A 72,089-nucleotide genomic window follows, 5' to 3' on the forward strand; every position below is an offset into this window, starting at 1 on the left:
GTTATTCCGAAATTTTGCCGCTACATCAATGTTTACCTCGGGCAGATAGGCCCGATAATGTGGAGGGCAATAACTTGCCTTTGCTATTGTCGTGCTTAGTTTCTGCCCCTTTCACTTTTCAATTTCTCCTTCATTTATGTTCCCCAAAACGCTTTTGTGCGGGTGTTTTTACATTTGTAGCTAGAGTAAACGTGTCTTGGTTGGACCTAAGGATGATCATGACCGAGGCTGGTATGCTCGGTTTGTTGTTGTCCCAACCCGTGAGTTTGTGGGAGAAGAAAATATTCCTTTTCCCGAAAAGTAAAATTTTGCATATAAGTATTTTCTTTTACTTTTGCTTTTTGCTATCCAATTTCCCTTCTTTCTTACAATTCTAACTATCTCGTGCATTTTTCTTAAGAAATCATAGAAGTCTTTGGTGAACTTCCTGACTTCCATAGTTGGGTAGAACTTATGTTGTCTGCTGCTCCTATTTATTTTTTCCATTTATTTTTTTGTTCTCTATCAGCCATAAAACTCACATTTTTCTCTCTCAAGACCATGAACACACATAAAATATTACTCCAATGTATGTGAACCTGTTTGACCGGGCACGAAGTTTAAGAAAAAATGAAGACTTTTGGAATTTGTAGTCCTAAACATGTTAGAAAGGGGTCCATAGTATTGGTGTGGTCATAAAAGCTTTTCATTAAGGGTAAAATTGGATATTTAAACTAAATTATTTTTAAATTTAGAATGTGGTCATTCTTTTTGAAACGGACCAAAAAGGAAATAAGTTCATATAAATTGGAATGAATGGAGTAGGAGGAAGAAGAGAAGGAGGAGAAAACTTCATATGAGAAAAAAGAAAAGAAAAAAAGAGGCGGAGATGAGGAGGGACAAGGAAGGAGGAGGAAAAGAAGAGTAGAGATGGAGCGGTGGTCACTTATCACTTTACTATATATCAGAAGAGCAAGTTTTTCGACATGTCTGTTTAGTGTCTTTTTCAAAAAGCTTGAGAGCAATTTAGTCGTTTAGCATCACTTTTGTTGTATCATACATATACGTGGCTTTATTTGCCTACCCATGAGTCTACCTGTAATTGTTATATGACTCGAGGTGTACATCGCTTCTCTTTAACATCTTAATTCCCTTTTCTCTCTCTTTCTACTCAATATTCCAATCTAGAATTTTCGAAGCATGCACGGAGAAAAAGCAGTACAGCAACAATTCACCACAATCAAAGTGTAGCACCGAGAAAGGGCAAAAACCAAGTGATGATCCCTTTTTGATTTGAAATCTGAGTTTGGTCTTATGTCTTTCTGCTCGATTATTGCCCCATTCCAGCTTTTCCTTAAGTTTCTTCTTCACTCTGGCCACTAGCTTTTACTTGATTTCTAAATTTTTTTCATTTTCTCTTTGGTTTGGGTTTATCATATATGTGAATTCTTCAGAATTTCTTGGTGATGGGATTTTGATGATACGTGTCGATTTTTGCAGTTTCCTTCTTTGTGTTTTTGGGCTCTATTCTATTTCCTTTATATGGTGATGAGATATTGATAGATATCTTTAGTTTTTCTTCTTATTTTGGACTATTTTGATGGTTGTATCGAATTTTGATAGATATATTTTGTTTTTCTTCTTATTTTGGACTATTTTGATGGTTGTGTGAAATTGATGAAGGGTTATCGTGATTATTTTGCCCTAATTGTTTTGGGATGACTAATTCATATCGCACTTTCATATATTTCCCTGAAATTGCATGCACCAATTGGCTGAATGACATTGGATCCTTAGAACTAATAACTAAATGCTCTCAAAACTGTTTTCAGTCGATATATTTTGCAATACATGTTTTAATTTTCATATATATATGTATGTGTATGCTGGTGCACATAGGAAGTAGTGATGATGATAGCAACATCTTCTTTCTTTCTTCAACTTTAACTAATGCTTCTTTAGTTTCTTCAGTCTTGGAATAAAGACCTTTCATTCACTTAATCTTCTTTCCTATTGGGTGTTTAAATTTGATGTATAGTTTTCTTTCAATCATTTCCCAATTTTCTTCTCCTTTTTATTCAGTTTTTCCCCTTTTCATATCTTTGTTGGGTTCGTTCCATACTTCTCAATTTCATAGCTAGTGGCCTGGTGTCCAACTCTACTAAAGAATATTTGCAACTTGTGATGGATAAAAAATTAGTGAATTTGTATCATAAGTTTGAATCGGTGGTCTTATGTTTTATAAAATGAGTATTCTTTATTAATTACTGCTTCAAGTTTATTTATTTTGTTACCATCTGTTGTATTTGATGTTCTTTGATGTTATGTATGTCACGACCCTAAACACAGACTCGGTCGTGATGGCGCCTCTCGTGAAGACAAGGCCAGCCGACACACTCCCAATTCATTTTAAGCAATTAAATAATAAAAAGTAAGTCTTTAACATAATAATAATGATAATAATAATCTCAAAATAAGGTGGATAGTACAATTTGTGGAATAGACATAACCCGGCATCGGGGTGTCACCAGTCATGAGCATCTACTATCCGAATAAAGACAGGAAAAGTCTACATAGTCTATTATAGAACTAAAACAGATTAAATAAGATAGGGAGAAGCACTAGGCTACATACGCCAAGCAGCTACCTAGTGAATCTTCGAATCCGCCTGAGCTGGATAAAGTCAACACTCGCTAGCGGGACCTGAAGCGTCTGCATCTGCACGCAGGGTGTAGGGAATAAAGTGAGTAAAGTGAGTACTCCAACTCACTGAGTAATAATAATAAATGAAGACTGAGCGATAAGAAATCACGTAAAAGCACATCAACATGCTATAAAGAAGCAGTATAAAACCAGTAAAAACAATGAAATCGTGAAGACATGTAAAAGCACTTAGTTCAGAAGAAGCTTCTTTAAAACACATTTTAACAGTTACACAATTAAATGAAAAACAAACAGCTAGAACAGATAAACACATAAAATCCGTCCATCTGGAACAATGTCAACAGAATCCGCCCCTCGAGCAATATCATGAAATAACACCAGCCCCTCGGGCTATTTCTCATATCACAATGGGTACCCGTGCTCACTGGAGGTGTATAAACTCTAGGAGGGGCCCCTTACGGCCCAAGCAATATCAACCCATCTCGCGGCATAATCAATAGGCTCTCGGCCTCATATCAACAAGCCACCTCGTGGCATACAATCTCAGGCTCTCGGCCTTAAAATCATGAATTAGCGTATCCTCACAACACAGACCCTCGGCCTTACTCAGTTAGAATCAGATAAGCCGTTTGGGCAACAGTAAAACATGATGCTCGGCCTAAATTATCATTTTAAATATTATTTAATGTGTTAAAACAAAGTAAACATGGCTGAGTTATGAAAACAGTAGAATATAGCATGACTGAGTTCAAGTATAAAGTCTAAACAGTGAGAAAATATCAGTAAAAATTCCCTAAGGGTCCAAATAATTGGCACAAGGCCCAAATATGGCATTCAACCCAAAACATAATGATAGCAAATAGTTTTCAATCAAATACGCGGTAAAACAGTCATACGGGATGGACTAAGTCATAATCCCCAATGCTGCACGTCCCCACGCTCGTCATCTAGCTGTGCGTTACCTTAATATAGTACAATGATGTGCAATCCGGGGTTTCATACCCTCAGGACAACATTTACAATCATTACTCACCTCTATTCGGTCCAAATCTCAAGCTCGCGAAGCCTTTGCCTCTCGAATCGGCCTCCGGATGCTCCAAATCTAACAAAAATTAGTGTAAACCCATCAAAATATGCTAACGGAACAAAGCCCACTCGAAAGAAATCAAATTACAACACAAATCCCAAAATTGGCCAAACCCGACCCCGGGCCCCCGTCTAGGATTCCGATAAAAATTACATCAATAGACTCCTAATCACTCCCTGAGTTCATTCATATCAAAAGCATCAAAAGCCAACCAAAAACGACCCCTCAAATCCCAAATTCTAGGTCTCCAATTACAAGCCCTAGTTCTTCAATATTAGGCTTAAATTCCATGATTAATTAGGTAGAATTCACATAAGAATCTAGTATTAAGTCCATAAATCTTACCTCCAAGTGTTTCCCCTTGAATCCCTCTTCAAAAAGCTCCAAAATCGCTCAAAAATGGAGGAAGTTAATCCCAAAATCGTGGACAAATGGCTATTTAAACATTCTGCACAGGCATCCAATCCTTCTTCGCGAATGCGGTCAAAGACTCGCATTTGCGAAGCACAAACTCAAGTTGACCAAATTATCCTCCTTCGCGAACGCGACCACCACTTCAGGAACACGATGACTCCACAACCCAACCTTCGCGAACGCGTCTGATACCTCACGAACGTGATGCACAAGACCCCAGCCCTTCACGAATGCAGAACCTCCCTCGTGAATGTGAAAACTAAATCCTCAGCCTCACCTCCTTACCCTTCACGAACGCGAGGTCCTACTCGCGAACGCGAAGGTCAATTTTCTGCAACACTCAATAATAGCTTTCTGCAGTTTTTCACAACATGAAATGGTCCAATTGACCACCCAAAACTCACTCGAGGCCCCCGGGACCTCAACCAAACATGCCAACATATCCCATTACATCATTCAAACTTGTTCTAATCTTCGGTACGCTCAAAAAACATCAAATTCGCATCAGATTCAAGCCTAAGAATTCCAAAATCTTCTAAATTACGCTTTTAATAAAAAAAATTCTACCAAACCACATCCGAATGACCTAAAATATTTCACACACATCCCAAATGACACAACAGAGCTACTGCAATTCCCGAAATTCCGTTCCAATCCCTATATCAAAATCTCACCTATCAACCGGAAAACGCCAAAATTCCAATTTCCCAATTCAAGCCTAAATCTAATCCGGACCTCCAAAATACATTCTGATCATGCTCTTAAGTCCCAAATCACCTTCCGAAGTTATCTTAACCATCGGAACTTACATCCGAGCCCTTTAACACATAAGTCAACATTCGGTTGACTTTTTCAACTTAAGCTTCCTCAAAAGAGACTAAGTATCTCAAACCTTACCAAAACCTTTAAGAACCCAAGCCAACCAACCCGATCACATATAGAACCGATAAACAAAGCAATAAGAAGCAGAAATGAGAGAAACGAAGCAGTAACTCATGAAACAACAAGTCGGGTAATTACATCCTCTCCCTCGTAAACAAACGTTCGTCGTCGAACGAGTCAAGAAACATACCTGAAGCCTCAAATAGGTGAGGATATCTGCTCCGCAACTCCCGCTCAGTCTCCTAGGTAGCCTCCTCCACGGGCCGACCTCTCCACTACACTTTTATTGAAGCTATATCCTTTGATCTTAACATTCGAACCTGACGCTCCAAAATAGTTGCTTGCTTCACATCATAAGTCAAATCACCATCTAATTGCCCGTGCTGAAATCCAGAACATGATACGGATCCCTAATATACTTCTGGAGCATAAAAACATGAAATACCGGATGCACATTCGACAAACTAGGTGGCAAAGAAAGCTCATAAGCCACCTCCCCAATCCTCCGAAGCACCTCAAAAGGCCCAATGAACCGAGGACTCAATTTACCCTTCTTCCCAAATCTCATAAGACCCTTCATGGGCGAAACCTTCAAAAGAACCTTCTTACCAACCATGTAGGACACATCGCGAACCTTCCTGTCAGAATAACTCTTTTGTCTCGACTGCACTATACGAAGCCTCTCCTTAATTACCTTCACCTTTTACAAAGCATCCTATACCTAGTCTGTCCCCAATAGCCTAGCCGCACCCGGCCCAAACCAACCAACAAGATATCTACACTGCCTCCCATACAAAGCCTTATATGGAGCCATCTGAATACTCGACTCGTAGTTGTTGTTGTAAGAAAACTCTGCAAGCGGTAGAAACTGATCCCATGACCCTCCAAAATCAATGACACAAGCACGCAACATGTCCTCCAATATTTGAATAGTGCGCTCTGACTGCCCGTCTGTCTTAGGGTGAAAAGTTGTGGTCAACTCAACTTGAGTACCCAACTCTCACTGCACATACCTCTACAACTGCAAGGTAAACTGAGTGCCCCTATCTGAAATGATGGAAACTGGGACCCATGCAAGCGATCATTCTCCCGGATATAGATCTCTGCCAACCACTCTGAAGAATAGGTAGTACACACAGGAATGAAGTGTGTGGACTTGGTGAGCCAATCTACAATCACCCAAATAGCATCGACCTTCTTCAATGTCTGTGGGAGCCCAACTACAAAGTCCATGGTGATCCGCTCCCACTTTCACTCTGGAATATCTATCTGCTGAAGCAAGCCACCCGGTCTCTGATGCTTATATTTCACCTGCTGACAATTCAGACATCGAGCTACAAATCCCACAATATCTTTCTTCATTCTCCTCCACCAATAATATTGCCTCAAATCCTGATACATCTTCACAGCACCCGGATGAATAGAATACCGTGAGCGATGGGCCTCCTCTAGAATCAACTCCCGAAGCCCATCTACATTGGGCACATATATCTGGCCCTACATCCTTAACACCCCATCATCACCAATAGTCACATCTCTGGCATTATCATGATGAACTCTGTCCTTAAGGACAAGCAAATGAGGATCATCATACTGGCACTCTCTGATACGATCATATAAGGAAGACCGAGAAATCACACAAGCCAAAACCCGACTAGGCTCCAAAATATCTAACCTCACGAACCGATTGGCCAAGGCATGAATATCAACTGCAAGAGGACTCTCCTTACTGTAATATATGCCAAACTCCACATACGCACCGCCTTTCGGCTCAAAGCATCGGCCACCACATTAGCCTTCCCTGGATGGTACAATATAGTGATATCATAATCCTTTAGCAACTCCAACCACCTTCGCTGCCTCAAATTGAGATCTTTCTGCTTGAACAAGTGTTGGAGGCTACGATGATCAGTAAATACCTTGCAAGACACACCATACAAATAATGCCTCCAAATCTTCAACGCATGCACAATGGCAGCAAACTCCAAATCATGAACGGGGTAGTTCTTCTCATGGGGATTCAACTGACAAGAAGCATAAGCAATAACTCTACCCTCCTGCATTAATACACACCCAATATCAACTCTCGAAGCATTACAATACACGGTATATGAACTTGAAGCTGATGGCAAAACTAACACTGGAGTTGTGGTCAAGGCTGTCTTGAGATTCTAAAAGCTCTCCTCATACTCATCCGACCATACAAATGAAGCATCCTTCTGAGTCATCTTGGTCAAGGGCGATGCGATAGATCAGAATCCCTGAACAAATCAACGATAATAACCCGCCAAACCAAGAAAGCTGCGAATCTCTATGGTTGAGGACGGTCTGGGCCAACTCTGAACCACCTCTATCTTCTTTGGATCAATCTGAATACCCTCACTGGACACCATCTGCCCCAAGAAAGCCACTAACCTGAGCCAAAACTCACACTTGGAGAACTTTGCATAAAGCTTCTCCTCCCTCAATCTCTGCAACACAACTCTCAAATGCTCTGCGTGCTCCTCCTGACTACGCGAGTATACCAGAATATCATCAATGAAGACTATGACGAAAGAGCCGAGATAAAGCCGGAACACGTTGTTCATCAAATGCATGAACGTTGCCGGGGCATTGGTCAGCCCAAAAGACATCACCAAGAACTCGTAATGACCATATCGGGTCCTGAAAGCTGTCTTAAGAGTATCCAAGTCTCTGATCTTCAACTGGTGATAACCTGACCGGAGATCAATCGTGGAGAACACTCTTACTCCCTGAAGCTGGTCGAATAAATCATCAATGCGAGGCAAAGGATACTTGTTCTTAATTGTTACTTTGTTCAACTGCCTATAATCAATGCACATCCTCATAGTACCATCATTCTTCTTCACAAATAGAACAGGCGCACCCCAAGGTGACACACTAGGCCGAATGAACCCCTTATCAAGGAGTTCCTGAAGCTACTCCTTTAACTCCTTCAACTTCTCTAGTGCCATACGATATGGCAGAATAGAAATGGGCTGAGTGCCCGGCACCAGATCAATACCAAAATTGATATCCTTGACCGGTGGCATGCCCAGCAGGTCTGCAGGAAACACATCGGGAAACTCCCTCACAACTGGAACAAAATCAATACTGGGAGTCTCTGCACTGACATCCCTCAAAAAGGCTAGATACAAAAGACAACCCTTCCCAACCATACGTTGGGCCTTCAAGAATGAGATTACTCTACCGGGAACATAATTAGTCAAACCTCGACACTCAATTCGTGGCACACCCGGTATAGCCAATGTCATTGTCTTAGCATGACAGTCCAGAATAGCATGACAAGGAGATAGCCAATCCATGACCAAAATAACATCGAAGTCTACCATACATAATAGCAACAGATCCACTTGGGTCTCTAGACCCCCAATAGTCACCACACACAACTGGTACACACGGTCTACAACAACCGTATCGCCCACCGGAGTAGATACATGAACAGGTGAAACAAGAGACTCACAGGGCATATCCAAACAACAAGCAAAGTATGATGACACATAAGAAAAAGTGGAAATGAGATCAAATAATATAGAAGCATATCTGTGTCAGACTGAGACAATACCTCTAATGACAACATCGAAAGCAATAGCATCGGGTCTAGCTGGAAGTACATAGAAATGGGCCTGACTACCACCTGATCGACCTCCTCATCTGGGGTGACCCCTAGTTGACTGACCTACACCCCTAGCTGACTAGGTGGGTGGTAGTGAAGTAACTGGTGCTGAAGCCGATAGTTGACTCCTCTATTGAGATGAACTCGCAAGACAATGAGGACACTGCCTCCACATATGACCCATCTCTCCACACTCATAGCAACTTCTGGGTGCTGGAGACGGGGACTAAAGGGAGCCCCAAGCACCAGAATGACAAGTAGATGCACCTGGCATAGAAGAGCCCTAAACTGATGGAGCACGGGATGAACTCTGAGTTGGAAGGGAACAAAGTGATGACTAGCCCTAATGAGAACTAAGAGAACCATGACCCGATGACGCCCCACGATAACCTGGGCGAGCTGGCCGAGCATGCCTAGATAGATGCCCTCTGTTGTGCTGAAACTGACCTCTCGAAGGAGCACCACCATAACTACCAGATCCTCGAAGCCTCTTGGCCTCCCTCTCATCTCTCTCCAGGCGACAAACTGACTCAATATCATGAGCAATGTCAACAACCTCCTCAAAAGTAGCACCAGACACCCTCTCCCTATTCATGAGAATACGAACCTGATAAGTGAGGCCATCCACAAACCTCCTAATCCTCTCTCTATTTGTCAAAACCAACCAAATAGCATGACGAGCTAACTCGAAGAACCTCATCTCATACTCCATCACAGTCATCTCTCCCTGATGCAACCACTCAAACTGCCTGCGTAGCTCCTCTCTACGAGACTACGGCACATACTTCTCTAGAAAGAGAATAGAGAATTGCTGCCAGGTAAAGGGTGCTGCACCAACAGGCCTACGCCTCTCATACACCTCCCACCAAGTGAAGGCCACTCCAGAAAACTAAAAAGTAGTGAAAGAGACCCACGTTGGTCTCAAGAATACCCATTTTGCGAAGAATCCGCTGACACTTATCCAAGAAACCCTGGGCATCCTCGCCCTCTACACCACTGAAAGTCGGAGGCTAAAGTCTACCAAACCTCTCTAACCTACGTTGCTCGTCCTCTGGCATGGCAGGTGCTATATAGTCCTGAGCAGCTGCAATCGGCTGGGCTGGATGTGCCCCCGGTGTCTGAAGTCCCTGCACAACCTGCTCAGGTGTGAGAGCAGTAGGAGTCTGAGTGCCTCTGCTGGCCTGAGAAGTAGCTGCAGCTGTAGTTACTAAGACCGCCTGAACTAGGCCAGTGCATACTAATAGAATCTGATCCAAGGCCACCTGAAAACCTGGAATCACAATGGGCACAGCTAGTGCCTGAGCTAGTACTATTGGAGCGTCCACAACTGGGACTTGATCCTGAACTTGGGCGGCTGGTGGATCTGCAGGTGTTGCCCTAGCTGTTGTGCGGGCCACACCCTTGCCCCTACCGCGATCGCGATCGCGACCGCATCCTCGGCCTCTAGTGGCCACAACCGGTCATACTGGTGGTCGTACATCCTGACTGGTAGCGCGTGTCCTCACCATCTGTGAGAGAATAGAATAACAGAAGTTTAGTACTCGGATCAACAAATCCGCACGACAAGAATTTTAATAATATGAAGTTTTTCCTAAGGGTCCTACAGCCTCTCAAGGATAAATACAGACGTCTCCATATCGATTTGCGAGACTCTACTAAACTTGCTCATGACTCGTAAGACATATGTAAACTAGGCTCTGAGACCAACTTATCACGACCCTAAACCCAGACCCGGTCGTGATGGTGCCTCTTATGAAGACAAGGCCAGCCGATACACTCCCAATTCATTTTTAAGCAATTAAATAATAAAAACTAAGTCTTTAACATAATAATAATAATAATAATAATAATAATAATAATAATAATAATAATAATAATAATAATAATAATCCCAAAATAAGGTGGATAGTACAGTTTGCGAAATAGACATAACCCACCATCGGGGTGTCACTAGTCATGAGCATGTACTATCCGAATAAAGATAGAAAAAGTATACATAGTCTATTACAAAACTAAAATAAAGTAAATAAGATAGGCGGAGAAGCACTGGACTGCAGACGTCAAGTAGCTACCTAGTGTATCTCCGAATCCGCCTGAGCTGGAAGAAGTCAACACTCGCTAGCAGGACCCGAAGCGCTTGAATCTGCACACATGGTGCAGGGAGTAAAGTGAGTACTCCAACTCAGTGAGTAATAATAATAAATGAAGACTGATCAATAAGAAATCACGTAAAAGCACATCAACATGCTATAAAGAAGCAGTATAAAACCAGTAAAAATAATGAAACAGTGAAAACATGTAAAATCACTAAGTTCAGAAGAAGTTTCTTTAAAACACCTTTTAACAGTTAAATAATTAAATGAAAAAAATAGCTAGAATAGATAACACATAAAACCCGCCTCTCGGGCACAATGTCAACAGAATCTGCCCCTCGGGCAATATCATGGAATAACACCAGCCCCTTGGGCTATATCTCATATCACAATGGGTACCCGCACTCACTGGGGGTGTACAGACTCCTGGAGGGGCCCCTTACGGCCCAAGCGCAATATCAAGTCATCTCGTGGCATAATCAATAGGCTCCCAGCCTCATATCAACAAGCCACCTCGTGGCGTACAATCTCACGCCCTCGGCCTCTAAATCATGAATCAGCGTATCCTCACAATAGAGGCCATCGGCCTTACGCAATCAGAAACACATAAGCCGCTCGGGCAACAGTAAAACATGATGCTCAGCTCAAATTATCATTTAAAATCTTATTTAATGTGTTAAAACAAAGTAAAAATGGATGAGTTATGAAAATAGTAAAATATAGCATGACTGAGTTCAAGTATAAAGTCTAAACAGTGAGGAAATATGTCACGCCCCGAACCTGGGGGCGAGACCGGCACCCGGTGCCTCACTTATCCTTGTGTACCAACTTGCGACTAAGGAACTCTGAACATGTGATTTCATACTTTGGCCATGGGACACATTGCAAGACAACTACGAATGCTGACTAATATCAATATAAAGCCGGGCCGACAAGGTCGTCATAATTATTACAGCTGACAAACCAAACAAGCATACATACAAGGCCTGGAAGCCCAACATACTACACTAACTGATAGGATATATCTACAAGCCTCTACTGATGGATATACTGTGATCGAAATAGCTTCCTAACCTACTTGTAACATGTATACATATATATACAAGATGTACATAAGGTTCTAGTCCCGAAAACTCCGAAAGGCATTGAGCTTACCGATCAAGCTGAACTAGGGCAACACTTATTGAAGAGGCCTACCCGTCTGTCTGTCTGACTTGCACGCATGAAATGCAGCATCCCCAGAAAAAGGAGGTCAGTACGAAATAATGTACTGAAAGCTAAAACTGAACTGATAATATAATAACTGCAAGTAGCTGGAAGTCAAAGATAATCTAAAGATATGCTTACCTGCTGATACTAACTCAATTCTCTCAATATATTAAGTAAAATAGCTGCCCGGCCCTATAAGGCTCAGTATACATATATATCTGCTCTACCGTAGTAGGCTCGCTCATAAGCGCTCGGCCATACTAGGCTCTGTATCTCGACCATGCTGGGCTCGCTCATACGCACTCGGCCACAGTAGGCTCGGTATATATATAACTACTCTGCCGTAGTAGGCTCTCTCATACGCGCTCGGCCATACTAGGCTCTATATCTCAACCAACTAGGCTTGCACATATGCGCTCGGCCACAATAGGCTCGGTATATATGTAACTGCTCTACCATAGTAGGCTCGCTCATACACGCTCGGTCATATTAGGCTTTGTATCTCGACCAACTTGGCTCGATCATAAGAGCTCGGCCTTAATAGGATCGGTATATAACTTACCATCCAATTAGAGGTTGCCCAATAGGGGTCTGCCCATCGATTATAGCTCGATGGTAATGAAAATACTTTTAATATTGTATATATATATATATAAACTCTCTGCTCTCTTGACTGGAAGAAGGAAATACTCAACAGAATATGAATTCCCCATAAGGAGAATATGGTAATTTACAAAACTAGAAAAATATATGTAACTTGCGAGACCAGCAAAATATACGTAAATTTCGAGATGTGAATTTTTCTTTATGCTTCATTATCAAACAAGTGTACTGACAAGATCATGCAAAATGAAGGAAGAGCTTAGCCTTAATATACCTGTTATAGCATATGTGGACAAAGTTATAATTTCCCAATGAAGTTCTTGTTTCTCTCACACATTTGTATCAGAGAGCCTTGTTGAAATACCTCTTGCCTAAATATCTCAATCAGTTTGTATGAGTTTCCAGCAACAAAAGATGTTCTCTTTTCCTTCATCTTCAAAGTGTACTGACTCTATTAAATCATGTTCCATATTGTCATTCATTAGGCTTAAATCACTGAACAATTAATAATATTTGGCATGATCCAAATAATTTGGCATCAGTACTTTTGGTTGCAAATGTCGAACCAATATTTATTCTTATTGTTCAAACCTTACGATTGATTATACATGAGAAGAAACCCATTAAAAATATGTGAGGATTTAATTCCAACTTGACCCAATTAAGACCATAATCCACCCTTAAGGTCTTTGTAGTCTTGTACGTTAGTGTCATGCAAATGACACTTGGACGCCACCTTTTAATTTATGGTATGAGGTGCATGACACTTATATGCCACATTTTAATTTGTGGTATGAGACATCCCAATTAAATGGGGGGCTGCCACCTCATCCTTTTTTTTAATACTTATCCAATATATTCTCAATTAATTAGGTAATGTCTCATTATCCGGTAATTAACCAATTACCCACATAATAAAAATTATCTCAACTTACTTAAAATACTACTCTCTTTTAACATACCTTGTACATCATAATAGCATGGTCATGTAGTACCTTTTATGTCACTAGTCCATAAATATCGAGTATTAACGTTCGGCCCATATTTTATCCCAAAATGCCAAACTTTGACAAAATTCATTTTCTTCGATTTTACGTACCCTCTTAACTTCACGAATTTACTCATCACTTATGATCCTTATAATCCCCAAATAATCTTTTCCTTGGACTGATGTCAATTACCTTATGACAAATTCAACGTACAATACTACAGGGTGCAATACTTCGTAACTTATTATTGCAAAGCATAACATCTCTGTAATGTATACTGCAGGACGTAACATCATCGTAATATATTACTGAAAAACATAACATTGTCATAATATAACACTGGGGGACGTAGATATAATATTGCGGGGTGTAACATCATTCCCCCCTTTGGAACATTCGTCCTCGAATGTTGACTGATGCTCTTATCATTTTCTTAACTTATAGCTCTTGTGAATACATTAATACTCTTATTTCCATTCAAGCAGTTGCTCTGTGAATAAATCTAAAGTCTAGGGTATTCCCCCCTTTAGTCTTTTTGCTTATATCATGGCATGTGGTCGAAATCTTCATAATCTTGTGACTTTTGTTACCTCTTGTCAGGCGACCTGTGTGACCCTGGCTTTGTAAGTGCACTTATATGATTCATCTTTCCTTTTTCCTTTTTTCCTTTTACCTTTTAGTCAATCTGTAGGCCTTACTTTGTATATACAAAGCTTAATAGGACGCCTCTCTGGGCCTCTATAGGTATATTGAAGTCCTTTGCTCGATACTTTCTTGGATTTACGAATATTGTTGTATCTCATCGCATAGGTCCGTTTAGCCATCCGTATGAATTTACTACCATAACTCTTACTTTAATTTATTGTTGATGAGGTCTACTACGAAATCTCAGCTTACTCTCGTTGCTTATTCCATATGTATAAATTTAAGTCCTTTAATGTTTCCTCATTACAGCTCATCTTTAGAATGACGGCCTAATCTCATCTCATACTTTGTGACTTTTGTCCATCCATTGTTGATTCACCTCAATATTGATTTACAATATGCCACTGATAACTTGAAACTTCTTACGTAATACTTTGCTCCTAGGGCTTACGTTACCTCAAGGAATATTCAAAGTGATTCCCATAATCGTATTTCATAGTGTCTCAATGTGATTCACCTTATGGGGGTATCTTAATTTTATGCCGCCGGCGAAATCTTTTTCTCCTTATCTTCTTCTATTTTCTCTTCTTCTTCTTTTTTTAAATAATCATTCAAACGAAGGCCCAAATGTCATTCTTTATCTACTACAATTACACCATCATCTCTTTCAAATGATATTAGTCTTAGACTTCTTTGAGTTCATTCAGGCTATACTGAGCTTACTATAACATAGAGAAGCCATTAGCTCCCTTGTTTTCATGGCCAAATTCTGAGGACTAATCCATTCTCGTCACCTTCTCATTGCCCTTTCTTATCCGCATTCCTGTCTTCCTAAAACCTTGTCGTTTTACCATACTTTAGCTTGCGACCTATACATATCTATTTATACTACTCGTAATCTTCCTTCAACTTGCTTGAATTTCCTTGTGTTATTTTAGAACATCAAGAAAGACATGACATCGTCTCTAACTCTTTTTTACTCTCTTAACTAGATCTCTCAGTACTTAGAAATTATTGACTGGAAGATATGCCACTGACGATGCCGCTATCATTCTTGGATATTGAATCCTCGCGCTTATAGCCTTCTATCCCAAGTATGGAATATCCTCAACCTTCCGTTTTTGAGTATCTCGTACATTGTTCACCTTTACCTTACTTTCTTTAAAGCCTCACATCACATCTTCTATTTCTTTCGTACCTCTAATTTTAAGTAAGATCTTACAATGTTCTCGATCACGTTGTTTCTATTTTTCTGGGTGCAATAATCAAACTCCTGATTTACTTGGGTGATGTAACTCTTTAGTTTCCTCCTTCTGCTAATCAGCCTTTACGTCGGCTTAAGATATCTTCCGATCTGTGGTTCATAGTATTGCTTATCCTATTTAGGATTTCATGGGCGCTGAGGAATATGCATGATACAATCTTTTAACAATTTAATCCTTCGTTTATGACCTGGGCTCAAAAAAAAATTCCTTTTAACGTATACCAGAACCTTCTACGGTTGTATATGCTGCATATATAAAACTTCAAACCCTTAAGTGAGTTCTTAATACAACCAACTCAAGATCATTGATCGAGTAATTCCCTTTTTTTCCATCTTAGCTTTCTTTAAACGTAAGCTATTACTTTTCCTGATCTTTTTGCCCCTTGTTGCGTCCATACTTAGCTTATCTTAGTGCCCATATATATTGAAATTCCATACAACTCATATGATCCCGAATATTATTTTTAATTCTTACTTCTCGTTCATTAGCCACGGTAGGTATCACTTTCCTTTGGAATGCTTGCAATGTTGTTGCGAGATTGTTGTTACACGACCATTTCTTCTCAGCCAGTCTTTTGTTGTAGTACTTAGGGAGAACCCTTGACTCTCACAAAGTTGTGAGCTTATTACGGACCCTTTTTTTATGTCCTTACTTTCCTATAATCATCCGTAGTTGCTTACCTTCATTCCCTTGTGCTTGTATGGTTGCTTTTGAACTGTTATTTTGACTGCCTTCCCAATGGCACTTTCCTGTAACACTCATATGGTGTCTTTAACTACCCCAACTCTTGTTTAATATATTTCAAGTATTATAATGATATTTTTCGAGGCTGAACTCTCAATGTTGGGTTCTACTATGTTTATCTCACACGATCTGATGACTCGTCTGTAACCTCTTGTTTAGCCATAACTGGGATCTTCCTGACCACTCACTAACTACTCCTTGGCCCATTCTCATATCAATATTCCTCGTAATCTTTCTTGGGTTATTTCCTTTATCTTAACTTACGTCTCGCACTGGCTCCTTATTTATTAATAACAGCTCAGGCAAGAACCTTTACTTCATCTCCTTGACGTCGTACTTGCATAATATTCTTAAATCGTAGTGTATCTGTAAGATTTGGATAAGTGCTATCTCATTCCTATTTCATTTATTGCATTCTTCCTTTACCATTCCATAGTCACTAGAACTATTTAATTTTGACTTAATGCCACATCACTCCATATTCCCCCCTTTAGGGGTGTACTAAAAGCTGAAGCCACGAGGATCTGCCTATAGATATTTTACCTCTTAATCTTTGGCGCGTTTCTCAACATCAATGATCCTTACGCGACTTGCGACAATCCTTCTGTACCAAAGATGACAAATCCCCTTACTCGCGAGGGTGACACTTAATGTAACTGGTACATACAGTTTCTTAAGCTTAACTTTGCTAACATTGCTTGCTTTAGGGAAGCGTCTTCCTGGATGACCATTTTCTGAATTCATCATGAATCTCCTTCTATGGTCCATTCTATTACCGCCATAATGAAATCTAAAATTACCATGATGTCGAGTACTTTCCAATCATTCAGTCCCTAATTCATATTTAGTTTATCTTATTTACCGGTCCATACTGATTTCTATTACTCTGGGGATTAACTCTCCCCTCTAGTAGTCGCGTTGGGGTCACGAACTTATCTCTTGAAATGAGGATATAATCTTATGGCCTATACTCTTTTGTTGTCTTAAGGCCCATCAACTTTCGTCTCTTCCTTCATTTGACTATAGGTTCTGTAACACTCTACCGTTTTCATCCATGTGTCACACCTTATTCATAATGTTTCCTTATCTCTCTTCTCATTATTCTGCTAATATTTCTGCATATCCCTTCTCTTATGAAAACTTCAATACGACATTCTTTTGCTTTTAGCTTCCCTTTGCTCCATCAAATGGCTCTTTGGTTGCTCAACATCCTCACTCTACTAGGGATGAAAGCCACACTTAAGGTAATATTTAACCCTTCAAGGCTTATAGTGTATGTCTTTGTAATACTCATATCTGGCTGCACTATTTTAAAGTGTACCATCTGGGTGTCTCACAAGGAGATCTATTAGCACATTTGCCATATCCTTTGAAAATGTCAACTGTCACAAACAATTCATCCATTATATCTTCTTATACTGCTTCTATTAACCCCCATGGGGAATATTTGGAATGGGTGCGACCAATTGTATATACCTCTATTGCTGTTGAATATAACTCAAAAAAAAACTTATGTTCCCCTGCCTCAATTATAAATGTCGTTAGCCTTCATTAATGGGTGTCTCGTACTCTTCTTCCACTTGTTTCTTTTGCTTGTTGAAACTTGTATTTATCTTCTTAATCTGTCATTATCTTTTACCATAAAGATGGATAGGCATTCTTGCCTTAAGGCTTCTTATCAGGAAGCTCACACCTTTCAGTATACCCATGATCTGCTAAAGATCTCACAAATACCTATCGTAGGCATTATACAAAAATTCAATTCCTCTGACTCAGCTCTTCCACAACTATCTCTCTTTCCAGTCTTCTTTCTGGATGTAGGTATCGTCTTATTACGAATAAAATAGAATTTTGAAATTTGAATTCTTATAAGTGAGCTCTACCACACGATCTAGAGTAAGAATAAAGAGTGACAATCCTAAATGCCCTATAGCCTCCTGCTTATAAGTGTGGTGCACGACACACCCATAAACAAGACTCTACTAGACACGGCTTGTAGACTCCCTAGGACAGAACTGCTATGATACCACTTTGTCACGCCCCGAACCTGGGGGGCGAGACCGGCACCCGGTGCCTCACCTATCCTTGCATACCAACTTACGACTAAGGAACTCTGAACATGTGATTTCATACTTTGGCCATGGGCCACATTGCAAGACAACTACGAATGCTGACTAAATACCAATATAAAGCCGGGCCGACAAGGCCGTCATAATTATTACTAGTGACAAACCAACCAAGCATACATATAAGGCCTAGAAGCCCAACATACTACACTAATTGACAGGATATGTCTACAAGCCTCTACTGATGGATATGCTGTGATCGGAATAGATTCCCAACCTACTTGTAACATGTATACATATATATACAAGATGTACATAAGGTTCTAGTCCCGGAAACTCCGAAAGGCATGGAGCTTACCGATCAAGCTGAACTCGGGCAACACTTATTGAAGAGGCCTACCCGTCTGTCTGTCTGACCTACACACATGAAATGCAGCGCCCCCAGAAAAGGGACGTCAGTACGAAATAATGTACTGAGTATGTAAGGCAATATACTGAAAGCTGAAACTGAACTGATAATATAATAACTACAAGTAGCTGGAAGTCAAAGATAATCTGAAGATATGCTTACCTGCTGATATTGACTCAATTCTCTCAATATATTAAGTAAAATAGTTGTCCGGCCCTATAAGGCTCAGTATACATACATATCTGCTCTGCCATAGTAGGCTCGCTCATAAGCGCTCGGCCACCGTAGGCTCGGTATATATATAACTGATCTGCCGTAGTAGGCTCGCTCATACGCATTCGGCCATACTGGGCTCTGTATCTCGACCAACTGGGCTCGCTCATACGCGCTCGGTATATATATAACTGCTCTGCCGTAGTAGGCTCGCTCATACGTGCTCGGCCATACTAGGCTCTGTATCTCGACCAACTGGGCTCGCTCATAAGCGCTCGGCCACAGTAGGATCGGTATATAACTTACCATCTGATCAGAGGTTGCCCAATAGGGGTCTGCCCATCGATTATAGCTCGATGGTAATGAAAATACTTTTAATACTATATATATAAACTTCTCTGCTCTCTTAACTATATATAAACTCTCTGCTCTCTTGACTGGAAGAAGGAAATACTCAACAGAATATAAATTCCCCGTAAGGAGAATATGGTAATTTAAAAAACTAGAAAAATATATGTAACTTGCGAGACTAGCAAAATATATGTAAATTTCGGGATGTGAATTTTTCTTTATGCTTCATTATCAAACTTGTGTAATGACAAGATCATGCAAAATGAAGGAAGAGCTTAGCTATAACATACCTGTTATAGCATATGTGGACAAAGTTATAATTTCCCAATGAAGTTCTTGTTTCTCTCATACATTTGTATCAGCGAGCCTTGTTGAAATACCTCTTGCCTAAATATCTCAATCAGTTTGTACGATTATCCAGCAATAAAAGATGTTCTCTTATCCTTCATCTTCAAAGTGTACTGGCTCTATTAAATCACGCTCTATATTGCCATTCATTAGGCTTAAATCACTGAACAATTAATAATATTTGGCATGATCCAAAATATTTGGCATCACTACTTTTGGTTGCAAATGTCGAACCAATATTTATTCTTATTGTTCAAATCTTACGGTTGATTATACATGAGAAGAAACCCATTAAAAATATGTGAGGATTTAATTCCAACTTGACCCAATTAAGACCATAATCCACCCCTAAGGTCTTTGTAGTCTTGTACGTTAGTGTCGTGCAAATGACACTTGGATGCCACCTTCTAATTTGTGGTATGAGTTGCATGACACTTAGATGCCACATTTTAATTTGTGGTATGAGTCATCCCAATTAAATGGGGGGCTGCCACCTCATCCTTTTTTTTAATACTTATCCAATATATCCCCAATTAATTAGGTAATGTCCCATTATTCAGTAATTAACCAATTACCCGCATAATTAAAAATTATCTCAACTTACTTAAAATACTACTCTTTTTTAACATACCTTGTACACCATAATAGCATGGTCATGTAGTACCTTTTATGTCACTAGTCCATAAATATCGAGTATTAACGCTCGACCCATATTTTATCTCAAAATGCTAAACTTTGACAAAATTCGTTTTCTTCGATTTTACGTACCCTCTTACCTTCACGAATTTACTCATCACTTATGATCCTTATAATCCCCAAATAATCTTTTCCTTGGACTGATGTCAATTACCTTATGACAAATTCAACGTACAATACTACAGGGTGTAACACTGTCGTAACTTATTACTGCGAAGCGTAACATCTCCGTAATGTAATACTGCAGGACGTACCATCATCGTGATATATTACTGAAGAGCATAACATTGTCGTAATATAACACTGGGGGACGTAATATTGATGTAATATTGCGGGGTGTAACAAAATATCAGTAAAAATCCCCTAAGGGTCCAATAGTTGGCACAAGGCCCAAATATGGCATTCAACCCAAAATATGATGATAGCAAATAGTTTTCAATCAAATACGCGGTAAAATAGTCATACGTAATGGACTAAGTCACAATCCCCAACGGTGCAGGACCCCACGCTCGTCATCTAGCATGTGCGTCACCTCAATATAGCCCAACAATGTACAATCCGGGGTTTCATACCCTCAGAACAACATTTACAATCATTACTCACCTCTATCCGGTCCAAATCTCTAGCTCGCGACCCCTCGAATCGGCCTCCGGATGCTCCAAATCTAACCAAAATTAGTGCAAAACCATCAAAATATGCTAAGGGAACAAAGTCCACTCGAAAGAAATCAAATTACAACACAAAATTCCGAAATTGGCCAAACCCGACCCCCGGGCCCACGTCTAGGATTCTGATAAAAATTACATCAATAGACTCCTAATCACTCCCCGATTTCATTCATATCAAAAGCATCCAAATCCAACCACAAACGATCCCCTCAAATCCCAAATTCTAGGTCTCCAATTACAAGCCCTAGTTCTTCAATATTAGGCTTAAATTCTATGATTAATTAGGTAGAATTCACATAAGAATAGAGTATTAAGTCCATAAAACTTACCTCCAAGTGTTTCCCCTTGAATCCCTTTTCAAAAAGCTCCAAAATCGCTCAAAAATGGAGGAAATTAACCCTAAAGTAGCGGACAAATGGTTATTTAAATATTCCGCCCAGGCATCCAATCCTTCTTCGCGAACGCGGTCAAAACCTCGCGTTCGCGAAGCACAAACTCAAGTTGACCAAATTTTCCTCCTTCGCGAACGCGACCACCACCTCGCGAATGCAATGACTCCACAACCCAACCTTCGCGAACGCGTCTGATACTTCGCGAACACGATGCACAAGACCCCAACCCTTTGCAAACGTGGAACCTCCCTCGTAAACGCGAAGGCTAAATCCTCAGCCTCACTTGCTAACCCTTCGCGAACGCGAAGGTCAATTTTCTGCAACACTCAACAACAGTTTTCTATAATTTTTCACAACATGAAATGGTCCGATTGACCACCCAAAACTCACCCGAAGCCCTTGGGACCTCAACCAAACATGCCAACATATCCCATAACATCATTCAAACTTGTTCCAATCTTCGGTATGCTCAAAACAACATCAAAACACCAAATTCGCATCGGATTCAAGCCTAAGAATTCCAAAATCTTCTAAATTACACTTTTGATAAAAAAAAAATACTAAACCACATCTGAATGACCTGAAATTTTGTACACACATCCAAAATGACACCATAGAGCTACTGCAACTCCCGGAATTCCATTCTGATTCCTATATCAAAATCTTACCTATCAACCAGAAAAAGTCAAAATTTCAATTTCGCCAATTCAAGCCTAAATCTACTCCGGACCTCTAAAATATATTCTGATCACGCTCCTAAGTCCCAAATCACCTTCTAAAGCTATCCGAACAATCGGAACTCAGATCGAACCCTCTAACACATAAGTCAAAATTCGGTTGACTTTTTCAACTTAAGCTTTCTCAAAAGAAACTAAGTGTCTCAAACCTTACCAAAATATTACCAAAACCTTTCCGAACCCGAGCCAACCAACCCGATCACATATAGAACCGATAAACAAAACAATAAGAAGCAAAAATGGGAGAAACGGAACGGTAACTCATGAAACGAACAGTCATGTCGTTACAATGTAGCTACTGGTCAAATTAGGCTATGATGCTATGTCATGAATTTTTCTATGACCTGATGACACTTTAAATAGTCTATTATATAACTATTGGTTTATTTCTAATGACTTTCAAGGTTCCATTCCCTTCTTGCTTATCTGCTCTTTCATTGCTCTCTCGCCGTAAATCATTGCTGATTTTCTTCGTCTTTACCTCAATAATAGCAACGAGATTCGAATCTTCTATCTACCTTCAGAAAAGTTTTAATTACTGGGATTTAGCTCAGGTTATCCTGGTTATTTTTCTCTTATTATCAATTTCTCATTTCTGATCTTTGCTCAACATAGATTTTGTTGCTAAAAATCCTTGGTATATTATTTAGATTTTTGATTAATTTTTCTGTTTGCGGACGCCCCAGATGGGAAAGATTAGGCTAAGCCGAAAATCGCGAATTCTTGCGGTCTCAAAATATTCTGAATGGTCTGAAGTAGCCCTTGCTTGATCTCAAAAATATTGGTTGTGATCGGAGGGGGTCGCAAAGTAGATACTCCTTGGTTGTAGACTGGCATGCCGTAGTCTCCCAGTTATCATCCAGGTCTGCGCATATTTTTGTTAAAATTTGTATTCAACTAGAGGTCGGTTCAGGTTGAATTTTCGTCCTCCATTCCCGTCAACCGTTTCATCAGCTCTGAGAGCTACTTCAGCAGCTGCCCATGCAGCTGCTTCCTCTTGGGTTGCTTCTCGTGCAGCAAAATCAACTATCTCCTCACCATTCTTATCCATGTTCTCTTGGGTTGAAGATTGTCCCAAGAATTTTCTGGTGAGTTCTTTCTCTTTTCTCAGTTGTTGCATGTGTTTTTTCAACTTTGGTTTGTTGGGTATTACTTGCGAATGCCGGGCAGGTACACCTTGAAGTCTCCGAACTGTATGATCCACTCACTGATGCCTATCCTGAGTCGAGGTACCTAGATTTGCACAAAAATATGTAGAAGAGTAGTATGAGTATACCACAATGGTACCCAGTAAGTATCAAGCCTAACCTCGGTAGAGTAGTAACAAGGCCAAGTCAATACACTTACTAGGATAAGAAGAAACTAAATAGGTATAGCCTAGTCTAATAATGAAAACAAGGGAATAGTGGCAATAAAGCAATACTTTAAGGTAAGATACAATTAAATTTAAAGCAATAAAGATAACAAGGAAGGAACACATAATAAGAACATCAAGAAAATAATTCGGACAAATACAAGTGTAGTCAATGACAGACAACAAAAAGAATCACAACCGAGGTACCGCCTCATAATCTCATTTCATAATCACAAATCACAATCTTTCCTTATACCGCCGCGTGAGCCTTACATTTTAATAGTTTTGAAAATATTTTTTCTTAAGTAGCTACACGCACTTTAGCCCATATTATGTCATTGTGTGGCTTCAAGTAATTCCCTTACTAGCAACACGCACATAGATCCCACCTTATGTCGTTAGATGCACATTAACCCCTATCCTTATATCGCTGCATGCGCATCAATACCACAACATAATTATAACTCACACCACAAGTTCCCATATGCTACAACTTGCCAAAAGAATCAACAACACTAATGTTTCCACAACAAATAGTCATGACTCCACTATAATGTGTACAAGTGTCTCAACAATAATAAAATAATATTTAATAGCTCAACAACAATGATATCTCAACTATTAACAACTTCGCCTCAAATTGATAACTGCTTTTATAACTTCAACACCAATAACTAAACAAGAAAACATTCCATGAGACAACAACTTCAAATAAGTAATTCAACAATTAAAGAAGTATCTTTTCAATGTTACTCTTTCTTTCTCTTTTTCTATACATATTTTGTGAATAACGCCTTCTTATTTACGTTCATCAAGTCTGTGTGAATCTGAAATGTATGTTCCTCTTTGTTGATTTGTCATGTACACGAGTAGGTATTTCTATTTTATTTTCTTAATACATGATGTTGTTTTATGCAATTCAATGTATTTTGTACTGTGTGGATACTTTCTTGAATTTTTGGGAGTTGGCGAGATCAAACTTCTGCACAGAAAAAGTGAATGAGCTTACTTTTATCACATAGATTAGCAATGGCTCAAGCAACTCAGCAGCTATCACCACTAACAGGGCAATCCCATCTCGCTCATCTGATGTTGCGTATATCTAAAGTGTTGCATGTACGTAATTTCTTTTACTTTAATGAAAATTTGAGATTTTAACCTAAGATTTGAAATTCGGGTTTTAAGAAGTCAATTTGACCAGACAATGTGAAGGTTGCAAAGAAGCTGCATCATAGTGACCTTTTTGGGTTATTTTAATTTTTCATATTAATTGTCATAATTTTTGTTGATCTGTATTTTAATGCTTATAAAAGAGAAATGGTTGCTACTTATGGGTTTCAGACACATTGGTATTTCATTAATTAGTAAATGGTTCCAGGATGACAACCTCATAAAAATGCTTCATTTAATTTATTTTTTTGGTTAAAATTGGGTGTCAGTTTGGTTTGTACTTTCTTTCTGTCCTATTCGTATCTCTTCCTGTGTACTTATGAATATTTTTTTCTGTTTTGCTACCCCATTCTATACATGCATATTCTAAGTTGTCACTGATTTGCATATATCTTAGATTTCATAGATATTGTTAGTTATTTGCATTTATCTTAGATTCCATAGATATTGTTAGTTCAGTTTCTTCTCCCCTTTCTTCTACTGTTCTTCTAACTTTATTATTTAGTTCTTCACATTTTTTCCCTCTATTTTGGTATAGAGCTTTCTTTAAATGTGGGGGTTTTATATGGTCAATGTGTAAAAATAGATCTACACTGATACTCAGGCCAAATAAGTCCTTAAGAAAATTTGAAAAGAAAAATAGATCTACACTGATACACTGATATTCAAGCCAAATATCGGAACTAACAAGAGCTATATTTTTGGGTCTGATTATAGGACATGCAACATGCAAACTATTTTCCTCAGACTGCCAAACTGTGGGTCTTTTATATGTACAATAACATGAGCGGAGATAAGGTGTTGTTGCTATCTTTGAACTTGTGAGGCACCCTCCAATATGGGAGCTTGATTGTGTTGAGCAAAGTAATATCAAGTTTGTATGCCAATCTTAAATGAAATCGACCCGAGTTACTTGAACTTGGAGGATAAGGGCTCCACTTCTGCTAATGACCTTCATAAATTTGCTCCATCCCTGGAGGTTTTAGAAAGATATCAGCATCAAACCTGTGCTTGCTTTGTGGAGAATGAATTAAAAGATGAGGGTACTATCTTAATTACATAGGCATTGGAAGATATATGAGCTTTCGTCGGATAGGATAGACGTAAAAGTGGATAGCTTGAAATTTTCTAGATAAGGGACATTGTGCATTCCTACTTCCTTCTTCTACCTGTTTTGAGCATCAAAAAATTATTTAGGGATATGTTTGTGATCCTCTTTTACTTACAGTCATATTCTGGATATAAATACACTTGAACAGGAGAACCATCTTATTAAAGTTTGTTAAGATAACATGAACATTTTTTTTGATAAGGTATATAAACCATTTAATTTTTTATGTGCCTTCCTCTTCAGCATTGCTCGCCAATCTAATTTGAATATTGATTTGGCTTTCAAGTGGTAGGGAAAATAGGCAACAACTCTAATATCCTTTCCTTGGCTAGAGTATCAAGTTTTGTAGCATTCTAATCCATAGTTTCTCCTGGATATGTAATTCTCAATGTATTATCTGCTTATGTCCTTGAATTCTTTTCTTCTTTCTAATTTTCTTTTGTATTGAAAAACAGGTGCAACATGAACCAATTTTTTTATGTCTCCGGAAGTAGAAAAATGGGACTGTTTGCAGGGGTTTCTGCTTTGCCTTGTATATTTCACAGACGCTCATCAAATTTTACTTTTGGGAATTGGTTAAAAAAAGTAGTTATTAATCTATAGTCCTCTATTAAATTTTATGTGATGTTAGATTTTGGTGGTATAAGCTATTTGAAAGAGACTGCTATGTTAGGACCTCAAATCAACTTCATAATATATTGTTGGTGATATATGTTGAGTAGATAATACGTCTTGCAAAAGATTAACCAGAAATATTTTTCCTGCACAAAAAATGAATTAGAATCATGAATCATCATCAATGTTTGCATAACTGCTTATCGGTATTAGAGATGACCAAGAATTAGTAGTTCTTTTGCATTGCTACCAAAAAAAAGGTTGTTTGCACATGCTTTTTAGCAGCAATGGAATGGCTAAGACTTCAGCTACTGTTAAGCTTGGTTTTTTTAATTATGGGAAAGTTGTTGACAATCAAGGGGTTAGATCTATTGAGCTTTGTTTTTGTTGATTATGGAGAAGTGTTCAAGGGCGAGGTAGTTATTTTATGGGATACATATTTAAGGAGGAAATGATATGCAATTATTTTGGAGGTTTGAGAATTGAAGGTGTAAGAACTCTGTTAAATCTGATTTGATTTCATATAAAGTGATTAATGATTGAACAACTGCTACTGTGGGAAGAAGAAATAACAGAAGATTCTAAAACAAAAATAGACCAAGAGTTTAAAAATCCCATAGGCTGCGTAGTACACCAAAAAATTAATCATTGGGAAAAAGGTAGAAATCAACTCATATCTCCATCATCAAACTAGGGAGAGTGTCTACGCCCGTGGCTGACTACTTATTGAAAGACCGAACATGAAATGCATACCAATTTCCCTTTCATACAATATTATAATTAAAACAAGAGAACCTTATAAATTGACCTTTTCAGTAACTAAGATAGATACTTGCTATGGGACCTTCAAACTTATTGTTAATTTTTTAATTGAAATTCTCCTAGAACATGCTTTACCGAGTTGGATGGCATTACAGGGATTGTCCCTAAATAAGACATTGATGCCTAGCTAGCGCATGCCAGAGAAGTATCCTATTATTAGATGCTACCAATGATGATAAGAAAAGCTTGTGGCTGCAACATTCAACAATAAAGGTAGCTGCCATAACTGCTGCTTCTTTGGGATGGAGTAGATCGAGGTAACTCTCATATTTTTTGCTCACTATACTTTGACAAAATTACTAGCTTTTATATTTTTAGTTGAAGACTTATGCAAGCTTGGTTTTAGTATCTTAAACCTCAGGCATCTGGAACTGCATTTGATAAGTATCGTTGTATACTCGCTTTCTCTATTAACTTTATACAAAATTATCAGATGATCATCTGATGGAAGTACAAGAACTTTGGCTTGAAATCTCCCTTTTTTTCATACATTTATACATAATTTTGGATATTTGATGACAATGTTGTCAAAGGCCCATTTAAGGCGCGCTTAAGCCATGAGCTTCAGAAAAGCTCACGGAGGCCGGAGGGTGTTTTCCTTCGCGTAAGCTGTGGTTTAGTGAATGCAAGGCACTAAGGTGTGAATACTCCATGAATTCTATCTTGAATCGAACAGTACTAAACAATAAATATAATTGGCAAATAAGTGTATCAGTTATTAAGGAAAACATTATGAATGAATTTGTTATTTTTTCCTTAAATTACATATATATTTTTAGTTTTTTCCTTCATTCCGCCTTTTTTCTTACTAAAATGCACACTTAAATTGCACTTTGTCCTTGAAGTCCCAATACACATAGAACGCTTTTTAGAGCTTTTCGCCTTTGACAATACTATTTGATGAGTGCAAATCTTATTTTGGGAAATCAAACATAATACCCTTTTCCCCTTCATTTTTTGAGGATTTTACTTCTCCATTTTTCTGTTTATCTTTCCGAATTTATATTCACTTTATTCCTTCCACATTTTTCTATTGTTATCCTAAGTTTTGATTAACATATGAAGGTTACGATTGTTTGTAAAATATGATATGTGCTCAGGGTAATATATCGTTTGCATGAAATAATGTATATCCTCAAACTGATTTTTACCCTCCAAGAGTTCTCTAAGTCATTTAGCAGTTCGTCGAGTATGTTGGCACATTAAGCAGTAGTCAAAGAGTCCTAAAAGATCATAGAATCAATTTCAGATATGTTGAAAAAGTAACCATTTGAGGTATACCACATGCAACCAAAAACCCTATCCTATCCGAAGTTTTAAAAAAGGAAATGGCATGACCATTCAAACTCTATATGTATGTGTGTGTGTCTTGTTAAGAAAATATGGTTATACTTCAAATTTGGTGTTTCCTCTTTTGTTTACTTTCATTATTTTCCCTTGTGCTTCACTACTGATTTGTCTTCTATTTGGAGTTTTTTATGCAGGAATATGCAAAAAGGGAATATTGATTTATTTTTTCCTCCTGATATATTGTGGTAAAGTATATAATCTATTGGCAGAAAATTGCATTATCCTGTATCATCTTATGATTTTATATTAAATTTTGTAATCCACTTTATGTGCGTCAAATATCTAAACATACATGTCATAGACAATACCCGTTCCGAAACGAATGATGAATTTTTTTCTTATTCAGCACGTATACAATGAAAATACAAAAAGTAATCCTCAGAACATAGTAGTTCTTAGCAGAAAAAGGGCCTCGACAAGGACATAAAGTACCCTCTGCAGGAAAAATAAAGAGGAAACAAAATGAGAACTACATATTGAGAATTACCTCTCATTGCAAGATTTGCAATTGCACCAGCTGCTATTCTGCGAATAGTTTCATCCTCTGAACTAAGACCACCAGCTTCAACTATCTTTTCCTGATTCGCTTCTGTTGGTATATTGGAAGCAGGATAAAAAATGTACTAGACCTACGTCTAGGCTCTCAAACTTCCCTTTCTGATAGTTTTTTCTTATATTGATTATCTAATCAAATCTTCTCAAACTTCTCTTTTGATTTTTTCCCTAATCACATCCATACAATTATTAAGTCTTTCCATATCTTCATGATTAATATAAACTCTATTATTTTTCCTTCTTAAGTAAGGAATTTTCTTTTTTGCTTATTGCAGCTTAACGAACTTTCATGCTCAGTTAACCAAGAGTTAAAGTAATTTCCTTTTTGCAAAACTTAGAGATAGTTTGTTTTTGCGAAGACTGTCTACCTTCTGGAATCAATGGCAAGTAAGAAAGCAAGGTAGTTTTCAATTCAAATTCAGTGCTAGATTTACTTTCTGGTTGGTCATTCTTAAATTGCCTCTTTTGCGACGCATTCGAAGCTCTCTATCCATCTAAAATTTATAGGAATCGAGAGGCGATGTAAAATAGTTAGATTTATAGGCCTTATTTTATTCATGTTGAAGCTACAAAATCTGGGAAGTGCTTGCTGTCGTAAATCGAACATCTATCCATTTTTCCTTTTTCAACCAAATGAATTTCTATTTGGATCATTGCTACAGTGAGCTGTGAGCTATTTATATGCCTAAATCAATTAATTTCCGAGTACATATCTATTTAGAAATTTTAATAAGCATGAATGTTTGTTATATCTCTCAAGTATATAGTCTGATTTGTAGGGGTAATTGATCTGTCATATTCTCTTGACCTAATTAACATCCAGATTTACAAAGTTAGTGTAACGACACGGCTGGTCGTTTTGAGAATTTAATCTCCATTCAGCGGTGTAAGGTCTTGAACAGCTTCATAATATGAGCATCGAATTGTGTGCATGGTTGAATTTGGTTAATAGATGATTCAGAATCGAATTTGAAGATGGAATGAAGTTTTAGGAGTTTGAACAGTGAGAATTTGACCAGAATTGGCCTTTTGAGTAAACGGCCCCGGAATGAAATTTTGATAATCCCAACAGCTTTGTATGGTGATTTTGGGCTTAGGCGCGCGTCCGGATTCAGATTTGGAGGTCCGTAGGGTAAATTTAGGCATTTCAGCGAAAGTTGGAAAAGTTAAAGTTTGAAAAATGAAGAAGTTTGACCCATAGTTGACTTTTGTGATATCGGGATCGGAATGCGATTTCGAGAGTTGGAGCAGCTCCGTCATGTCATTTTGGACTTGTCTGCAAAATTTGGCGTCATTCCGGGTTGATTTGATCGGTTTCGGCACAAGTTTTCGAATTTGGAAGATTTTGAAGTTCATAGTTCGATTCATGGTGTGATTCGTCGTTTCGGCATTGTTTGATGTGATTTGAGACCTCGAGCGAGTCCGTGTTAGGTTGTGTGACTTGTTTGTGAGTTTAAACAGGGTCCCACGGACCTCGGGTGTGTTCCGGGTGAGCTACAGGTATTTTTCCCCATTTTTGGAACTGCTGTTTTACTGCTTCTGATATCCTTCTTCGCGATCGCAAACAGCATCTCGCGTTCGCGATGCCTTGTTGCTGACCACCTTGAAATCCCTCTTCACGTTCGTGTCCTTCTCTTCGCGTTCGTGAAGCCTTGCATTTTTTCTTCTCCGCGTTCGCGAGCTCATCATCGCGTTCGCGATAAGCAACCTAGGACAACCTTAACTTTTCTTCTTCGCGAACGCGGCCCTCTCTTCGCGTTCGCGATGCATAAAAAACTAGGCAGACAGAATATATCCCAAAATCGAGGGTTTCACTATTTTCATCACATTTTGACTTCTAGAGCTCGGTTCATGGCGATTTTTGTTGGGTTTTTCACGAAATTCGATTGGGTAAGTGTTCTTCAACTAGAATTAAATATATTCCATGAATTTGTCTTTATTTTTATCATTTAAATTGTGTTTTGGGTTGGGGAAAAAGTTGGTTTTTGAAGAAAAATTTCAAAGTGAAAAATCATGATTTGAGGGACCAAATGGTATCGGAATTGGATAAATTTTTTATGGTTGAACTCATTTCGAATGGGTGATCGAATTTTGTAAAATTTGATGGGTTCCGAGGTGCGGGCCCGGGGGTTGAATTTTGGGTCGATTTTTATATTTTTGTAAAGATTGAAATTTTATTATTCGGAATAGTTCCTTATTCGATTTATGTGTGTTTTGGAGTTGTTATAGTTGGATATGAGCTGTCCGGAGGTCTTTTTGCCCGAGAAGTCCATTTTAGAGTACCGAGTTATCATCTTTGAGGTAAGTATCTTGCCTAACCTTGTGTGGGGAACTTCACCTTAGGATTGAGTCTTCTATGTTAATTAAAATTTGTGTATACGAGGTGACGAGTGCGTACCCGGACTTAATTGTGGATAGTTGGCTTTTAGGGTTCTTAGGTTCTTATATTCACTATGTATGGAGTTATTCTTGATATGACTGAGTTCCTGCTTATTAGTTTCGTCTCTACATGCTTAGTTGGAATTGTTTGCTGCATGATTTACTCTTAGTGCCTAATTGTCATCTTGTTTGATTTAACTGAAGAACTTCGTCTCTCTTATCATCATGCTACCTTTTCATAACTGCCTACGTTACTGAGAGTTATTGTCATCCCTCCCCTAATCGCCTAGTCTTAAGTGCAGCTAAGATCACCTTCCCTTAACTGAAATTACCGAATGCTCTTGTAACTTCCCAACCTTAAACGGAGTTTAGATGACCTATATCTTCGTCGACTTGCCTTTATTTGGGACTACTAGACTCGTGTTGTCTTCCTTGTACTGATTTTGTTTATTTGGGATTGTCACTATATGTTAATTTCCCCTTTCGTTGAATTGTCCCCTTTATGCCTTTCATTTTTCTTACTGTGGCTATTCTTGTGAACTGGTTATACCGATTCCTTGTGATTTGAAGTTTTGGAGTGGATTCACTCGCTATATTTTGTATTACTGTCATTGTTATTGTCGTGAGGTTGTGGTTGTTGGTGCACGAGGTCTCTGTTGTGCGATTGTGGTTGTGTTGGTGCACGAGGTCTCTGCCGTGCGGTTGTGGTTGTGTTGGTGCACGAGGTCTCTGCCGTGCGGTTGTGGTTGTGTTGTGCACGGGTCTCTATTGTGAGGTTGTTGTTGAGGGGTTGACGAGGTCTTTGCCGTGCTATTGTTACTATTGACATATTGCACATGCGGCGTGATAAGGCGGGATATGTTTATATGCTTATATGTGGGTTTCGCATGTGGTGGGATAAGGTGGGAACATTATGATGCACGTGTGGCGAAACAAGGCAGACACTTATTATGTTATTATTTGCACATGTGGCGAGACAAGGTGGGCTATGTCAGGGATTGATTGTGAGGGTTTGTGATGGTTTGGGGGCATTCCTGTTGTTTAATATTGTGATTGTGGTATGCTTACCTGTATGAGCTTTATCTCGTGGAAGTTGTGAGGAAACATCAAATGTGCTGTCTGCTCTTCTCCTTACGTCTATTAGCTGGTAGGAATTTTGTTAGAGTACTTGCACAAGCATACACGTAGTTGAACACTCCTATTGGATGTGAAGTCCTCCTAATTTTGCTGAGTATAGATGTACACCCTCGTTTACTTATTATATATGTGAGAGTGGCCCTGGTTAGCTAGTGAGTTGTCAGTATGACCATGAGGCTGATGGGGGCACAAGATGCCAAGTGTTAGATTTCAGGTACTGGGACTCGTGAGTTGTAATTGTCCGAGATTCGGTATTTCGTGAAAATTATTGGATAAGACCTGAGGTGAACACTGTCGTAGGATTTGAGTTATTGCTTATCTTTACTGTATTGTAACTCTAGGATTTGGGTTGTGTTTTTGCTCGCTCTTCTGTGTCATTATTTTGGTATTTCGTGTTGCTTGCAGTTTTCTTCCCTTATGGAGATTGTAGTATTGTTAGCCATTTCGTGTAGTCTTTATATATATATCATGTCCCGTTGTTCCTATATTTGTACAGTTTATTGGGTTGGTAGGTGTCTTGACTGTTCCTCGTCACTACTCCACCGAGGTTAGTCTTGATACTTACTGGGCACCGCTGTGGTGTGCTCATGCTACTCTTCTGCACATTTTTGTTGTGCAGATCCAGGTACTTCCACTCAGTTCTATCATCCTTGGGAGGAGGCGTTTCTGTAGAGACTTTGATGTATATTTGCCGCGTCTGTAGACCGAGGAGTCCCTTTCTATCTTTCTGTAATAAGTATAGTCCTTCAGTATTTTCCCCTTGTTTAGATATTTCCGGAGTTAGAGCTTCTTTTGTATCTCTTAGCTTGTGATTCGTGAGATTCCGGGTTTTGGGAATTGTTGTTAGCTTCGAGAGTTGTTATTGTATGTGCCGAGCGGCACCTTAAACAATATTTCATTTTACTATTTCGGTTTTAATTATTTCTTCCGCAATTATTGTTTACATTCCGCATTGTTAGGCTTACCTAGTCGTGGAGACTAGGCGACGTCACAATGGTTCACGGAGGGCGAACCGGGGTCATGACTGTTAGAGAGGCAGCTTTTAGTAGGAGAGATATTCTTGAAAAAGCCGAGAAGTGGTTAGCTGCGAGGAGCGCGTGTTGTTGGAGGAGTACAACAGGTTAGACATTATGATGTTTGTTTTAACCGCTTATGTGTATTTTGCACCATACTTTTTTTTTCTAATATGTTCTATTTTAGATAGAAACTTTATCACCATGGAACAGGTACACATCATATATATTCTGAAGCGAGCTTTAGAAAGCTAAAAATTTTACCACCAAAGGTATGAACCTTTTGCTGCTTCCATAGCTCCCATCATAAATAAAAAGAAATTGATTTTTTTAGTATAGTTTTTTCGAGGTATGTTTCTTTGAGTTTGCTTACTGCATTACGTGTTTGCCCTCTTAACAAGGAACACTTGAAATTAAGGGTGTACTCATGGTTGGTTTCTGATCAAAATAGGTTTGCTTGACAAAATACCTCCATTGTTGAATAACTTCTTAATGTGCCAATCAGAACATTGTTTACTTCAATATACTGATTAAATAACTAAGGAATTTTTTTTGCTAAACTTTTTTAATGAAGACAATGATGTGTAAGGCTCCTCCTTCAAAATACAGAGGATTTTCCATCTTAATATCTCCTCTAAGTTGCAACCTACCTAGATGTTGTCATTCTCGGTGGAGATCATCAAAATAAGAAATATGTAAGATGAGACATAGTATTGACTTTTAATCACTCCAATCTAATATCATGATTGCCCAGTTCAATGTTTATTTGTATACGCGTGCTTGGTTAAAAGGGACACTTCAAAGTCTTTTTGCTACTCTAAGGCCAACATCGGTTTATATTTTTTATTTCTTTCTTTTTTCCTTCGACTACTCAACATACTCTCAGTTAAACCTGTTGAGTTTGTTATGCTTTCATATATCTACATATACAAGACACTATTAGATTGTTGTGTATCATCCTTATGTCTTCTTTATAGTGTCTATAAAATTTATGAGCTTGTCCAGGATCTTTTCATAGTTGCAGAGAATAAGTACATGAAGCTATTCTGTCAACTCTTCGGGATTTGAACGTTACTGGAGCTTTGGAAACAACCGATGTTCTTCAGCAACGCGTTCTCTGAATAATATGACCTCCATAGAAGGGACATTCAAAAGTATGCCAATAATGTCAGTTTAAATTTTACAGTTACGTTCATTCATGTAATATCAAAAAGTAATCGAAGTTCAATAATTCAAATATTCTCAAATTGTTCATCGCATCTTTTAGTAACAATTTTATATGATTGGTTTTTCCTTTTTCGAATGATTAATTTTTACTTTTTAAATTACGTATTTTATAGTAGTATAATATATATAGTAGTACAATATATATATATATATATATATATATATATTGAGCACGTGCTGACACGTGCAATACTCCTATAATATTGAGCACGTGCTGGCATATGCCGTCACCTCCTAGTTGAGTCTATAATTGCAAAAATTTTAAAAAAGAGGACAAAGTTTAAAGAATGACCTAAAACTGGCACACCATGTGCCTGAAATAAATATGGATTGTTATAAATATATTATATTATGGATGTTCATTTAGTACTCCGTTGTAAATAAGTTTTCTGAAGAAGCTTATCAATATGGGACTCCACCGTAAATATGTTTATCTATTTAAGTACTCTATTGGAAATAAGCTTCCTGAATAAACTTATCACTTTGATACCCGGTTATGGATAAACATTACCCCCGGTAGAAGATTATCCATACCGGGTATAATAAGCTTATCCTTTCAGTACCCAGTTATGGATAAACATTACTCCCGATAGAAGATTATCCATACTGGGTATAATAAGCTTATCCTTTCAGTACCCAGTTATGGATAAATACTATCCCCAGTAGAAGATTATCCATACCGGGTATAATAAGCTTATCCTTTCAGTACCCAGTTATGGATAAACACTACCCCCGGTAGAAGATTATCCATATCAGGTATAATAAGCTTATCCTTTCAGTACTCCGTTATGGATAAACATTGCTCTCAGTGGAAGATTATCCATATCTGGTATAGTAGCAGCTTACACAACAGCTTCCTTTCTTCTATAAATAGAAGAGATTTCAGTTCATTATGTACATCAGTTTGAATTCGAATAATATAACAGTTTCTCTCTATACTTGTCTTTACTTTACAGTCTTTATTTTATAACACGTTATCAGCACGAGACTGCCATCTCGAGCAAATATTTTGAGAGTATCTGAGGTAAGAACTTTCTTTTCCTAAATAATGTCAAATCTTTCTAAACTTGAATTTGTAGCCCTAGATATATCGGGCAAAAGCTACATGTCTTGGGTGTTTGATGCTGAAATTCATCTTGATGTGATGGGTCTGGCAGACACCATCAAAGACAAAAATCAGGCATCAAACCAAAACCGTGCCAAAGCAATGATATTCCTACGCCATCACCTTGATGAGGACCTGAAAATGGAATATCTTACTGTTAAAGATCCAGTCATACTGTGGAATAATTTGAAAGATAGATATGGCCACCTGAAGATGGTCGTTCTTCCACAGGCACGATATGATTGGACTCATCTAAGGCTACAAGATTTTAAATCTATCAGTGAGTATAATTCTGCTATGTTCAGAATCATTTCCCAATTGAAGTTATGTGGTGATAATATTACTGATCATGATATGTTGGAGAAAACTTTCACCATTTTTCATGCCTCGAATATGCTCCTGCAGCAGCAATATCGAGAGATGGGATTTAAAAAGTATTCTGAACTTATCTCACATCTTCTTATAGCCGAGCAACATAATGGGCTATTAATGAAAAATCATGAAAGCCGACCTACTGGTTCTTGTCCATTCCCTGAAGTGAATGAGACGAACTTCCACCAGGCTAAATGTGGAAAAGGTCGTGGCCCCAGTCGTGGTCATGGTCGTGGTCGGGAAAGAAACTCTAATCATGGTAATAATAATGCACCAAAGAACACTCCTCACCACCAACAGTGAAAAAGGAAGGAACAAAAGCATGAAGCGGTGCAAACACCGAATGCAGAAAATACATGCTATAGATGTGGAGAAAAAGGGCATTGGTCACATACCTGTCGTATGCCAAAGCTCCTGGTTGAGCTTTATCAAGCCTCCCAAAAGAAGACAGAGAAAAATGTTAAAGCAAATTTTATTTTTGAAGATAATTTAGACTTCATGCATTTGGATGTAACTGATTACCTTGCACTCCCAGAAGGAGAAACAAATCATGTAATCGGTGGTGAATCTGTAGAAATGTAAATATTTTAATTTTTGTTATTTGTAATAGATATTATGGTTATGTAATTGTTGTACATAAAGAAAAATTATGATTTGATAATAATGTTTACTATAATATATATTATTTATGTCATTTTGAAGAATATGGATAACATTATTAGATCAATTTAAACTCTAGCAGAGTTTGCAAGAAATATACAACCACAAGAAGTGGTTATATTTCGTATATCTCATTGTAATTATATTTTGTTAACTACCAGAAGTGGTATATGCCTATGATCACCAGAAGTGATAATTTAGGCTTTCTATGGTTACAATTGAAGATAAGCTACATAAATATTCTCTATATTAAATGCACGCCTCGATTTGCTCCTGAAGTAGTAAATATTTTAAAAGAAGTTGAGGCATCACAATTTGATGTGATTAATGCGCATTCAGATAATTATGTTCGATTTCCTGAAGGATGAGAACTTTTGATAATATTAATCCATTCCCTGAAGTGAATGTGACAATACTAATAAGTCGGGTAAATATGAACGCGCTCTTGATGTGAATACATTACAATTCACCTCCAGAAGAGTTAATATAATTGAGAGAATATATACTCAATATTTCGTATTTTAAATTTGCTCCTGAAGAAGTAACACAATTGAAATTGCCTCCTGAAGTGGAAAAATATTATGAAGAGGAGTTTTCGTGTGCTTAAACAATTGTTTTACATTGTTTATTTGATTGTGATTTTCTCTCATGACACCAGCAGTGTCTGAGCAATATTTGATAGTACAAAATGTATCAACAACTCCTGAAGAGCTAAATGTTTGCCTAAAGAATACATGACACCAGTAGTGCCAGATAAATATTAGATTGTGGATAATAAATGAAGGCTCTCGAAGAGCTTATATACAAATATGTCATTCATATTATATGATTATGGTCAAAACATATGTTGTAGTAAACCTGAAGTTTACTAATACAAATGGCTATCATATTGAGACTACAAATGATTGGAAGATTGATAATCTTCATGTTTCCACAATCATAGGGGGTAAAATAATATGTATGTGAGAAGTTACCCGCCTTATTCTTTAATTTGTACTATATCATGTATCACAGTAAACCAGAAGTTTACTAAAGCAAAAGTTTATGCCATAGTAAACCAGAAGTTTACTAAGAGATAACACATGACATGATAAACTTGAAGTTTTCATTTGCCATTTTTAAATGAGCTATTTGAGAATTCAGATAAGCATATACTAAAGAACTAGAAGATTCTTCAGGAATTCTCATGTGTTGCTTGTTCTCATAATGAATTGATTATACCAGCTAAAGTTGGGACTAAGACCCCTGATTCTGAAATATATAAAAGGTGAATATGGGCCCGTTCACCTATCATGTGAACCACTTATAGGTGCATATATGAGATGGTTACATGTGTAATTATTGTCAACCTGCAGTTTGGCATTTGGAATTGCTTTTCTCGATTAAGAGCATAATTTTCAGATTATGAAATCAAGACAGTTCATCTTGATAATGCTGGTTTATATCCAAGTTGGTTTAGCATTGAATACCTCCTATTAATGGCTAAACCATTGCTTATGAGAACAAAGCTTCATGTGTTGGTCTAAGATTTTCTAAATTGCATATAGCAACACTTGTATGCATCAGATCAACAATATATGATAAGTCCTCCCTTCACAATTGGTTTAGGATCAGAAACCAAATATTTTTACTATCTTTTGTTGCGTGGTATATGATTAATTTCTCTACCATAATACACAAAGATATGTTTCCCAAAGATGATTGGGGATATATGTTAGTTTTTCTAACATTTGGGGGATGGAATAAACAGTTGAAAAATATGCTATATGAATCGAATTATCATGATCCTCACTTAGAAGATAATTCAAGTCGAATGCCAGAAGCATTTGCTGATCCAAAATTAAATATCATATTTCAGCTGACAAATGCTCCTATTAAAATTAAAGTCCCTGAAGGATAGAGTTTACTGTACGCATGAAGCGTGGTAGACCAATCGGTTCCAAAGGTAACAATCCTTGAAAAATAGTAGGAGCTAATGATCAAAATGATCATAATGAGGAGGAAATAAGCTCTAGAAGAGCCCACGACATAACATTTCATGAAACTCCCGAAAAAGTTCAGGTACCTGAAAATAAAGAAAGTGATGAGATCTCCACAAGTTATGTCGCTTCGGAACTGACACAAAATGATCGTCGACGATATATTTAATACAATATAGTGCACAATATTGTAAAAGATTGTGAGGATCGGACTAGCAGTCCAGACACTTGAAGATGTCATACCATTTAGATACAAGTCTTAACCTATATGACTTATTTGGCTAAATCTATATGAAGATCCTTGAAGGATTGAAAATGCCCGAAGCATATAATTCAAAGTCTTGAGAAATGTACTCGATCAAATTATAAAGATCTTTGTACGGTTTAAAGCAATCTGTGCGCGTGTGGTATAATCGCCTCAGTAAATATTTGCTGAAAGAAAGTTACATAAATTATGTTATTTGTCCATGTATTTTTATAAAGAAAATGTCATCAAAATTTGTTACACTTGCTGTTTATGTTGGTGACATAAATCTTATTGGAACTCCGGAAGAGCTCCAAGAGGGTCTTAAAAATACTTTTACATGGACAAAGTGTACCCATTAAGTACACCAATGAATATTCAATCACTTGAAGTGAATAAGGATCCGTTCCAACCTCTAGAAGAGGATGAGGAGCTCCTTGGTCCTGAAATACTCTATCTCGGTGTAGATGGTGCACTTATTTATCTTGCTAATGCTAACAAAAGTGGTGCAGATCGTATTGGTAATGCAGATGCAGGTTATTTATCCGATACCCATAAAGTTCGATTTCAAACCGGCAAGCAGGGAATGCATATGATTGAGATCAGTGATTCATTCGAGAAACATGTGGGTTGGAATGTGATAAAAGACCCACAATATTATACGGAGACAATGTTTCATGCATAGCACTATTAAAGGGAGGATTTATAAAAGGAGATAGAACGAAGAACATTTCACCAGAATTATTCTACATACATGATCTTCAGGAAAATTGTGACATTGATGTGCATCAAATTAGTTCAAGTGACAATCCAACAGATTGTCTTTACCAACATCAATTTTTGAGAATATGGTATACAAGATTGGAATGCGGAGACTCAAATATTTGAAATAAGGTTTTCTTCAGGGGGAGTAAAATGCGCGTTGTACTCTTTTTCCCTTACTAAGGTTTTTCCCACAGGGTTTTCCTTATAAGGTTTTTAATGAGGCAGCCAGCAATGCGTATTACTAAATATGTGTACTCTTTTCCCTTCACTAGGATTTTTTCCCACGTGGTTTTTCCTAGTAAGGTTTTAATGAGGCACATTATCTTTTAATGAACATCCAAGGGGGAGTGTTATAAATATATTATATTATGGATGTTCATTTAGTACTCCGTTGTAAATAAGCTTCCTGAAGAAGCTTATCCATATGGGACTCCACCGTAAATATGTTTATCTATTTAAGTACTCTATTGGAAATAAGCTTCCTGAAGAAGCTTATCACTTCGATACCCGGTTATGGATAAACATTACCCCCGGTAGAAGATTATCCATACCGGGTATAATAAGCTTATCCTTTCAGTACCCAGTTATGGATAAACATTACCCCCGGTAGAAGATTATCCATATCGGGTATAATAAGCTTATCCTTTCAGTACTCCGTTATGGATAAATACTATCCCCGGTAGAAGATTATCCATACCGGGTATAATAAGCTTATCCTTTCAGTACCCAGTTATGGATAAACATTACCCCCGGTAGAAGATTATCCATATCAGGTATAATAAGCTTATCCTTTCAGTACTCCGTTATGGATAAACATTGCTTTCAGTAGAAGATTATCCATATCTGGTATAGTGGCACCTTACACAACAACTTCCTTTCTTCTATAAATAGAAGAGATTTCAGTTCATTATGTACATCAGTTTGAATTCGAATAATATAACAGTTTCTCTCTATAGTTGTCTTTACTTTACCGTCTTTATTTTATAACATGTATGAAATAAAAGAAACAACAACGGAAATTTTGAACGCGTTATTAGGACGGCGTCGTTTGGAAGATCTTATTTATACAGTTTTGGAAGATGCAAGATCTCAGAGAATATTCGTTGATGATTTACGACTTTATAACGTACCGAAAGACTACCGGTGAAAGCTAAAATCGAAAATAGATCGTCCGGCGGAATTCCCGCCGACAGTAATTTCGTCGGAGGGATTGAGAAAACAAACGACATTATATGTTTGATAAATTTACATTTGCATATATTACTTAACAATTATAAGAAAATCAAACAATGGTAGTCGGAGGAGAAGGATGTTGTCCGACTATGGATCTGCTCCGATCGGAACCAATGCAATTGGTGCAATTGATTATCCCGATGGAATCCGCTCATCGTACAATTTCTTACCTCGGAGATCTCGGTCTCTTCCAATTCAAAGACGTAAGCATTAAGCAAACACATTTGGTTCATATATGAATATGTAATATACCTATATCCCTACATATTTGATTATTTGTTTGGGTTATTCGATTTTCCTGTATGTTTTGTAGCTGAATGAAGAGCTGGATACGCGTTTGATTTTACGTATTTCATGCATTATACAGTAACTTTGATTTTGATCATTGCTTTTTTCTTAGATATTACAACATTTTTCATAGCTGAAAGGCTGAGCTCGATACAGGATTTTTCATACTGATACGTCAAATCATCTCATTTTTAGTCTTTAATTTAGACATCAGTTGCTTAATTATTAGAACAAAATTTAGGTTTTCAAAAATTACATATCAGTAGTTCAAGTTCATTTTGTTTTGTTATTGAAAGTATTGCAAAAGGTGTATGATAATTTATAGTCTAGCAAAGAATGTGTGAATTGTGATTCCCCAAAAAGTGACCTTTGAAATAGAAGGAGTTACTCTTTAAGGATTCTTAGTAGGCAAATTGGTTTCTTTCTGAATGCAATTTCTGTAGTGTTGGTTGCGGAAGGATTCCTTTTTATCTTCCTTAGTGTAATTTCGAAATTTTGTTAGGAAAAAATAGCATATACTTTCACCTGTGAAAACATTGTCATCTTTGCATACCTTCAATTTTTCTTAAAGGCATCAGCCTATTGCCAGCTTCTATTCCTTACTGCAATACAGTGTGACTATGCTCTTTATATTCTAAGCCTGTCTTTTCCTATCTGCTTATCCTGGAGGAACAATTTATGACTGCATGAGTTCCGTTTTCCAAGGGGTTTTGCTTTCTTTCTTCTTTCTTTATAAGATGATCTTGGATTTATGATAATCGATTCTCATGGAATTTTATGTTTCATAATTATGCACTAGTCTCTCTCTCTAGGTCTGTCTGTTGCTTAAAAATCTTAGAACTATAGAATGATTTGTTCCCCCTTGTAATGCTTTTTTTGCAGCTTAATGTGGAAAAGAGCCCATTCCAGAGGACATATGCAACCCAGGTTCGTTTTATCATTCTTGTTATCTTCTTCTTTTAAATTCTGTTATGTCTTGAAATTGAATAAGTTTAATTAGATTTTGGTTGTCCATAGACGTGTTCTGATACTTCCATTTCAGTGTGTCTTTATCAACTTGTACTACTGTTGATGTATGTTAAGCAATTCGCTTCGCTTCGGCTGCACTTCAGTGAAGATGCTAAGGCATAATATTTAGAAAAAACTAGCCAGACCAACCGTATTGTAAAGAATTTACGTCAATTTATGTGGCTGAGTTTTATCTTGTAGAAAGCGACAGAATAGCAAAAGCAACTACTCCTCAATCCCAAGCAGTTTGGGGCTGATTATATGAATCATCTTTGGTCATGTTGCTCAATTAAAGCTTATCTAAGTTCAACAGTATACAAAATAAAAAGAAAAATAAAAGTAAAAATTGTAAGAAGTTTTCTACATTTTTTACTAGCGTATAAATCTTCGGCATGATTGAAGAACTCTTGGAAAACAATGGACTTAAAGTAAACTTGTAAAGGGCGATGCGTACTGAAAATATTGTCAAAACTTTATATTAATTGTAAGAGATAGGAATAAGAACTTAAAAGTTTAGTGCTATAATAAATCTAAATACATCACATGGAAGGAAGTTGTCTCGAAGGACCTATAATTTCTAGTGATCCATGCAGATTTAGCAAAATATATGGCACAATGGAAGAAGATCTATATAGGCAATACATATTAGTTGAGAATATGCTTTAGATGTCAGCACTTTTACTATAGGTCCTTATATCTCCCTATAAGTTGTTTAGCCTTTTAGAGATTTTTAGGTTTAGAACTTATACATTAAACTTTTTATTTGTATTTGCATAATATTGGCATGAGATGAGTTGAAATGAAGCAATGTGCTCAGTGAAGATTCACCAACTTGTTTGGGATCGGGGCGTCATTTTTGGTGTTTTATAATAAACCTAGATACTAAATTTGAATTGTAAGCTTAACTACATGAAGGGGAGATTTGGAGCAACGGTAAAGTTGTCTCTGTATGAACTATAGGTCACGGGTTTGAGTCGTGGAAGCAGCCACTAATTCTTGCACTAGGGTAGGTTGTGTACGTCACACCCCTTGGGGTGCTGCTCTTTCTCACACCCTGCTTGAATGCGGAATTCCTTGTGCATCTGGCTGCCCCAAGGTTAATTACATCTTTATACTAGAATCAGAGATGGATGGATTTTGATCTAGATAGACATAGCTTTTACTTCATATATGTACTCAAGCTTGCCCAACACTTTCCAATTATGCTATTATTTTTCTTGTAAAATATAATTTTCTTTCCCCGCAGTTGTATATTCGTGTTTTTAGAGCTCAAAGCCTTCTAATATTATATTACATTATTGCTCTTTATGAGTTGAATTCATGAAATTATTTTAAGTAATATTTTAATTTGTAATTTAACTTTAGTTTCAGTGGGCAAATATTTTCCTAAAGCACCTTCCAAGCTTTCAAAATCAAGTTTAACATCTCAAAGTTCATCTAAATTGGAAGAAAGGATCAATGGGAAGTTTAACATCTCAAAGTTCATCTAACTTGGAAGAAAGGATCAATGGGGTCGAACCATGTCTATACAATGAATGAATTATTTTAAGTTCCTTGAAACTTATTTAAATTTGGTGGTTGTGTGATGCCTTAACTAAAAAATATATTTAGTACTATATTGAAGTTTTATAAAAATATTTCAAAAAGTGAAAACTCGTCGAGGAAAGTTATAGTGATGTAGTTATATGTTTTATTATTATAATTTGAATCTGTTTTTAATATGGAGTTGTTATTATATTTGTTCAATCATTCACTTCTTTAAATATCGACACCGCTTGCGAAAAAGCCTGTGTACGCCCCTGGATTTCACTATAAGTAATCCCGGGATTGTTATTTTTTTACCACATTCAACGTGGATTAATAATACTAGGATTAGCTAATCCTTTGATAAAACAACCAAACTAAAAAGATGTTCTTTCCAACTTTCCCCAAGGTTGTTCTTCCAAAGTCCTTTAAGAAGGCCAAGGTTAAAATTAGCAGGAAAGTTTATCCAAGTTATCCAATTTCAAATCAAACACATGTTTTAGATTATGCACCATATATTTTGTTTTTAATTCAATGAACCAGACCAAACACCAAGGGGTCGTTTGGTAGGGCGCATAAGAATAATGCTGAATAGGGTGTATTAGTAATGCTAGTATTAGTTATGCTTGCATTAGTTATGCTGGCATTAGTTATGCTAACATATTTCTTATCCATTGTTTGGTTTGATGTATTAAAGCATTGCACAATTTCTAAATGAATTGTTTGTTTACAAAAATACCTTCAAAACCAGTCCATCACTTTGTCTTTTTAAAAGAAACATATGTTGAGGAGTGTTTTTATATGAAAAAAGTTTAAAAAAAATTATTTGATTTGTCTACCTAATTGTAGTATAAAACTGAATATTTATTTTTAAAAAAAATATATACTAAGTATTTATTTATTTACAAGGGATATAATTTTATTTCTCACTATTTGGATTATTTCAAACTTGCATTAATATAATAGCATATTTTAATTAAGCATAAATTGTGAAGGACAATTTTGTCTTTGACTAAGCTATTGCATGCATTAAAACCCATTGCACTGTTAATACCATGATTTTCTATGCATTAGTCATGCATAAGATAATACCAAATAGGGTGTATAACTAATGCTTGCATAACTAGTGCATAAGTTCAAAATGTGTACCAAACAAGGCATTACTAATACACAAAGCTAATGCATGCATCATTTTATCATGGTATTAACTAATATAATAGCATATAACTAATGCTTGCATAACTAGTGCATAAGTTCAAAATGTGTACCAAACAAGGCATTACTAATACACAAAGCTAATGCATGCATCATTTTATCTAATGCATCCTACCAAACGACCCCTAATACTAAAAAACAAAACACACCACCTTGTAAAAAAGAAACAACAAAACACTAGTACTAAATTATCCAGAGACTATTTATCCCAGTAGTAAAATGCATGCATTTTACTCCGAGTATAATGTTGTCCACAAACCAAATGACCCCTAAGTAGTAAATACATTAACATGGTAAAAACAGAACAAGTTTTTTTGGTTGGGTATGTTAGCAGAATACATTGAAGCAACAGCGTGACAAAGATGGCCTTTCTCTTCTGTATCATATAGGAGTTTAAGATAAATTGTATGTGTTCTTCCTCTTTCTGTGATTCACTGTGTAATATCTGAATGTCTAAATGAAGTAGTTCAAACTGACCAGACTTTTCATTAGCACTGCCTTTCTACTTCATCAGTTTGAAACATTCAATTTCTGAAACATGCTCTATTCAGTTCATATAAGTCTGAGTACCACTAGCATCATGGTTCAGATAAACTTCGCACCAATACTCACTTTCTATTTACATACTCACATTTAACTTATGTATGTATTTATTTCTATAGATTAAAAGATGTGGAGAAATGGCACGTAAACTTCGCTTTTTGAAGGAACAAATGACAAAGGCAGGGTTTACTCCTTCAACAAGGACAACAATGGGCTCAAATATTAATCTGGATGAATTGGAGGTCTTCTTATTTCATCTTCTTGGATTTAAGCCTTAGTCTTACCATGGAATGCTATTCTTCATTATTTCATTTTTACTACACTGTCAACATAATTCTGATTGTTGGCATGTTTAACAATTTTTGGGGATTGGAAGGTCAAACTTGGAGAACTCGAAGCTGAACTAGCAGAGATGAATACTAACACTGAAAAGCTTCAACGTTCTTATAATGAGCTTCTCGAGTATAAGCTTGTTCTGCAGAAGGTGAGGCATCTTTATGCTAAGTACCTCCGCCGTGGAACTACCAGGCACATATTATCTGATTGGCTAGCGTTATGCTCTTTGATGATGACTATGTTTAAATACAAGCTGTTATTGTTACTTCAGGCTGGTGAGTTTTTCCATTCAGCTCAAAACAGCGCTACTGCACAACATAAAGAACTGGAGGAGCATGCACATGGCGAGAGATCGATTGATAGTCCTCTATTGTTAGAGCAGGTACTGTTATATTGGCCTGGTTGTATTTTTCTGGTAGAGCTATAGTAGTTGTAAATTGATATGCTTTGTTTGCTTTTGTACAGGAAGCCTTTGCAGATCCTTCAAAGCAAGTTAAGCTGGGATTTGTCAGTGGGCTTGTTGCTAGAGAAAAATCTATGGCTTTTGAAAGGTTTCTTTTTCGTGCAACCAGAGGAAATGTATTTTTAAAGCAAGTGGTTGTTGAAAATCCTGTAATAGATCCGGTGTCAGGCACAGAGGTTGACTCCAGTACTTCACTTATTGAAAATGGGATGGGGCTCATACGATGCTTAAAGTTATTGTGCTTTCGGAATTGGATGCTTGGATTTGGCGTTTCTTAGTTTTCATTTACAACTATTTCGTTTTAGAAGATAAAAGTGTTATAAAGTTTGAAGTATTAAGTTAACTCCCAAATCCTCCTTGGAGGAGAAAGGATATAAAGACACCCTTATTGTTTATCTGATACCCATCTTCCTTGTTGGATGTACTTCATGAAATCTATGATAATCATATGCCTGAAGTGCTCTGAGCTTATTAATTTTTATTTTTAGGTTGAAAAAAACGTGTTTGTAATCTTTTACTCTGGAGAAAGGGCGAAGAACAAGATATTAAAAATTTGCGATGCATTTGGAGCAAATCGTTATCCATTCACTGATGACATTGGCAAACAGTATGAGATGATAACAGAGGTATGCCACAAATATCACTTTTTGGGTTTAGTTATGTATGCTTGCAGTGAATGGACTTCAATATAACCATATGATTGTTGCAGTTTGCCAATTATCAAACTCTTAGAACAGTTCTTGGTTATATTTATCCCCCCCGAAAAAGGGGTTCTTTCTTATATAAGTGTCACTCTGCTTCTATGATTATCTCCTTTCTACAATATCTAAAAGTACCAAATATCATTTTAGTTTCAGTTTTTATGCCTTAATCTCCCTGAATATTAGGAGGTTATTTCCATCAGATTTATCTTATTGAATTTTTGTAAGCCTTTGATGAAAGATATCATGACTTTAAACTCAACTGGATTAAAATTCATTTGGATTTCTGATATCTGTTAAAAAAGTATTCCCACCCTATCAATATCTGATCTTTTGTTCCACAATTCAAAAAGTTATTCCTTTACGTATCCAGTTATCCTTAATCTAGAAAAAGACTATTCCTCGCCCTTGCCAACCTGTCAGTCTGCTTTAAGGCCTGTAACCTTACAGAAAATCATTTCAGCTACTGTCGATGCAAGTTGAGGCAATGACCCATGTATTCTCTATTTCTACCCAGTTAACATTTTTTTTCTTAATAATATTCATTTGAAAAACTTCTTTGGGGTACTACCATAACATATTACTCCAGGTGTGCAGCGACTCTTTGTCAAAGGTATTTATCTTGGTATTTCTGTATAAATTTTACCAAGTTGTTTCCCTATTTTGACTCATAGGTATCTGGAAAACTTTCAGAGCTGAAGACCACTGTAGACGTCGGACAGCTACACCGGGCAAATCTCTTACAGACCATTGGCTATGAGTTTGACCAATGGAACCTTCTGGTCAGTTTTTATGTTTCATCTTAGCGATCTAGTAGGTTAATGGGACCACAATTTTTATTATTCAAGTGGTCAAAATTTGTCGGTTGGACACCTGTACAAGAGTTACATTGTCTCTGAATTGCATCCCTTTCTACTTGTGAAGGTGAAAAAGGAGAAGTTTATTTACCATACACTAAATATGCTCAGTATTGATGTGACAAAGAAGTGCCTTGTGGGCGAGGGTTGGTGTCCAGTTTATGCGAGCAGCCAGGTGCAATTCAAATCAAACCTCCCCCCCCCCCCCCCGATATGGTTCACTTTCGTGTTTGGTCCTCCATTATGTAATTATTAATGTTAACATGCTTTCTTTGGACGTCTGCAGATACAGAATCAATTGCATCGAGCAACTTTGGATAGCAACTCACAAGTTGGGGCCATATTCCAGGTGTTGCATACCACAGAATTGCCACCTACATATTTCCGTACAAACAAATTTACATCTGCCTTCCAGGAAATTGTTGATGCATATGGGTGAGTAATAGTGATTTGTTTGATAGTTATCCTGATTGACAGACCAACAACAACAACAAGAAGAAACCCAGTAGTTTCCCACAAGTGGGGTATGGGGAGGGTAAGATGTACGCGGCCTTACCCCTACACCCGAAAGGACAGACCACATACATGATTAACATCAAAATGAATACTCATCCTTAGGAGAAAAATAACCAAAATGAATAAACAAAAGTAGGAACATCCAGTCATCAAAGTACATTTTCTTACTCAAACTTTGGGTTGTGATGCCCAGTCTCAAAACAGTTGATCTTTCTTGTTGCTTGTGCTGTCTAAGAGTCTGCAAAATTCATTTCCTCCAAATGGTGCTTGATGTACTCAGTATGGGGTCAGAAAGTGCATAGGGAGTTATTAGTTTGAGACGATAATTTTGAGATACATAAAGTGCCTACTTTATATCATTGGGATGACTCATTATCAAAAAATATCATTGCGATGACTCTTGTATTATACAAAATCTGAATCAACCTCAAAGCACTGGAGTCCCTCAAGAATTCAACTCAACAAGCTAATCAAGGTCTGAATACAATGATTGTAAATGTATCTTGAAGCAGATAATTCGATATAGGTTGATTTTCAGACATTTAAATCTGCTCATTACAGAACAACGAACCCTAATATTCAATGTGCCCATATAAGGATAAATATGAAGGAATAATGGGTCAAAAAACAATATGTGGGCTCTGATAGTAGCCATTCACCTTCAAAAGAATTTGGCTTCTCCATTTCATTTCCTGCTTGCTCCTCTCCCCATCTGTTGACGAAAGGAACTTACTGCTCAGTTTGACGTTCCCCCTCATCCCACTAACTTCTTTCCTTCTGTCTATAGATGAAACTTCTTTTTCTCCTGGTCTTTTCTGATTTAACATATTGAGATATAAACACTCAGAATTATGTTTCTAAAAAAATGAATAGTTAGCTGGTTTCCTCTAATTGCTTATCCATATGACAGACCATCATAGGTTATGACTTCCAATTTTCAACATTAATTGCTCTAGCAACTTGATTTTTCATCTTTATGACCATGACCATGAGAGAAGGTCGTTCTTGATCTCCTGCAGATCAATATTTTGCCTTCTTACTATTTATTTGACTGGAGTACTTATGATATCTTCACTTCCGTAGAGATCCTCTGATCTTTTGTTCATTACAGTGTCGCAAAATATCAGGAAGTAAACCCTGGTGTTTTCACAATAGTAACTTTCCCGTTCCTCTTTGCTGTCATGTTTGGAGACTGGGGCCATGGTATATGCTTGCTTCTTGCAACATTATATTTCATCTTACGGGAGAAGAAGCTGTCTAGTCAGGTCAGTGCTGAACCTCTTTTCTGAAAAGTATCCAACTGTTCTCTGCATATTTCTTTACTGTTCTCAGTCCTTATGTGTACCCTGTTTGATTTTTAAAAATATTGCTAAATCATGTTTTGCAGAGAAAATAAAGAGCTAGCTGTGTATGGTTAATTTGGCATCACCGAGAAATCATGTTCTATAAATTTGTTAATCAGTTCACAAATTTTATGAGAATTATATGCTCATTCAATTTGTTTTGTCATAACAGAAGCTTGGGGACATCATGGAGATGACTTTTGGCGGTCGCTACGTTATTATGATGATGGCTCTGTTTTCAATATATACAGGATTCATATATAATGAATTTTTCTCTGTTCCCTTTGAAATATTTGGGCGTTCAGCTTACGGTTGTCGCGACCTTTCCTGCAGGTAGGTGCTGAAGTAATAGTTCAGGTTCTCTCTGTTTTCTTAGTTGCTCCAGTCCTTGAACTAGTTAATTTTGTTGAAGGGATGCCACTACAATAGGTTTGATTAAGGTCCGCGATGCCTATCCATTTGGTGTGGATCCGAAGTGGCATGGTACCCGCAGCGAATTACCATTTCTGAATTCTTTGAAGATGAAGATGTCAATTCTACTTGGTGTTGCTCAGATGAATCTAGGAATCATTCTAAGCTATTTCAATGGGAAGTTCTTTAAAAATGACGTGAATGTCTGGTAAGCCAGATTACTTGCCTCTTTTTTTTTTGTTTTTTGTTTTTTTGTGGAGATAAGTTAAAGTATTACCGACCAAGATTACTTGCCAATTTCCTTGGTTGTTTGTCAGGACTTAATTCATTTAAAACTTATAAACAGCAGTTTCCTTCTCTTGCATCAACCTTTTCATTTCTTGATAATCTCTAACCTTGAGTTTGTGTAGAGTATTCATGTGCTATTAGAATTTAGCATGCCACTCTGCTATCAAATTTATTAACATGTTCTTTTCAGGCATCAGTTTGTCCCCCAGATGATATTCCTGAACAGCCTCTTTGGCTATCTTTCACTTCTTATTATTGTCAAATGGTGCACTGGTTCTCAAGCTGATCTGTACCATGTAATGATATACATGTTTCTAAGCCCTACTGATGATTTGGGCGAGAACCAGCTTTTTATTGGGCAAAAATACCTCCAGGTTTCATTTTTCTTCTTTAAATTAACATCTAACATGCTACAGAAGAGGCCATCTCTAACATCTGTTATCCTCTCTTCTGATCCAGCTTTTGCTAGTATCACTTGCACTTGTTGCCGTTCCATGGATGCTATTTCCTAAGCCATTTCTTCTAAAAAAGCAACATGAGGAAGTATGTCTAAACTCAATAAATGCAGCCAAATTTTTAGTGGTACTTGTTTGCTCTAGTGTTACTCTTCTTCTTGCATTAACTTTTATTCATTGTCACATCATGAATTTCCAGAGGCATCGGGGTCAATTATATGCAATGCTTGACAGCACTGATGACTCTTTTGAGTTGGAGACACACAATCATTCACATGGACATGAAGAATTTGAGTTCAGTGAAGTTTTTGTACATCAACTCATACATACCATAGAATTTGTACTTGGAGCTGTCTCTAATACAGCTTCATACCTGCGTCTGTGGGCCCTCAGGTGCGTATCTATCAGCTTGAACAACGAACACAGATATCAAGTGGATATCAGCTCTTATTTGTGTTAGGAACATTTGTGCATGCTTCAAAGGTGCTAAACCAGAATGGTTACATGAAATATCTTCAACTTTTGTTATGATGCTTTGAGAAGCTGAAAAAACTTAGTATCTTTAATCCTCTGGACGTGTTTGGCGAAGTGCTTTACTCTCCATTTTGAACCATGCTTATGTTTTCAATATGTCTTAAAGAGCTATGAAATCAGCTTTGCAAAAAACTCTGATTTATGAAGGTTGGATTGATCTAGCAGGCTTGATCTCGATGGGTTTGACATTTACCTCAGTTAGCTATCAGGTTTTAGTTGTAAACAAATTAGCCTTTAAGAAATCATTTTATATGACAGAAGCTCGGTCTGCTAACATTTTTTTGTTGTAAAGCAAATAAGTTTGTAATAGATGATTCTATATGACAAGCTTCTCAGGATACTCATTGCAAGGAAAACAGGGATTAAGCCGTACAAACTAGTTGGGTTTAAGGCTATTTGTTGTTACAGTTGCATTGGTTAGGTGCTTGACAGGAGTATGTTTACTCACCAATCTTAATGTAGGGTGAGCGTGAGTTTTAGGGAACAGTTAATTTTCCTGTAAAGGCAAATTATATAGACACGAATAGAGCAGCATGAGTATGGCGGATTCATATAATTGATCCAATTAGTATGGGATTGAGGAGTAGTTGATTGATTGATGATAGTTCGATGTGCCTTGTATGTCATGATTGATCTTATAGCAGTTTGGATATTTTGACTGAATTTGACATTTTTTCTCAGTTTGCTTTCAAATTTTAGCCTAGCTGTAAAGCGTATGAGTCAATAGGAGATCATCCTATCCGAAGCAGAAAATATTTAGCCCAAATGGCGATCATCCGAGGATTCTGATATTACCTGTATTTAGTCCCTTGCTCATAATTGAAGATTTTATCCATATTATCAATGTTTATTATTTTGTCTCTTTTCTATTTCTGTGCAGTTTGGCACATTCAGAATTGTCTAGCGTGTTCTATGACAAAGTTCTGCTTCTTGCAATGGGGTAAGCTTTTCTAGTATTTTCCCATAAGTTTGAACTGAAGAGATTATCCTTTTCTTTTTTGTTTGGGTGAAAATAAGACACCGTCTCATTGAACTGTGAGATTCACATTTGGTATATCTTGTGTTTTGTTACAGGTTTAATAATATCATCATCCTTGTCATTGGCATAGTTGTATTTATATTTGCTACTGTTGGTGTGCTACTGGTGATGGAAACTCTAAGTGCATTCCTACATGCCTTGCGTCTTCATTGGGTGGAATTCCAGAACAAGTTCTATGAGGGAGATGGGTACAAGTTTAGCCCATTCTCGTTTGGTTTGATTAGTGAGGATGAGGACTAAATGACATAGGAGGTTGTGTAAACGCTATGATTCATTGGCAGAACATGCTTCAATATTTTTTCATGCTATGTAGAACATTCTTGGTTACTCACCAGTAAAAGGTGAGTGTTAGGAAATGCCTTTTGTATCTCATGCAGTTGTGCAATTTGGTCGTTCTCAAATAAAAGAGCAGTCCCGTTATTAGAGGGCCTCTAGTTGCTTCTATAATGAGTCAGTTGTCTCTGTTTCTTGTTGTGGTGACAAGATCGATGACTGTTCTGACAGAATATCTCTTCTACTGATTAATACACTTAAAAATTGTTTCAATTTTTTCTACTGTTATGTTCTTAGGAATTTAGGATTCATAAAAAAGTTGATGCAGGGACGGTAATCAGCAAAACTTTGAAGATTTGTGTCAACCATGGCTGAATGACCTATTTCCAGAGAGAATTATATGGTAGTAAAATCTTTAGCCTACAGGCCACTGGGATAATATGCAGTCTTTGCCATCATTGACTAGTGGTATGGACTGGAGACAATGTAGATATCACGGCACCAACCAACAGATATTGGGACTCTGCAAATGTAGTAGTATGATCCATCCACTAAAGCTTTTCCTCGAACAGAAGAGTGGCGTAGCCAGCAGAGCTATAACCCAGTAACAGCACTGCATGAACCTGATGCTTAAAGCAAATATATGGTCATGAAACTGCTTCTATGTATTTGCATGAAACCCGCTTCGATATCCACTGCATTACACAAAAGATAGTTTGGTGGACAATTCATTCACAGTTGTATCAATCAACTGTGCCTCAATCCCAAACTAGTTGAGGTTGGATATATGGATCGTTTGTTATCCATTGCATTCTATTAGGTTAATTTCATCTCGATATTGGAAAATTTATTTGTAATGGTAAATCAAGAACCCACTAAAATCAAAGGTTCCATAATCTCGCACCTATTCCTATATGGACCTACAAGTCCTAAACTACCCCTATTGTTTGATAAATGATTTATTTTTACCCTTCGTTCATCTATCCGTCCAAAAATATATATCAAGTTATTTTTATTAATAAAATTGGCCCTCCTTTTAACGGTGTAACATGTGGGCCTTCAAATTAATGCACTGGCATATTTTTATTGGGCCACGTGGCTCTATGTTCAGAAATCAAATATGGGTATACCCCGACCTATTTGTTATTCAGGTTAAAAATTAAATGTATACTATTCCCCCTCTTGATTCTGCCAACGTGGCTCCATACCCCATTTCTCCTCCATCACCTCCAGCCATGTAAATGTCCCCCACACTCTCTTCACCCAACAAAGATATCTTCACCCGTAACTATGAAAAATTAAAGAAGCAAAATTTAAGTGTTCAAATTGTAATCGAAAAGTGAGGATTACAGAGACACATACAAAATATGCTTACATAAAGAATCTGTAGGGAAAGATTTGCGTTCTCTATTAGAATGGGTCCTTAAACCCACTAAAAGCTTTGAAAATGGTGAATGAATAAAGTTGCTCTTTTCCGAAGAAATAATCAGAAAAAGAACATAGAGAAACCATGACTGTTGCCATACAAATTCAATTATCTTCTTCTGTTGCTCTCTTGCTTCATGCCGCTTCTTGTGGTAGCAACTCTGAAAAATTTCAGGCCAACATTTTTCGGTAAATCTAAATTTTCAGACACGGCAAGAATTACTGAAACACAAGAGAATAAGGGTTTGATTACATTAACAAAATCAATTAATTAGCTTGCACCCTGTATTGAAGACCACCGCACTCAAAGACGCATGGGGAAGTGACAATAAGAAACAAAACGGAGGGAGAAAGAGGTTGCCGGAAAAGGTGTGTTACGGTTGAGGAGATTTAATTTGGTTAGTCAAAATGAGGAAGATACAAGGGTAAAGGGATTTAAAAAATGGGCCGGGTTCGGTTAATGGGGCAGATATTGTACCCATATATGATTGGAATTTTTACCTTCCTATGCCACATATCAAACCTTATTACCCTCCATGTTTAAGGTTAGAGATAATTACATTTAGTATACTAAATTACCATTTATATACCATAATTTAAAACATGGATATAATTAATGGAACATTTATTTTAGGCATAATTATAGGACCGTATATTCCCACGTTTCTCTTTCCTTTCAGCTCAACCCCCTCCCCACCTTTTACCTTTACCGTAACTCCCCCCCACGTTTTACCTTTACCCTTCACTCCCCCACGTTTTCTTCAGTTTTCTTCTATACAGAACAAAAGCTACCCACGTTCTTCCTTTTTCTCAATTTATTTTCACCAAATATTGAAGTTAAACAATGAAGAACATCAAATCTCCCAAAAAAATACATAAAAAATCTACAGTAGGTGATATCCCCTCTTTCGATTTGGGTGTTTTAACACCAAAATCACTACAAAAACAAGTAAAATCTACACATGCAATGGAACCTACTACTCACAGTTCATCTCCTAGACAAATCCGTGCCGAAATGCGAACAAAGAAAATGCACGATGTAGATGCTGGAGGAAGTGCTACACCAGGCGGCAAACAACTCAAAAGAAAGGGGAAAAAGGTATGTGTAGATGACGACTTTGTTGAAGATGTCCCTAAAATTCCAACAGTTAAAAAACCCAAGTTCCCTCCTACTTCCACAAAACAAAAAATGAAGAAACAGTCCAAAGAGCTCCCAAAATTGGTTCAGAATTTTTTTTTGGTGAAGGTAAACATTTAGTATTTTCGTTTCCATTTTTTTAGTTTTGTTTTGGATGTAAAAATCTCTGTTTTAAGTGTTTTGGTAAATTGTAGATTAGTTGTCTTAATTTTCTAGATTTTTTGTAGTTGTGGTTTAAAACACGGATATAATTGTAGTTATTTTGTAGTCATGTTGTAGTTATATTGTCCTTAGCTTTTAAATTTTGAAACAGAGCAGTAACTACTTTTTGCTTCCTGCATTTTTGTAGATAATGTTTATATGTGTAGATGTTTTATATGTTTTTGTAGTTATATGTGTGGGTTGGCTATATTTTTTTGAAGCAGATTTGTATGTATTTTTTCTCCCTGCTTTTTTTTTAGCAATAAGTGTAGTGATTATGTAGTTATATGTAGATATTATTTATATTAATGCTTAATTTTTATGCAGTTTACTAATGTGAAATAATTTATCATTTTGTGCAGAATGGACATTATTTTGCCCCACATAATGTGGATTATGGCGTGCTTAGATTCCACACTTTGTGTGATCCTAGCATTCCTAGCCAGATAAAAGAGTTATTGTCTCCAAATGCTTTAAAGCTTTTTAAAAACACTTGTTTTGGTTACTTACTGTCTCTCCCCTCCATTTGCATGCAAAATCAAGCTATTCATCTTCTGATGAAGTATGAACTGTCTAAGTCTAATGAATCATTTTTTTTAGTCCACTTGAAGGGGGAAAAAATTGAATTTTGCCTTGAGAGAGTTTGGTTTAATTACCGGTTTAAATTGTGTGAATAAGTTTACAGATTATGGATATACTTCTAGTTATGTTAGCAAGTTAATGAATAGCTATTTTCCTAACAAAAAAAGAGTAGATAAGTGGTATTTGAAAAACATAGTAACAAATAGATCTTGGGTAAACGATGAGGATGCAGTCAAGTTGTGCATTCTTTATCTTTTGGAATTTTTTGTTTGCCCTTCTGACAAAGATCATGTGTCTTTTATAGACCATTTTAGGTTCTATTTGGTAGAGTCTGTTAATTTTGAGTCATACCCATGGGGTATTAAATCGTTCAATCAGGTTATGGAATCTGTTAGGCATCGTCTAAATCCCTGTGTACATTCTTATCTCATACGGGGATGCTCATTAGCCTTGCAAGTGTGGCTTTATGAGTGTTGCTCGACCGTCAGCACGGAGCTTGCTACGAGGTGTTCTGACTCGATACCTCGCATATTAGATTATTTGAATTCTGACTTTGTATTTTAAGGTGTAGCTGTTTTGTTGATAATTGTAGTTACATTGTAGCTAACAGTAGATTTCATTTTATTTTGCAGCACATTGATGTTATTATGTATTACCTGAGAAAAAGAGGCAAATATGGCCCCAACCCCAACAACACTAGGTTTACAACAACCGATTGCTTGTTCAAGTCAAAGATTGTACAAATCTATGACAAGTTCATAAGTTCTCCGCCAGAAAAAAGTATTCGGTTATTAAACCCGATGATGATGTTGCAGAATATATTCTTGGGTATAGACTCCTTGCTAATGTTGCCTGGGATGAAGTTGACTATGTTATCATGCCCGTGAACATTGTAGAGAATTTCCATTGGTTGTTGATCGTTTTTGACATAGTGGACATGCAACTTTATGTGTATGATTTCATGGTGTCTTCACACCATCATAATGCTGTTGAATCATATGTTGATAAGTTTTCAATCATTATCCCTCTGTATTTGTCTTGCACTGGTATCTACGGGAAGCGTAAAGACATTGACTTCAAGACCACAAAGGTATACATTGAGAAACCAGTTACAGACCCTCTCAACATACAATGGATGGTTGCAGAGATTCCACAGCAAAAGGAAGGATCACTGTAAAAAAACCATTCTCTCTTTCTGGATGTTTAATTATTATTTTTTATAATCATTTGTTAAATAATTAATTTTTTTGTCTTATGAAGCGATTGTGGTGTATTTGTGGCTGCTTTTGCGGAGTATGTTTGCATTGGAGATTTGTCAATCCCTTCAGAAGGCCTTTCGGATAATTCTTGTTTTGCACACAAAATCTAGGAATCAACCTGAATTCTTGTTTTATGGCCCTAAAATACCAAAAAACAAGGATCAATTATGGCTAAGCGGTGACTAGTTCATTAGGTCATTTTTTATGCACTTCCAAAATTTTATGAGATTTGGGGTCGGTTACCCGAATTCATGCAGATTACGTGGACTATAGCACACAATAATCTTGGAATCGTTCTGAATTCCTATTTCATGTCGCTAACCTAAAAAATGAGGAAAAGTCATGGGGAACCGATGACTATTGTTCAATAGGTCATTTTTTATGAGCCCCTAATATTTTAGGAGATTCGGGGCCAGTCGCCCGAATTCTTATAGATAGCATGGACTGTAGCACACAAAATGTGGTAATCGATCTGTATTCCTGTTTTATGGCCCTAAAACGTCAAAAAAATGAGGGATGGTCATTTCAAAACAATGACTAATTTTCATTAGGTTATGTTTTAAAGGGCCCGCAAAATTTTAGGATATTCGGGGCCGCCCGCCAAATTCATGTAGATGACGTGTACTATAGCATAGGAAAATTTAAAAATTGTCCTAAATTCCTATTTATGGCCCTAAAATGCCAAAAAACAATGAACAATCATGGCGAAGCGATGACTAATTTTAATTACGTCGGTTTTGATGGTCCACCAAAATTTTAAGAGATTCGGGGTTGGTTGCCTGGAATCATTCAGATGGTGTGGACTATAACACACGGAAAATCACCCTGAATTCCTATTTTGTGGCCCTAAAATGCCAAAAAATGAGGAACGGTCATGGCTAAGCGCTGACTATTGTTCATTACGTCATTGTTTATGGCCCCGCAAAATTTTAGGAGATTCTGGGTTGGTCTCCCGAATTCATGCAGATAACAAGGACTATAGCACACGAAATTTTGGGAATCGTCTTGAATTTCGACTTTATGGCTCTAAAACACCAAAAAATGAGGAACGATGTTTCAGAAAAAAGTAGTCTAGTGCAGAGGAGTTTTGAAAAGGAAGTATAGACTACAGTAAAAATAAAACACAGAAATGGTTGTGAAAGAGTTTCAGAGATAGAAATATCTAAGGAAAGGGTAAGTTGCAACTGTTTTAAAAGACAATTTCAGGGTCTGAGTAAAACGTTTAGGCAGAACTTTTAGAAAGAAACTGTTTCAGAAAAAGATGCCGATTTGAGGGACTTAAAAGCATACTGAGTCAAGAGAGTTTTTGTCAAATAATTAAGACTTCTGAAATCGTTGCTGTATTAAGACGTTAAGGACCAGTTAATAGATCATTATTACTTTAAGCGAATCAGACGAGTTTGATGCAAATCCTATAGGCATGATATCTATTTTGACTTTTAAACCTGTTATTGAACTTGTAAAAGATGATTGTGTTAATTAACCCTACAATTTGCCTAATGCATATGCATTCCTTATAGGCATGATCTCTATATGCATTGATTACATGAACGTTAAGTTCTATAGGCATGATTTCTATGTTATTTGTAGCACAATGAAGCGTTGACCCTATAGGCATGGTGTCTAAGTGATGTGGAATCAGAAACATTGAACAATCCTATAGGCATGATTTCTAAAAAAAAATTAAAATCCTAAAACATGGTTTCTACCCTTACTGATGCAAGAATGTAAAACCCCTCCCACACCCTTTTACTATATTCCCCAAATTCTTTATACAAATTATTACAGACCAAAATAAAGAAAATAAATACATTAAAAACTAACAGCTAGATCCGAGCAGCCTAATTCAATCTTAATGTCCAATAACATGTGATTAACCAATTCCGGATTTCCAAAGCCTTCTCTTTATCCAAAGTGTTTCAAAGTTCCAAGGAATCTCAAGGATTCCCGGCATTGCTTACACTCAGGATATCATTTAGAATTAGAATAGTGCAGTGCGGAATAGCCAGTCCTCAGGCATCCAAGTTCAGTGGGAGCTCAAGGGTCCCAAAGCATGGCTTGCAAGAGAGGGCAGAACTTAGAGCTAGGAGTAAGTGCAAAGTGAAAAGGAATTGGGGAGCCATAAAAAATGGTGGTCATACCCAGCCACAGGTGCAGACTGGCACACCCCTGACCATTTGTTTGGTCAAACAAGTTAGGAGCAGACCCTTGAGGGTCAAACCTAGGTCTGGATGGTGATTAGGACACCACTAGACTCAGGTCCAGGCTCAAGCACATAAAAGGGAGAAGGGAGTGAGAATTGATTGAGTTAGGAGGTTCAAAGAACCTAGTTCAGAGTCATAGACATCAATATCAAAGTGCTGTTATGGCTGGAACTATACTCACATACAAAAGAGAAAAGGGAAAGGGAGTTCACATAAGAAAAGCACAACAGGGTTGCAGAAACATAGTAAAGAAGAACATAACAGACTAGGAAGTAAACACATAATGAAGAAGCATTATTCAACTAAGAATAACGTACTAGTTGCAAAGTAAGAACAAGCAGAACAATAGAGCAATCACGGCAAGTAAACACAGCAGGAGCGGACTTAAGTTCAGCAAAACACTTGAGAGTTTTAGAGAGAGAGCTCAAAATTGTTTCAGAAAGCACAAAGTAGAAGAAGAGAGTAGAATTTTTTTGTGTGAAAGAACTCAGTATTCGAATGTGTAAAAGCCTGTGTTTTTGTGCAGAAAAGTCTGTGAAAGCATCTGTAAAACCCTTTTTTAGTGCAAAAGAGCAGTCCCTTTTATAGTCGAGAAGGTGAGTAAAAAAAGGTAAGAGAATAGTTTGAAATCAATCACAAGTTGTTTCCCTTTGGTTACGGGATTTGATTCAAACGGGCAAAATAAATAAGGAAAGGATTTGTTTTAAACAATCTTTTCTAAGGCAGTATAATAGGGGCAAATACACAGAAACCTATTTAAGGAAACAATTTAGTAGTACACGATTTAGGTCAAACAAGGAAAGACAATCTATCAACCATCCCGTAAAATCAGGATTCGAATCATAGTGTGAATGAATCCAACTAGAAAAAGGTGAGAAGGGTTTAATTTAAAGAAAATCAACAACACACAATCAAACATTTTAAAAAAGGAACTTGGAATCAATCACAAGCTGGCCAAAGGCCTTTTGAAAGAAGTGAATTTCTCATATAAAAAGCATACAGACATGTGAGATAAGAGAGAGTTGTTGTAAAACTAGCAAGAAATCAGAGTACCCAAGAAGGTTCGGTTCACAGACTCAGAATGAGTCTGAAAGAGAGTCAGGGTTCTGAATGGAACCCTAGTCCAAACACAAAGTCAAGCTTGCCAAAACCCCCAAATACTAGGGTTTCTGACTCGAATCAGATGCATAGATGAGAAAACAACAAATAGAACAGGCTCAGTAGTCTCTTTCAGAGACTTATGAGAAACAAACAGAGAGAACAACAAGTTTGAAACACAGGGAATACATTTAGGCAAAGCTTGTCACTCAAACAAGTTCAGAAAAGAAAAAGCGATACGGATTTAGGAAAATAGTAGATGAAACATGGTTAGGGTTAAAACAAAGTCCAGTAAAGGTAAGCAAGGAGCAAAAGCTCAGTAAAAAATACAGTAGAGGAACATACGAGATAGACATGTAAAACGTGCTTATAGAACCCAGTAGAGGGAAGAACAGAACACAAAAATAGAAGAATATGCATCGTATGACAAACATAAGAACACAAGAGAAAAACTCATAAGAACGTGGTATAGACAAATTCACACAAAGAAAAGAAGAAGAAGAAGAGTCAGAAGTTATTTTGAGATTTTTTCGAAAATTGAGCTCAAACCTCGAAATCTCGAACACCCATGGCTTAGGAGTGAAGGAAGGTGAGCACAGGTCGTCCATGGCCTGAAAAGCCATGGACTCCGGCGAGATAATGGTCGGAGAAGACGAGGGAGGCGATTAGGGTTTCGAGTGCTTGAGAGCGTTTTGAGAGAGATGAGGTTTCAGAGGCGGTCTAAGAGAAATGAGGGTTAGGGTTGGGGGTTGGTAGAATTAAAAAGGAAAGGGTCGTTTGTGGCCGTTGATCAAAATGATCAACGGCCTGGATTAAAAGGATTTCCGGGCAGGTTGGATTAAACGGGTCAAGGGGCTAGGTTTGAATGAATTGGGCTGGTCCAATTGAGTTCAAAATTGGGCTGATTTCAGGCTGAAATTGAAATGGAATTTGGGTTATAATTGAAATGAATTGAGGCTACAATTGAAATAGCCAATTTTTCCTTTTATTATTTTATAAAAATAGTAAAAATGTTTTAAAAGAAAATTAAAGGCACTGAGTCAACTAATAATATATAAATATTAATTCGAAAATATTGGGATCAATTTTGTAATTATAAAATGCTATTAAATCTTAAAGAGGCTAGTATTGCAATTATATGCAATTTGGCTTTAAAAATACCAAACAAATTTGTAAAAAAAAATGTGCAAAAATCATGCTGGATATATTTTGGTATAAATATGAGAATAAAATAAATTATTCTCCAAAATGGCAAGCTTTGGGAGTAATTATTGGATTTTATGGTGTAAAAATAGGCCATAAATTGGTTTAAAAATCATTAAAATGCCAAAACCTTTTGGTGTGCTTATATATGCACATATATGTTATTTTGGAAGTGTTTTGGGTATAAAAATACATAGTAAAAAATTGGATATCAACACATGGGTAGGCTATAGATGAGTTGACAACTACAATGAACCAACTAGCAAAGGCACAGTTGCAACAAGTTCAAAATCCTCGCCAAGTGAATGCCATGGAGGGTGTCAACATGCTTGTCAACAAAAGAAGACAAATAGGGCAACAAAACCAAGGGAATTCTGATTTGATAATGACTGTGGTGGATTTCAAAATGATTGTTATGATGAACAAAGTGAAGAGGTGCAATACGTGAATAATTATGAAGGCCAAAGAGGTAATTCTTCCAACCAACAACAATGGATATCCCAAGTCAATTGGGGCAATCAACAACAAGGCAATGTTAATTGGGGGAACAACAACCAAAACAACAACTGGGGAAATCATAACAACAATAAAAACAACCAAGGAAATTGAAATGGTAATAACAACAATTGGGGTAGTAATAACAATCAAGGTGGATGGAACAATGGAAACCAAGGAAACCGGGGGCAAGGCTTTCAACGGCCCCCAATGTACCAACAACCGAACATCCATCCCCATTTTCATCTCAAGGTCCTAGTTCTTCTAGCAATGATATGGGTAGAATTGAAATGATGTTCGAACAGATGATGAAGAAGAATGCAGACTCGGATGCTCAGTTGGCTTCTCACAATACCTCTATCAGAAACTTGGAGGTGCAGTTAGGCCAAATCTCACAGTCTTTAAATACTCGCCCTAAGGGTGCTCTACCAAGTGATACAGTAGTGAACCCGAAGGGTGGGAATAACCATGTTATGGCGGTAACAACAAGATGTGAGAGAGGCAGTGATATGAATGCCTCCAAACAAACGCAAATTTTGAGTGATGATGTTGGGTGGCAAGAAGATGAAGTTCCTTTGGCAGTTGAAAATGTGATTGATGAAAATGTGAATGAAGAAGTGAGCGTTGATATTCAAGATGTCGAGGTAGAAACTCAAAATGATGTGAACCCGTCTAGGGAACACATAATAGACATGCCGGAGCCGGTTGTGCCTAAATCCAAGGCTCCTTTGCCAAGGCTACCTCCGCCTTATCCTCAAAGGATCGCGAAGCAAAAAAATGAAAACTAGTTTAAAAAGTTAATTGACATGATGAAGAGCTTATCCATCAATGTGCCTTTGGTGGAGGCTCTTGAACAAATGTTGGGCTATGCTAAATTCATGAAAGACTTGGTAACAAAGAAGCGGTCTATGGATTGTGAACTATAAAGATGACTCACCAAGTTAGTGCAATAGTGCATTCAATGGCCTCAAAGCTTGAAGATCCCAGTCCTTTCACTATTCCTTGCACCATTGGGAGTGTAGATGTTTCTAAAGCTCTATGTGATTTGGGGGCTAGTATCAATTTGATGCCCTATTCCATTTTCAAGACTTTAGGTATTGGGCAGCCGAGGCTGACTTCCATGAGATTACAAATGGCAGATAGAATGATAAAGAGACCATTGGTTATTATTGATGATGTGCATGTCCGAGTAGACAAATTTATCTTGCCAGCTGACTTTGTGATCTTGGATTGTGAGGTGGATTATGAAGTTCCTATCATTTTAGGGAGACATTTCCTTGCAACGGGGAAGGCCTTAGTTGATGTGGAAGTAGGGGAACTCACCTTCTGGGTGGGTGATGAAAAAATGGTCTTTCATATTTGCAAAACAATGAAGCAACCCAACAGTACGGAGGTGTGCTCTTTTGTGGACCTTGTCATAGCAGTGATAGTTGATGACACCAGTGTAATGATCAATGTGGAGGACCTTTTGGAGGCTGTATTGTTGAATCTTGATGTCAATGATGATGAGGGCCGAGTGGAATGCGTGAATACTTTACATGGGGTGGGCTGTTACTCTTATGAGCCTAGGAAATTATCTTTGGACCTTGAAAATAGGAAGACTCCACTAACAAAACCTTCAATTTAAGAGCCTCTGGTGTTGGAGTTGAAACCACTGCCTCCACACCTCAGGTATGAGTTCTTAGGCTCAAATTCTACTTTTCCAGTTATTCTTTCCTTTTGTCTTACTAACATGCAGGTTGATGCTACATTGGCGGTGCTTTAAAAGCGGAAAAAGGAAATTTGATGGACTTTAGCTGATATTCGGGGGATAAGCCCTGCATTCTATATGCACAAGATTATTCTGGAAGATGATGCAAAGCCCTCCTTAGAGCATCAAAGGAGGTTGAACAAGGCAATACAAGAAGTTTTGAAAATGGAGGTGATCAAGTGGTTGGATGCTGGGGTTGTGTACCCCATCTCTGATAGCTTGTGGACTTCATCGGTGCAATGTGTACCAAAGAAGGGTGGCATGACTGTGGTTGCAAATTCACAAAATGAGTTGATTCCTACCAGAACCGTCACCGATTGGAGGGTATGCATGGATTATCGCAAGTTGAATAAAGTGACCCGCAAGGATCACTTTCCTTTGCCTTTTCTTGATCAGTTGTTGGACCGACTTGCTGGGCGTGCCTTCTACTGTTTCTTGGATGGGTATTCTGGGTACAACCAAATCTTGATTGCCCCGAAATATCAGGAGAAGACTATCAGGAGAAGACCCGAAATATGGCACCTTTGCTTTCTCTAGGATGCCTTTTGGATTGTGTAATGCACTGGCTGCATTTCAGCGGTGTATGATGGCCATTTTCACTGATATGGTGGAAGACATTTTGGAGGTGTTCATGGATGACTTTAGTGTTGTGGGAGACTTATTTGATGAATGCTTGAAGAATCTTGATAGAGTTTTGGCCGTTGTGAAGAAACTAATCTTGTTCTCAATTTGGAGAAATGCCACTTTATGGTGGAAGAGGGCATAGTCCTTGGGCATAAAATTTCAAAGCATGGTATTGAGGTAGACAAAACAAAAAATGATGTGATTTCAAGGCTCCCTCCCCCTACATCTGTCAAGGGAGCCCGAAGTTTTCTTGGGCATGCAGGGTTCTACTAGAGATTTATCAAAGACTTTTTGAAGGTGGTGAATCCCTTGTGCAAGTTGTTGGAAAAAGATGCTAAGTTCGTGTTCGATGAAAAATGTATGCAAGCCTTTGAACTTCTCAAGTATAAGTTGACCACCACTCCTATCATTACCGCACCTAATTGGAGCTTGCCCTTTCAGCTCATGTGTGATGCGAGCAATGTTGCAGTTGGGGCGGCTTTGGGTCAAAGAGTGAACAAAATGTTTCATCCGGTGTACTATGCGAGCAAGATAATGAATGATGCTCAAGTGAACTACACGGTGACCGAGAAAGAACTTTTGGCTATTGTGTTTGTAATGGAGAACTTTCGACCATATCTCATGGGTTCCAAGGTCATAATCCATACCGACCATGCCACACTCCGGTACTTGATGACGAAAAAGGACTCCAAAGCTAGACTGATGCGGTGGGTCTTGTCACTTCAAGAGTTTGATTTTGAGATTGTGGACCGGAAGGGTAGTGAGAACCAAGTGGCGGACCACTTGTCCCGCTTGGAGAAGGAGGGGAGGCGTTGTGATGGCCTAGAGATCAATGATTCATTTCCCGACGAATAACTCCTTTCGGTGTCGATAAATGGTATGCCATGGTTTGCGGATGTTGCTAATTTCCTTATGACGGGTATAATCCCGTGTGATTTCTCTTCTAACCAAAGGAAGAAGCTCAAGCGGGATAGTTTGGATTTCTATTGGGATGAGCCATACTTGTTCAAGATTTATACGAATAGTGTGATCCGAAGGTGTGTCCCGGAGGAAGAGCAATTGAGTATCTTATAGGCTTAACATTCCTCTCCCTTGGTGGCCATCATGTCGGGGCGAGGACGGCTTCCAAAGTTCTTAGTTGTGGGTTTTATTGGCGAACTTTGTACAAAGATGCAAGCGAACTAGTGAAGATGTGTGATGAATGTCAAAGAGCAGGTGGAATTTCGAAGAAAGATGAGATGCCTCTCAATACCATTCTTTTTTGATGTATGGGGCATTGATTTTATGGTCCCATTTGTTATCTCGTGTAGGAACACATACATTCTTGTAGCGGTGGAATATGTTTCAAACAGGGTTGAATCCGTGGCTTTGCCCAACAATGAGGCCCAGAGTGTTGTTGTATTTCTCAAGAAGAGCATTTTTACAAGGTTTGGTACTCCTCGTGCAATTATAAGTGATGGGGGTCTCATTTTTGCAATAGAGCTTTTGACAATTTGCTTGCAAAGTATGGTGTCAATCACAAAGTTTCTACCCCCCATCATCCTCAAGCAAGTGGTCAAGTTGAAGTCTCCAATAGGGAAATCAAAAGTGTATTGTCAAAGACTGTCAATGCTAATAGGACCGATTGGTCAAAGAAGTTGGATGATGCTCTATGGGCTTATAGGACTGCTTACAAGACTCTGATTGGTATGTCTCAGTATCAGTTGGTGTTTCGGTAAGCTTGCCATCTACCGGTCGAGTTAGAGCACAAGGCCATGTGGGCTTTGAGGAAGCTAAATATTGAATTGGATGTTGCAGCCAATCTTCTTGTGGAGAAGCTTAATAAACTTGATAAATTCCGATTTCATGCCTACTCCAGTTCTTCCTTGTACAAGGATAAGATGAAGTACCTTCATGATAAATATGCTCGTAGTAAGTAGTTCAAATTGGGTGATTTGGTTCTCTTGTTCAACTCTCGGTTACGTCTATTTTCGGGAAAACTTAAGTCAAAATGGAGTGGACCTTTTGAAGTGGTGTGTGTGACCCTATTTGGTGCACTTGATTTAAAGAACAAAAATGGGGAAGTTTTCAGAGTGAATGGGCATAGGGTCAATCATTACTTGTGAAAAATTGATGACATCCACGTGGTGGCACTTCTTCATCTCAAATGATTTGATGGTAACTTGCGTCGTGTCGCGACGTTAAATCAGGCGCTTCTTGGGAGGTAACCCATGTGTTTTTCTTCTTGTTTTTATTTGATTTTCATTGTAGTATAGGATTTATTTTTGGACTAACTGGTTGTGAGATGCTACAGGATTGTGTTGATGCAGTACAGGACATAGTGGAAGAAGTGTTCAAGTCTCTGAAGTTTTCAATGCCGACGCACTACATTTAGTGCGGACCGCACTGATGAAGGACAAAAGGTCCAGCTCTCTGAAGATTGCCATCGCAAGCGCATTATATTTTGTGCGGTCCGCGGTGGACCACCACGACCGCACGACATTTTGTGTGGACCGTAGTGGGTTGCCTTCTCAAACTTGGAAAAATGCTGTGTGGTGCAGACCGTAGTCCATTTTGTGCGGTCCGCATTGGGTTGTTAAGCTGGGCGCTAGGTCCTTTCTCAATAAATAGGGCCTGAGGTCCTCCTTTTATACTTTTCGAAACTTTGCTCTCACAACTCATAGAAGCACTATTCATCTTTCCTTTTGCTCACAATTAACTGCTTGGACTCGTTTACCTTCAGTTCATCTCACATCGGGTACCGTTAACTTCTTTTTAATTGTTTAATTTTATTAATTTCTCTTAATTTTTGTTTTTCTTTCTTCTGTTATGTTCTTCCCATACTTCTTTTGATTTGGTAAAATTAGGTTAGTTAATTTCTTGATTAAAGTAAAATTAGGTAGTTAGAAACACTGGGCAAACATATAGGAACCTTTCTTAGGTGTAAAATTGGACTTAAAATCAAAATACATTGAACCCTAAGTTAGTATTGCTTCTGGGCACTCAGTGTGGACCGCGGTCGATTCTGTGCGGTCCGCGGTGCCTTAGTGCGGTCTGCAATGGCATTTTGTTTGGACCGCATTGATGAGTGTCTGTAATCTAATCTTTGGGGATTGCGGCCGCACTACATTTTGTGTAGTCCGCATTGCCTGGATATAGAGAGCGGGTAGTCTGAACCCCACCTCTGTGCGGACCGCATTGCCATTTTGTGCGGTCCGTATTGGACTCTGTGCGACCGCTCTCCATTTTGTGCGGTCCGTACTGTGTCAGCTCTGCAACTGTATACAACTTTTTCTTTTCTGCAACTCTGATCTTAATTGTTTTTACTGATACTAACAAGCCTAATGGATGTTGTTTGCAGACAATGGTGAAACAAAGAGGCGAGGGTTCTAAACAAGCTGGTCGAGGTGAATCCTCCCGGGGAGGGAAACAGAAAATGATAAGACTGATTCCTCAAGCCCAGCAAAACATTAAAAACATGATTAAAGCTACTGATAGGGCCATTGACCAGTCTGGGAGTGAATACAAGCCCTCCCAAGATATATCTTCTGACTCAATCCCAAAGTACATCCCTGACTGGACATAGAGAAATAGACTAAGAGACACTCTTCTACCTTCCCTCGCTGCCCAAGCGTCAGTAAATGTATCTTCTAGGTCATCTGAGGGCTCAGCTGAAGACACTAGGGATGAATACTCCACCTCTACCACAACTTCATTATCTGGAGAGGGTGCAGTAGGAGAAGATGAGGTAGTAGGAGAAGGGGGTGAGCCCCAGGTTGGCGGGGTAGAACGAACTAGAAACCCGGAGGTGTGGCAAGACCACTTTCTGAGCGAGGTGGCCTACCATAAATTTAGAGAATGGTGGCCTATGAGGAAACTAATTTCGGAGAGAGGTTTTGTAGATAGAGACCTTTTGCCTCACAACCCCAATGTGAGAAGGCAGTTTAGAGAGAGAGTGGGCTAGGAGTATTTCTTAAACAACTGTGAGGATGCAAACGAGCACCTGGTCAAGGAATTCTACACCAATGTTGCCCATATTAAGAAGGGCACCAAAGTGACTAAGGTGTGCAATTTGAAAGTGTTGTTCGATGGGAAAACCATAAATGACTACTTGGGCTTTGATGAGGAGGATGAGTCACTGTATTTGGTGAAGATGGAATTAGGTGAGGAGGTCCGTCCCTGGTTGGCGTAGTATTTGGAAATCCCAGGTACCACCCCCTATTGGTTGAATGTAGGCGTAAAGATTTTTAGAAGAAGTTTGAACTTCAAAGCCAAGGGGTGGGAAACATTTGTATGCAGCATATTGGACCCCACTACTCATGACAACTCCCTCCTCCTTCACCGGGCAGTTTTGGTGGCATCGATCATGGCAGAGTACCCGATTAATGTCGGGAAGGTAATGTCTCGGGTAATTGCGCATGTAGTCAGTGAGGCTGACAGAAACTACCCCTTTCCCAGCTTCTTGACCATGTACTTCAGGGACCTCAATGTTGAAAAGAGGCCATTTGATATAAAGGTAAAAGCGAAGACCCCGTTCTCATAGTACATCATGCATGGGATGACAACCCAAAAAGCAAGAACATTAAGGGAACAACTACTGCTCCAACTGGCCAATCTGAAGAGCTAGTTGTGGTAGTGGCTCCTACTCAGCCTGCCTCTACCTCCACAGACATTCCTCCTGGTTCATCCACTTCAGCAGATCCCGAGATACCCTCTTCCCTATCCTACCCAATGACTGCACATCGACTGAGCCAGGCTCTTCTCAGCATCAACAACTGGATGCAGACAACTTCATCCAAGTTGTCTATCCTCACTACTACAACGGAAGCTCAGTCGGCACCTCCACCTCCGCAGGTTTCGCAGTCTATCGAGGATGCCCTTAAAAAGATTCTGGCCAACCAGAAGAAAATCCCTGACACCCAAAAAGCGCTCACGGATGCTATTGATTCACACAGCAAGGCTCTCAAGGAGCTTGCTAAGGAGCACAAGAAGTTGAGGAAGACGCGGGCTTCCAAGGAGTCCGTAAAGGAGCTGAGGGCTGAGGTTGACAGGATGAAGGCAGATTATCTCCCTTTGGACTTATTGCTATAGGACTCGGTATCAGCAGCTCATCCCCATCCTGAGCAGTCCTAGAGGCCTCACAAGAGGAAGGGGATGATTCCCTGAGCAGACGATGCAGTCATCCAGTTGGCAGCCCCACCAGAGACCTCCTCCAGTTAGCCACAAGATGCACCTCAGGAGCCTGTCCAGGTCTAGGCCCAGGTCCCAGCAGCAGAGCATCAGGCCATAGGGAACCAATCTGAGGTTCCCGAGCATATTGAGGACCCAGGGACCACTTAGGAGCCCATGCAAACAGATGGGCCATAGGGAGTCTCTATATCCTTTTCCCCTTTTCTTTTTGGTGCTTATTTGGTTTAGTTGGCATTGAGGACAATGTCAGCTTTCATTTTAGGGGGTAGGCCCTACTTTTATGGATTTGGATTATTGTATATATTTGACAGTTTTATGCTGTCTTTATTTTACATCTTTGGTTTGTATATAATTTTAACATTTCGTTACATTTCTCGTACTTTTATTTTACTTTGGGTATGTATATAAAATTATGTTACATTGTACATATCCATCCCATCTATTGTATAATCGATTAAATCCCCTCTTATATATATTCATTTTACTTTCCGCAAATTTTTCTTTCTTAGCTTCTTGTTCTGAATGATTGCAATAAACCTTTGATTTTCTCAATGCCACTGTTCTTTCCAAAGGTGGAGTTTGTGTGAACCGGGTGACTCTTTCCAATTATGAATGGCGTGACAACCTTCTTAAGGGTTTAGTAGCTTCACTTAGGCCTAGCACATTTGCCTTTGATTTTATGGTCAAAAACAAATTGTCGTGTTTAGGATGGTGAAAGTCGTGACTTTGAGACTCTTTTGTTGACCGATAATCATCAAGTGGTTTTTCGGAACCATTGTGTGCTCAAATCTTATCTAACGTAGTTTTGGGCCCCCGACTTTATGTCTTTAGTGATCCCATCGCTTGTGTGGTGAGAAATCGCATTGCAAGTCCAAGTCCTAAGCCATTGGTCTAGAACTTACCCTGAATGTTTGTTGAGGCGAAATCCTAAGTGAATTTTGACTTGAGACATGATTATAGACTCTCTTTGGTCCAAATGATAGCTTGAACACATCCATGACCTACCAATGATAAGATCCCTAGTCAACCCTTTTGAGCCTTAGACCTTTTTTCTTCAAGAATCATGATACAAGCCTTTACCCATTCTAAAAGATACCCTCTCTTGGCACCCGATCTTCCCTTTAGCACAGGGCAAAAATAAAAGTTTGGAGGGAGAGACGAGGATTGCAATAAAGTGGTAAAAAGATGCAAAAAAATAAAGAAAAGGAAAGGCAATGAAAAAGAAAGAAAAGCAAAAATACAAAAAGAATGTTCAATGTGTAAGAGAATAAAAAGGGATTCAAGAAAGAAAAGAATAACAAGGTGTGGAAAGTTGAGAAAGGAGAAAAGATTTGAAATTTATAAGAAAGAGTGACAGTGTGTCTCTCTAACCCCTTAGAAAGAAGTGAAAAGACTCAAAAATTCAAGTGAATGTGTGCCAAAATGAAGCAAAATAAGTGCTTAAGGGAAGATGGAACCTACTTAGACCAAACATTGCCTACCCGGAACCAAAAGCTTTCACTATGTCTCCACAAAAGCCCTATATGATCTCTAGTTGAATGAAACTTACATTAGTGGTGACTCACATAAGGGGCAAGCATATGGTACTTAGAGCCAGACTTGTGACTTTTCCTTGAGAAAGATGAGTGATTTTACATTAACCTCATTCTGAGTGCTACTATTCTAAAGGTGAGGTTTGCTTAGGGAGAGTTGAGGATGTGTGAGTTTGGGTTCCACAATGACCAAAGTAATAGAAAGAGTTCTTTGATGTGTTGAGTCAACTCTTGATGCTCTCGTGTCGCACTTAATCCATGGTGTTTCAAGGAGTAAATGTTCTTAATGATTCATTTGTATTGAGGGCAATTGTTAGTCCCAATTGATGCTAGATGAGGGCACTTTAGGACAACTGAATTTTCTTGGAATTTTCCTTAAGGGGTGGGTCTTATTTTATTTGCTTGAGGACAAGCAAAAGCTTAAGTTTGGGGG

The 72,089-nt window shown here is 37.9% G+C and overlaps 1 protein-coding gene and 1 long non-coding RNA gene across 23 annotated transcripts; both read left to right on the forward strand.

Moving 5' to 3' along the window:
* Positions 1-22,484: 22,484 nt before the first annotated feature.
* Positions 22,485-34,900, forward strand: LOC138882295 (uncharacterized). Of its 22 annotated transcripts, none has more exons than XR_011403797.1 (4): positions 22,485-22,645; positions 22,778-33,704; positions 33,811-33,869; positions 34,603-34,900. It is a non-coding gene; the product is annotated as an uncharacterized lncRNA (long non-coding RNA). The 22 variants fall into 22 exon arrangements; XR_011403796.1 differs by having other exon boundaries at positions 34,616-34,900; XR_011403792.1 differs by having other exon boundaries at positions 22,778-27,420; positions 28,636-28,698; positions 29,344-34,900.
* Positions 34,901-41,058: 6,158 nt separating this feature from the next.
* On the forward strand, positions 41,059-53,150 carry LOC104220432 (V-type proton ATPase subunit a2-like). Its single transcript, XM_009771304.2, has 18 exons — positions 41,059-41,385; positions 42,353-42,397; positions 45,880-46,002; positions 46,137-46,244; positions 46,368-46,478; positions 46,562-46,735; positions 47,048-47,185; positions 47,935-48,042; positions 48,185-48,292; positions 48,404-48,552; positions 49,745-49,898; positions 50,149-50,309; positions 50,389-50,595; positions 50,866-51,049; positions 51,135-51,218; positions 51,330-51,523; positions 52,545-52,604; positions 52,739-53,150. Exons 1-18 carry the CDS (start codon positions 41,239-41,241, stop codon positions 52,941-52,943), a joined length of 2,460 nt encoding a protein of 819 aa, XP_009769606.1. The 5' UTR covers positions 41,059-41,238; the 3' UTR covers positions 52,944-53,150.
* The last annotated feature ends 18,939 nt before the right edge of the window (positions 53,151-72,089 follow it).

This window comes from Nicotiana sylvestris, chromosome 11 (assembly GCF_000393655.2).
Source record: "Nicotiana sylvestris chromosome 11, ASM39365v2, whole genome shotgun sequence".
NCBI classification, from domain to species: domain Eukaryota; kingdom Viridiplantae; phylum Streptophyta; class Magnoliopsida; order Solanales; family Solanaceae; genus Nicotiana; species Nicotiana sylvestris.

Excerpts from the sequence above, each read along its gene's own strand:
- LOC104220432 (XM_009771304.2), top strand. The coding sequence starts at position 41,239 with ATGGTAGTCGGAGGAGAAGGATGTTGTCCGACTATGGATCTGCTCCGA. Across the intron at positions 46,479-46,561 it reads GTCCTCTATTGTTAGAGCAG|GAAGCCTTTGCAGATCCTTC; the intron begins GTACTGTTATAT and ends GCTTTTGTACAG. Across the intron at positions 51,524-52,544 it reads CTGCGTCTGTGGGCCCTCAG|TTTGGCACATTCAGAATTGT; the intron begins GTGCGTATCTAT and ends ATTTCTGTGCAG.